We start from the raw sequence: 70,422 nt of genomic DNA on the forward strand, positions 1-70,422 counted from the left end.
TCTACCGCTGTAGTTCACAGGTACTCTGGTGCGGAGAATTTCTGGTTTGGACTCGGAAATGGCTAAACGTCACTTTTGACGTCAGACTTAACAAGCAGAAGCAGGAAGTCCCTCCACCAGGACCATTTCGTCTGAATCTGCTGAAGGTAACGAGTTCTGGGTCAAAATGTATTTATTTGAATGACTTTAGTTGTTCTTAATTTCTTCTCCCAATAGCATCATCACACTGAGTACATGCTGTTGGGAGAAAACAAATAATACAGTATTTTAACCAACATTCATGAGATCTAATTGATTCAATACAGTTTGAAAGTGCTTTTGCACAGTCACCAAGCAGTTGGTTGGTGTTAATCATCAACTAGAATAAAAAGTTCCAGAAGAAACTTTGTGGGCTTGCAAAGTCTTATTTTGGAGGTGGAAAGGGTTTAACGATGTTTCGATAGATAGATGCTGCAGTGCTGGGTAGCTCAGAATTAGAATTCGTCTCAAAGTCAATGAGAGGCAGGGTGCTTGTTTGTGAGGCCCTCTGCCATGGGGAAGAAACTGTCCACGTGGCGCAAGGTTTTGGTCTTTGGTGTTTTCGATATTTCGTGAGCTTGGAATGATAAGGTTCTATCTCCATTTTTGTCAAAATTGAGTTTTTTTACATAATCTGATCCATTAGGTGTTTATTAATGCCTGTGTGATGTTATTTTTTAAATGTTGACATTTTTGAGTTAGTAATTAATAAAATACAAAGGTTCCATCTCATAAAACATAATGGAATGTAAAAACGTTGACGCTCAATATCTCTGAACTGCCCTAGACGGAGATAGAACCTTATCATTCTAAGCTCACGACACCTAAACAACTGATGCTGCTGCACATCTTGTAAAGATAACATGTTCTTATGTTATTATACTTATTTAGCTACAGCACAATATGTCTGATTTTAGCCCACCTAAATATACAAGTCTGTTATTCTGCAGCTAGACTAAAACTATGGATTTAGGCTGAGCTATTGTGGAAATTATGTTATTTTTCCACATTGATACTTTATTTATTTTGGTGAAATATGAAATTTGCTTAAGGCAATGTGTCATGTGCAAGTTTGAACAAGATCAGATGATGATGTGTACAAAAATAAAGACTATAATGACACAAATGGATCTGTTGAGAAAACAGTTAACAGTCTACATAATGCATCAATTGCACTCAATAGGGACAAGCACATATCCCTCACAATGTCTTGTATATACAAACACTCAAGCTGAAGTCACGATTAAACAATAGCACCACATCTTTGCTCCATGTATTACTATGACTTAATGAACTATGAATAATTTAATTTATGACTTTTGAAAGAGTGTCAGTCACAGTCATGTGTGTCTTCCTTTTTGCCCTAGAGTCAGATGACATGTCTGCTTAGAGAATCTTGTGCCATGAAGCTGTAGGCGGGTGGACACACCACAGCCCCTGTCTCTGTGACTGAGTCACCATGTCCTTAATGGGTCCACCTCGTTCCCCACCTGCCTCTACCTCCATGTCTTGGAGTAGCAGCCATGGTGACACCGCTGCTGCTGTGGGGACTCTGGGGTCCCCTGAGCAGGCTCTCTATGCCTCTGACCGCTATGCTCGACTCATACTGGCCCAAATGAACAAGATGAGGCTCCGCACAGATTTCTGTGACGTGAGGCTGAGGGTGGGTGGACGGGTCTTCAGTGTGCACAGGTTGGTCCTGGCTGCCAGCAGCCCCTACTTCTCTGCCCTCTTCTCCGGGGGGATGAGTGAGGCTGACAAGGAGGAGGTCCAGATCCTGGGAGTGGAGGCCGAAGTCTTCGAGGTCCTGCTGGAGTTTGTCTACACAGGTCCTGACAGGATACATGCTCTCCATACACAGACAGTATCTACACAACGATTAGAAGTCGAAAGAGAAAGATATATTGTTTGTATCATTCATGCATAGGACATTAGTTCATTCATTACACTAGTGTGTTTATGTATTTAAGGTCCTTTCTTTAGCTATTATTCTCAGTCAACAGACAATGTTCAGAAAGCTAATACACATGAATTGCACCACCATGTTATATAGCCTAGGTGATGCTTATTTTGATTGATGGTAGGATAGCTTCTTTGTTTGTGTGCATCTCTCTGAATGAAGTCTGAGCTGCTTGCCCCCCCCACCCCCCCCCAGGTATGATCAACGTGACAGTGGAGAACATGCAGGAGCTGATGGTGGCAGCAGACATGCTGCAGCTGAGTGAGGTGGTGTCCATCTGTGGAGAGTTCCTCAAGGGCCACATGGACCCATCTAACTGCGTTGGTGTCTACCAGTTCCTGGAGCAGATCGCCTGTCTGGACATGCTGGAGTTCACTGAGAACTACATCCATGTCCACTTCCTGCAGGTGCAACATTCTCTTTCCTTCCTCATCCCTCTCTTTCCCTTTATCTTCCTTTTCTATAATTTGTATATTTAAGTTCCTAAATGACTTCTCCAAGGCAGGATCTCTCTCCTTACCACTCATTTTAATCTACTTTGTATGTAGCTATGACAGAAACGAATATCCCATCTTTAAATCAGTAAAAAAACACGTTCACGCCAACACATAAAAACTCAAAGAAGAAACTCAAAGAAACTCTGTCTGTCTAGGTGTGTGTGTCTGATGAGTTCTGGGGCCTGTCGAAGGACCAACTGGTGAAGCTGTTGCGCAGCGAGGAGCTGAGGATTGAGGACGAGTACCAGGTGTTCACGGCAGCCATGGACTGGCTGCAGCAGGACGTGGCCAAGAGGAAGAAGCATGTGGTGGAGGTGCTGGATCCTGTACGCTTCCCTCTGCTCTCCCCACAGAGACTCTTCAAGTACATCGAAGGTAGTTGAGACCCACAGTACAGTTCAGAGGCAGTACACAGAGAAGCCTGGAGCTCACCTTGACGACTCACGACTTGACAGCACTGGATGATTCCATGCATTAAACTGACTGACTAGTCATTTAATTTCTCCTTGCAGGCATTTCTGACTTCAGCCTGCGGGTGGCACTGCAGACTCTGCTGAGGGAATACACAGAGGTGACCAAGTCTCCCAAGGAGAATAAGATGTACAGTCTGTTACAGCCTGCTAGGATGAGGCCCAGAAGAAAAGCCAGGAAATATCTTTATGCCATAGGTAAGCCTCTGTGGTAAACTTTAAAAGGGGCAGTCTGGGATTGGTATATACATTTTTGGACATTTAAATTAATGATTTGTTAACATTACAAAACACCCTCAAACTCACCGCCCTCACCTCACTCACTGCTTTCAAACAAATCCTGCAGCGAACCATAGTCGATCAATGCACCTGTTGATCACCGTCTCTCACCCATCCCATAACCCATCACTGCCTCATTTTAAGTACCCCTGCTCCACTACCCCCGCTATCCCTCACCTCCGCTCTTCCTCACCCCTACCTCCTCCGTCTCTCTCTCCTCTCTCTGACTGTTAGTATTTTAATGCATCTGTATTTGCCATTGTTTTATTGTTTTATTGTTTTATTGTTTATTGTATTACTTACCCCCCCCCCCCCCCCCAAAGAGCCACTGCTTTTTGGTCAGGCTGCATTTGCAACTAAGAATTTGTTCTTACATGTTTGCCTGGTTAAATAAAGGTTAAATAAAAAAATAAAATTAACATTTGTAGCCATTAATTCTTGAGCCCAAGCATACATAGCTCAGTCTATTAATTTGAGATGTGTTACATTTCTCCAGCCCCATCCCTCAGCTGTTTACCCAAAAAGGTGGCGGGGAGACCTCTTTGTTGTTCCTGTAAAATCATTTGATTATCAAGTTTCAATACAGCCCTCATCTCCCTACGTTTGCGTAGTAAAAACACTCTCACGTCACGTCACGTCTGGTTTCGCCCTCTCAGGAGGCTACACTCGGCTGCAGGGCGTCCATTGGAGTGAGCTCAGCTGTGTGGAGCGCTTTGACTCCTTCAGTCAATACTGGACCACTGTGTCCTCCCTGCACCAGGCCCGCAGTGGGCTGGGTGTGGCCGTGCTGGAGGGCATGATCTACGTGGTTGGAGGTGAGACAGTGCACTCAGTCTGTCTGTCTGTCTGTCTGTCTGTCTGTCTGTGAGAGGTAGAAGTAGAACAACTTCGTTATACAGTGTGGAAATCAACAGATGGTGGTCCCTCAAGTTCATGAGTAAAAACAAAAACGATGTACAAGTGCCATAATGCAATCACAGTCATACTGTATGCATACATGTTTGACATGTCGATATTTCACAGTGGAATTTCCATTTGACATAATATAATTGTGCTTTCCATTTGCTATTTCCCAGGCAAGAAGGACTCCATGATATTCGACTGCACAGAGAGATATGACCCAGTGACCAAGCAGTGGGAGGCAGTAGCCTCTTTGAATTTCCCACGCTGTGGAGTTGGCGTCTGCCCCTGTCACGGGGCGCTCTACGCACTAGGTAAACACCAGCCTGTCACTTGGGACATGCAGTACATGGAAGTAGATGTGAATAGAGTATATGTGACCTCACTACTGTGCTCTTGCAGGTGGTTGGATCGGATCGGAGATTGGGGAAACGATGGAGCGCTACGACCCGGCAGAGAACAAGTGGGAGATCATCGGAAACATGGCGGTTCCACGATTCTATTTTGGCTGCTGCGAGTTACAGGGTTAGGCTCTCCCAGAGATCACTAAGGAACCTATGATTTAGAGACTAGCATGCTTATTCAGTGATAATTAAAAACAAATAAAATAAGAAGAATAAGAAGAAATGTATATATATAGTACATGTACAAGCAAAATGTAATACCATATTCACACCATATTTACCCTTTGATCTTAATGAACACTCGTAATGTTATTGTAATGTTATTGTTAGGAAGGTCCTCTGAACCAACTAGATCTGTGTGGCCTTTGATCGCTCTGCAGGGTTCATCTACGTGATCGGGGGACGAGATCACGAGAGGATGCAGCTGCGCTCGGCCGAGATGTACGACCCCATCTCCCACCGCTGGAGCGCCCTGCCTGCCATGGTTACACGACGGGCACACGTGGGCGTGGCCTGCCTCAACAACTGCATCTACGCCGTGGGAGGCTGGAACAAGGCGCTGGGCTGCCTGAAGACGGTGGAGAAGTACTGTCCTGAGGAGGTTGGAGCCTGTCTGTCTCTTGTCTGGTGTCTGTCTCTGCTGTCACACAGAAGGCTTCATAATTAGTACAATTAGTTAGTGTATTGGACATTGACCTTTGACTGAACAATAACATGAAGGGGATACTTCACAAAATACATGTTAACTGACTTGGCCCATGCTAAATGATGGTCGCCTATAGAGGGGAGGGTGGTGCCTGTATACTTAGATAAAGCCGCAGAGTCTACCCAATTGACTAAAAGATAGACTAAAAGGTTAGAGAGCTGAGATATTTATGTCAAAGATGTTTTTTTTCTATGAATCGCAATAGATGAGCATGTATTATTGACTAGTACAAAGACTGTGACTGTGTGTCTTTTAACCATAATGTGTCTTTCCTTCCACAGGAGAAGTGGGTGGAGGTGGCACCTATGGCGGTGGCGCGGGCGGGGGTGTCCGTATCAGCCGTAAATGGTCTGCTCTACGCTGTTGGGGGGGCCACCGGCGGAGACTTTTCACTACCCGTGTCTTTGGACTCAGTGGAGATCTATGACCCCCACCTGGACACCTGGACTGAGATCGGCAACATGATCACCAGCCGCTGTGATGGAGGGGTGGCCGTCCTCTGAGAGACAGGTCCACTGTTTCCATCCAGAGCCAATAATGAGACTGGTTTTGGATACAATGAAAGATCCTGGTGTTTAGGGTACTCCAATGGTGAATATTGGTTAAGACACAATGGTGTTAAGACGAAAGTCTCAGGGTCTCTGTGCTCCAGAGTTGGAGTGTACCTGGATCACAGGGCAGGTATTCTGTCATTCTACAATGTCTCTGACACAATGACCCTTCTCCACAGAGTCCAGACCACATTCACTCAGGCCCTCTATCCTGGGTTTGTGCTTTGTGGCTATGGGAATGAGGCTGAGCTGTGTTAACTTTTCTAGGGGATCCCCATGCAGTCTTGCTTTATATTGTCCTACTATTCTGTACAAATCAAATACATTCTGTCATTTTGTCCTGAGAGATTTATTTCTCTCATCTATGATTCTCACACGACTAGCTCTCAGATTGTGAACTGTGTAAATCTAGAACAAGGTTATTGTAAATCTAGAACAAGGTTATTGTAAATCTAGAACAAGGTTTTTTGTAAATCTAGAACAAGGTTATTGTAAATCTAGAACAAGGTTATTGTAAATCTAGAACAAGGTTATTTGCGCCAATTTGATGATATTCTCATCAGTCAGGGGATCTTTGGTGAAACTTTACCTCCTCGTCCTAATTATTAGAGATTTATCTTCCCCATCTTCTTTTTAGTTGTTATTTTTCTTAATACACTTAGACTTCATAGTGTGAGATTTATTACATGAATCATGAGTCAAGTAGTGAATATTATTTCTGATATTTCTTCTGCCTTTGTTCATTTGGTTAATTGCAGCTAGCAATGATAAGACACACTTGTACACACACACACACACATGTATCAACACACTAGGCAGTTAAAACTTCTCAGTTGGTTTGCTAGAAAACTTTAGAATTAGGGGCCATTATAAATGTTTGAAAGCTGTTTGAAAGTAAAGTAGCCAAAAAAGAATACTTCAAAGTATTAAATCTGTCTGTACTACTATGGAGACAGTGCTGAATTGTGTGACATTAAATAGAGGTTCCAATAAGAATGAGTTATGATTTACCTTGACTTACTCCAGTATGCTCTTGCTATGGAATTGTTCATTTCATCAATGTCAAATGTTTTCATTACAATTTTACAGTACAGTTCATTTTTCGTTGTTGGAGCTGTAACAAAAATAAAGTCATGTTTTGTGTACCTATGCTATTTTTGTCGTATTCAACATTATTTGTTGTATTAGCCTGCTAGCCACAGTAAGTAATAGTAACTAACTACACTATTTCAATCAATTATTTTGATATATACGGTATATTCAATCAACATAAAAACATGATTACTTCTCTATACACTACTTATAAACCATTACATACTTGTTAGAATTTAATGTCCTAATTTGATCATATACCAGGGTGACAGTGTTTCACAAACTAGAAAAACTACAAACTACATTCATGTTATGATTCATAGCATTGGTCCTGCTATGTCACGCCTCCACTTTCGATGTCAGCTTACTAACCAGGCAAAATAGGCACTAAGTAGGCACTTCTTTCTTTTCTTCTTCTTCTTTTTTTTGCCAGTTTATTAAGGTTCAACCACTCTGTATGACGTTTGAGTCCGTTTAGCTCACATTCTACTGAAACCTTCCCCAGGAAGTAACAGCCAAGACAAGTCATAAATCTGGGAGCAGCTCACTGAGACTTCATCTGCAACTAGAGAACCAAATCAACATGATCGCATTATGGCTTTTGACTTCTGATGGGCATTGATAGTGTTGTTTTTGAGGGTACAGGTTCCAAGTGAACACTTGTGTTCTGGCACTGAATCTATCATAACAGTCTGTGACGATGGCAGAGTCTGAATCCTGCCTGAGGGAGCTGACGGTGTACCGGGTGTCTCTAGTGGACCGGCTAGAGGGGCACATCGACTCCCTCCTGGATGTCCTGATGGCCAGGGAGGTGTTCACCAGAGATGACCAAGAGGAGGTGACATGTGAGAGGGGGCCGCGGGACAGGGTGCGGAGAGTGCTGGATATCCTGCAGTATAAAGGAGAGGAGGCAGCCAGGACCTTCCTCTCCATTAGCATCCATCAGAGGACCAGGACACAGGCCAGCAGAGACCATGGGACTGAGGGTAAGGAATATAACTCTGAGGAAGGTTTCAGAAGGTGCAGGAATTATTATTGTTGATTATTCATTATCACAACAGTCACACTTCACAACACATTAAGGTTTCCTTTTGGGGGGTTGTACGGCATATGATTAGTTAGTACAGTATGCAATTTAGTACACGCTCTTATGTTTTAGGTATATGGTCCCAGCAGGATTTGTTTATAGACAGTTAACTGGTATTGATAGTCTTTGAATCAGTTGTAAACAGTTATAGGCTAAACTAAATCCATTACTCTGTGCTCTAAATCTTTTTTTAGTGCACACTAATACCTTTTGGTATAGTGATGATCACACACTTTTAATATGTGTAGTAAGTAGTAGTAAGTAGATTAGAGTAAATTAATGTTAACAACTGATTTGAAGACTATCCATAAACTCAAATAAAATTAAACCAATCAATGAATGAGTTGATAAAAAATCAATAAACTAATTTAGTTTCAACAACAATTTACAATCCCCCCAAAAGTGTTACTCATTATTCTTTATGATGAAGTGTTAGAGACATGATTTGTCATGATTTGTGTCAAGGATGGCAAATCCATACATTTGTGTGTGATCTTTTCTTTTAAAGAGTACCATAAAGTGATGCAAAAACACAAACAGGTCCTCAGACGCAGGAGCGAGAGCATGCTCCACTACAACACTCGCCACGGAGAGAAAATCCAATTTTCCAAACATTATGTCAATCTCCTGCTTGTTAATGGACATCATGGCTTAGAAATGAAAAGGCATGAAATCCTATCATATGGACGACGGCGACTCTCTTTACAGCAAGAAGCAACAGAACACAGAAGGATCAAACCAGCCGAGCTCTTTTCAGGCATAACCAGCGCTTGTCCTGCTAAGAAGATCCTAGTAACAGGGGTGGCTGGCATTGGCAAAACCATCCTGGTGCAGAAGATCTTGTGTGATTTTGGGAACAGTGCAGAGTACCTCGGCTTCGACTTCATCATCCATCTGACCTTCAGGGACTTAAATCTGATCCACAAGCCTCTTAGTTTCCGAGAGTTAGTCTTGCGTAAAAATGGACACCTAGCCAAAGAGCTGGACAGCATCCTGGCCAATGATGACAAGCTGCTAATTGTCTTAGATGGGTTTGATGAGTTCCAGCACTACAGGAGCTGTGAAGTGGAAGTGTTTGTGACTGAACCAGACGAGGAGGGAGAGGTGGCAGAGGTCTTTGCCAGCCTCATGCAGGGCGAGCTTCTCTCAGAGGCTTCTGTCCTACTCACCAGTAGGCCAACAGCTATCAGCTACATTCCCGTGGGCTGTGTTGACCGCTATGTGCTGATTGCAGGCTTCTCCTGGACGGAAATCAGAGACTTCTTCCAACGCTACTTCCAGGACGATGATCTGGCTCAAAGGATGTTTGCAATGGTGACAGCTCAGGAGTTATTGCTGACATTGTGCTACATACCAGCATTCTGCTATATTGTGTGCTGTATCCTGAAAGAATGCAAAGGCCTCTCTGGAGAAAGCCCTAAAACCATGACAGACATTTACTCACAGTATCTGGTGGCCCTGCTTCGGTCTCACACCCAGGACAGGGTCGAAACATCCCAGTGTGACCCCAAGGGTGGGGCCGCAGGGCAGCTTACGGATATCGTGCTTAAGCTGGGTAGACTTGCCTACCTGCAGCTGATGGACCACCAGACAGTCTTTTACGGCAGTGACCCAGAGGTCGCAACACTGGCTGGCTGCAGTCTGGTCAGCACCTTTCTAGACCAGACATCCCTCCAGGAGCCAGGCTGCACAGAGGATGTCTACTCCTTCACTCACCTCACTGTACAGGAATTCTTTGCTGCTATCTACTGTGCAATGTCAGACCATCATTTGCCTAATGCTCTTGAGTTCGATGCCAGCTGTGGGCAGGAGACAAGCAAAGGGCACCTGGACCTGTTTAGCAGGTTTCTCTCTGGGATCCTCTCCCAGCGCAACCTAAAACTGCTCTCCAGGCACATCGGCTTGGGGTGTTCCGATGACAAAGCGGAACATTACCGACAGGGGCTGATAAGGGAGATCCAGGCTCTATGCGAGAGTGGGGCCCACATCCTGAACCACCTACATTGTCTGTTTGAGCAACAGGACCCCATTATGTTCCAGCGTCTCCAGCCAAAGACACTACGCGTGAACGTTAGTGATGAACCTCTCTCCCCAATGGATTATAATGTCATAAAGTACTTCCTGAATCATACAGAGGGGAAGATCACAGAGCTGGATCTGACCGGGACTGATATAAGCTCAGAGGCCTTACGGGAGCTTCAACCCAACCTGCTCAGGTGTGAGAGGTTCTGGTGAGTTCTCCCATACTGTAAACCTCAGATGAGATGTGAAAGAGTATCCACCCTTTTGTGATTTATATGAAAAAAATAGATGAGGGATTAGGTCAAGTATTTAATCTTATGGACACTTCTATTCAACATTTTAGGCTTGGGGAAAATAATCTTGACATGGATGCAGTCAAAGTCCTTGCTGACGTGTTGCAGTCATCAGACGACATGCTGTACCTTGGGTAGGTAACATCAACATGCAATATTGTTTATAACTAACTATTATCAAGGAGTATGCTTGCTTTGATTATGTGCCTTTTGTAATACATCTTAACATATCACAAAGATACACAATGTAGGATTCCAGTATTTGTTCACACTCAGAGAGTGTGCTAATTGTCATCTTACAAAACATAGTGTACAACATTATCTCATGTAAGACCTTTTCATCAGTTGTCTTTATGTTAATGTATGGGTTCCCCCTCCCTACTTTCAGTCTAGGTTGGGCAAATATTGGAGATGAAGAGTTATTTGTTCTGGCTAATGCTATCAGAATGAAACAAACACTGCTGGAAATATGGTGAGCATTTAGGTGAAGTTTCAGTGGAACTGAGAATGTTCTCCACAGTGTGTAGGCGTACAGATAATTATTCAATTGATAGAAAAAAGAAACCCTATGAAACCTGTGGTCTGTCTGGTGATTTGTCATCGTACACAAAAGATACTTCTTCCTCTTTTCACTCAGGGAGTTTCCCTTGGGGTTGGCTAATGCTTGTGTTGCTAATAATTTATTAGTAATTTCCCTTTGATTTTATGTTCTGTTTACTGCACAGGATGGAGGGAAACAAAATAAGCTACAATGGCCTTTCGTCACTGAGTGACTTGTGTCCATGTCCTTTGAAAAAAATCGTGTGAGTAGCCTAAATGATTGACATTCGTTGACAGCTGTGAAAATGATGTGAGACCACACAATTGCATTTCATTACATTTCTCCCAACTCCACATTGACCAACGCCACTTGCAATGCAGTGCCATCTGGAATGATGTGAGTGACGAAGAAGCAGAGTCTTTGAACAGAACCTCCCAAGGGGAGGGCTTCACAGTGACCTTCACAGACGACAGCATGTGGGAGGAGTGGGGACAATGGGTCTTTCACAGGTGTGAGGTCAGCAGCAATGAGAAACTGGTGACAGTTCTCTACAAAGTCTGCAAAATATCTGTCCACTGTTTGGAAATCCAGTGGGCAAGGACCTTCTACAAGAAGCTCACGCACCTCATCAAGACCAGAATTGAGCAGTGCACAGAGGATGATATTATGTGCAGGAAACTGGAGAAGTTTGAGAGGATGTTGCCCTGCTGATGGTGTCCTTACTCTCAAACCTGACTGTGCTGTCATTTGGTGTCTACGCTATTGTTTCATAAACTAAGCACTTGTGTGGCCCTATAAATCAATGTATGAAGGGATAATTGCTCCAGGGTATGACTGAACCTGTGCCTAGAGCAAAAAACACATTTTGTGCAATGACAAAAAGGTTGAATCTTTAAGCTGTACTAGACAGTACTTCATCACAGGTCATATTATAATGCTAAATGTGGTTTGCTCTAAGTTAGTATCTTGCAGTAGATTTCAGTCTGTCTGTCAACATTCAGAAATATAGTGGACAAACAAAATAAGAAGGAAATAGTCAATGTAAATGTAAATGAAATAGTGGAACGACTCCAAACCAACATCCATCCACCTCTCAGTTTGTTGACGGTAGATTTGCGCTCTCTGCTGGAAACGATATATACTGTTTCTAAATAAAGATTATTACCTCTTTATTCCAGAGAGAGGCGATCACGGGTTGTCGGAAAAACGGCTGTTATCGCTAGTAGCCTGAGTTACAGAGAAGTTACGGTTTGGCAAGATATGTGCAGACTAGAAAGCAAAATGGTCGAAAACAATATCGCTGATGGAGTACAACATTGAAATGCTATTTGGTGGAGAAAAAAAGATGAAAAGATTAGGTCCCGCTATATTGCTCAGGCTGCACTACAGCGTCTATTCACAGGCGCGATCCCACTACTGAGCGGCACGGGGGCTTTGGCCTGCTCCGTCTCCGGCCTGGGCCGGTGCACCCCTCCTTAGACGACCTGGTGGTCCCGGGCTCCCCCAGGAGCACCATATCGATACCGAACTTAGTGCGGACACCCGATCGGCATAGTGCACTGCAGCTCAGAACTCCTGAGCTCATTCGATCCGCCAACCTCAGCCTCCCAGCAGCTTGGATTACAGGCGCACGCCACTGCGCCCGGCGAGAGAAGGAGAGACTTTCAGGGCTTTTGAGTTTCAAAATCGTGACGTCACCACGTGACCACGTGCATTCCTAGTGGTCTGTGTCCTCCAGTGGACACAGGCGGAATTGCAATTGTTACATTGCTGGTTGTGCCAGTTTAAGGTGGTCAATATGTCAGTCAACAAGAGACTCTAAAGAAAATAGAACTTACTCGCCACTGCCTGCGACCCAACCATTCAGCGCAAGTATTGTGCTATAATTAGCCTACACTTGATAAACCAGTGCTGTGATATTATGTATCGTCTTAAAAACATCTTAGCAAGAGGCACTTCAACAATTATCATAACGTTTATTATGCATCATCTCTTTTTATACAACCTACATTTACATTGATCAGGAGTTGACTACCGAATGAATGAAAATTAATGAATTTCGATTATTTTACGGTACTCAATTATATTTGAACCATTTTCTGGGTCTACCAGTGTATTATGTGTTACGGTACATGTGGGAAAACTAAGGTTAGGGTTAGGTGCTAGGGTGCTACGGTTAGGGTTAGGATTAGGGTTAGGGTTAGACATGCCAGCATGTACCTATCCCTAGCCCTAACCCTAAGCCTAACACATCAACCTATTCGTCATTGATTTCCATTTGTTTTCATACACTTTGTTTTGTTTTGGTTGGATTGTGTGACGCATGAACAAGGCAATTGTATTGGAATCATGGGATGTTTGTCTTGTGACTATGTAAATGTATATGAACACTAAATGTAAATGTAAATGTTTATGTTTATTAATTTAATTTTGATTTGTTCCTCTCTCTCTCTTTTAAATGGATGTGTATGTATTTATTTTGTTGTGTCAAATGCAATTGTGTGATTTATTCTTCATTCATTCACAAAAAAAAGTTTTTTTACATTTGTTTGCACATATTGTTATTATTCAAGATGTTGCACGATGTTGTTGTGTGGTGTTGTATGTGTTATGTATTACCAGTATGTATTGTGTGTATTCACATTATTCACCCTGTCAATGATGGTACACCGATGTCCTTTCAAACTCTCCAAAGACCTGCTGGACTGTTATGTTGTCTATTAAAGGTGCACATTTATTTAATTTCTCATTTTAATTTCAAAATCATCATTATCAATCATCAGGTAATTGTGTCAAAGAGGTTTGTAAAAAGCAATTTACTGTAAATAAAATAAACACATTTAAGGGTGAAAATCCCAGTAAAGAAAAGGCATGGAACAAAAAAAAAGAAATATGTTACAAGTCGGACGAATAACTACAGCGCACCGATGCGTTCTGAGCGTGAGAGAGCAAGAGGGGCTGTAAAGGTTATTTTCGTGCAGTTTACTGGCCGGTCAGTCCGCCTTTTTCCACTATCTTCGGCAGTCATTTTGTAGTTTAGCCATATCCTCATAGTTTAATGCGCATGTATTGTGCAGTTTCAGCCATTTCTAAATGTTTTCTAACTCCTCGTCCTTGAGCGGGTGACAGCTCAGCCATTCACCTGACGGGTCATTCATCTGACGGGTCACTCACAGCTCAGCCGTTCATCTGACGGGTCATTCACAGCAGCGAGACGCACCGTCCTCAACCTCTGGTCCCGTGATGTCGGAACACCTCCTGTGTGAAGCAGACACGGTACCGAGTCCCGGTACTAAAGCCAGCGGCCTCAGAAGACCCTGGGGTCTGGTCGCCACGGGGCTGCTGGGCGGGTCCCTGGTGGCTCTCTACGCGGTGGCGGCGCCGTTCGTCCTCCCGGCCCTGCGGAGGGTGTGTCTGCCCTACGTGCCCGCCACCCCCGCCCAGGTGAATGAATGAATGAATGAATGAATGAATGAATGGTCTTTATTGTCATTGATATAGTACAGGTACCATACAACGAAATTTGGGAGGGGGGACTCCCCTGGTGCTAGGATTTTTTTTTTACTAAAAACAAGAAGGGAAAAGAGCTGGTTTACATAAATAAAGGCTATGTACACTATCCACTATACTATACAAATAAAACACTGTGCTGTACTCTATGCTATGCTATACCTATTCTAACATTTCCTATCTCTGAACCTTATGTACCCGAGGGTTGTCATATTGCACATAGTGTTATTGCACATTCATTTAAAGTGTCGCAGTTTGCAGGTTTGAAATGTTCACAGTTGTGTTTCAGTATTGCACTTGATTACAATCTAGGTGGACAACGTCCTGCAGGTGCTGCAGGCCAGGACAGGCTCCCTGGTCGACATCGGGAGTGGGGATGGAAGGATCGTAAGTGCCCCTGGGACTGGGAGGGTTCGTGGCTGTGTTGTGTGATGTGGGAAGTGGGTTTGGGGATGGTAGTGATTTGGGTAAAAGCGGAGAATCTATAGGCCTAAAGTAAATCAGTAGGCTAAATCACTGAATGCATTCGTACTGCATGGAAAGATGTCAAAGCAAGCTCTTCCCCCTCCGTACAAAATCCCTAATTGCGTGAGTCCATTCATCAACAATGTTACTAGGAGAAAACGTCTTTTTAAAAAAAAATTATGCAGATCACAAAACATCACAGAACACACGATACAAACTATTCAGTTATTCTAAAGCAGTGCAGTGGTAAAGCCTATAAGGACGACTACCAACACTACTCTAAAATGTGTTGAACAATTGCTGCAAATATTTCACTAGTATCCTGGGCATAATCTTACAATAACTCAAATCAGAATAGCTTTTATTACACCGGACCCAATGTACATGTACACAAGTGTACAATCCTTTGGCTTTGGTTCCTCAACATTGGCATTGCAGCATCAAGATACAAAATCACAATAATAGAGTAGAGTCAAATAAGTACAGCAAGTAATAATGAAGTATTAAAGTGATAGTAGTCGTACTACAGCGGAACCAGTCGTACTACAGTGGAATCAAGGGTACAATAATATAAAAAATAAATCTCTTCTTCTGTACATGTGGTACACAGAGAAAGCCAGGTAGTCAGGTAGTGTTCAGGTAGTCAGGTAGTGTTCTAGTAGTAGTCAGGTAGTGTTCAGGTAGTAGTCAGGTAGTGTTCTAGTAGTCAGGTAGTGTTCTAGTAGTCAGGTAGTGTTCTAGTAGTCAGGTAGTGTTCTAGTAGTCAGGTAGTGTTCTAGTAGTCAGGTAGTGTTCTAATAGTAGTCAGGTAGTGTTCTAGTAGTAGTCAGGTAGTGTTCTAGTAGTAGTCAGGTAGTGTTCTAGTAGTAGTCAGGTAGTGTTCTAGTAGTCAGGTTGATTGATTGAAAACCTTTATTGTCCCCAATGGGGAAATTTTGTTGTCAAACAGCTCAGTTAGGGCAGAAAACATTCAGTACAGAAAACAGAAAAACATTCAAGGTAGTGTTCTAGTAGTCAGGTAGTGTTCTAGTAGTAGTCAGGTAGTGTTCTAGTAGTAGTCAGGTAGTGTTCTAGTAGTCAGGTAGTGTTCTAGTAGTAGTCAGGTAGTGTTCAGGTAGTCAGGTAGTGTTCTAATAGTAGTCAGGTAGTGTTCTAGTAGTCAGGTAGTGTTCTAGTAGTAGTCAGGTAGTGTTCTAGTAGTAGTCAGGTAGTGTTCTAGTAGTAGTCAGGTAGTGTTCAGGTAGTCAGGTAGTGTTCTAGTAGTCAGGTAGTGTTCAGGTAGTCAGGTAGTGTTCTAGTAGTCATATGTGTTATTTGTGTAACGTGTCCAGGTGATCGCAGCAGCCCAGCGAGGGTTCCGAGCGTCGGGGTTTGAGCTGAACCCCTGGCTGGTCTGGTACTCCCGCTACCGGGCCCGGAGGGAGGGGGTTCACCGCTCCACCTCCTTCTACATATCAGACCTCTGGAAGGTGAGGTCCACCAGGGGAGGCTGGGGGAGGTAGAACACCAGGGGAGGCTGGGGGGAGGTAGAACACCAGGGGAGGCTGGGGGGAGGTAGAACACCAGGGGAGGCTGGGGGAGGTAGAACACCAGGGGAGGCTGGGGGGAGGTAGAACACCAGGGGAGGCTGGGGGAGGTAGAACACCAGGGGAGGCTGGGGGAGGTAGAACACCAGGGGAGGCTGAGGGGAGGTAGAACACCAGGGGAGGCTGAGGGGAGGTAGAACACCAGGGGAGGCTGAGGGGAGGTAGAACACCAGGGGAGGCTGGGGGGAGGTAGAACACCAGGGGAGGGTGGGGGAGGTAGAACACCAGGGGAGGCTGGGGGGAGGTAGAACACCAGGGGAGGCTGGGGGGAGGTAGAACACCAGGGGAGGTTGGGGGGAGGTAGAACACCAGGGGAGGTTGGGGGGAGGTAGAACACCAGGGGAGGTTGGGGGGAGGTAGAACACCAGGGGAGGTTGGGGGGAGGTAGAACACCAGGGGAGGTTGGGGGGAGGTAGAACACCAGGGGAGGTTGGGGGGAGGTAGAACACCAGGGGAGGCTAGGGGAGGTAGAACACCAGGGGAGGCTAGGGGAGGTAGAACACCAGGGGAGGCTGGGGGAGGTAGCACACCAGGGGAGGCTGGGGGAGGCAGAACACCAGGGGAGGCTGGGGGAGGTAGCACACCAGGGGAGGCTGGGGGAGTTAGAAGTCACAGCATTGTAGGGCAGGGCAGTTTGGTCTACCTCTCAGTCTTTATGCTGGACTGAATATCAATTGTTTGATGTGTTTATTTCTGTTGATAACATTGTAATGTGCGGTTCTCATTTCAGGTTAGTTTTGCCCAGTACTCAAATGTGGTCATATTCGGAGTCCCCCAGATGGTAAACTTCCATTGTTCCAATTGTTATTGTTATTATTATTATTATTATTGTTATTGTTATTATTATTGTTAGTGTTATTATTATTATTATTATTATTATTGTTATTATTGTTAACGTTAGTGCTACTATTATTAGAGTGATTATTGTTATTAATGTTATTATTGTTATTATTATAGTTATTATGATGATGAGGATTATTATTAGAGTTATTGTTGTTATTATTATTATTATTATAGTTATTATGATGATGATTATTATTATAGCTGAGTTGCGTGTGGTTATAATAATAACAGTTGCGTGTGGTTATAATAATAACAGTTGCGTGTGGTTATATAACAGTTGCGTGTGGTTATAATAATAACAGTTGTGTGTGGTTATAATAATCACAGTTGCGTGTGGTTATAATAATCACAGTTGCGTGTGGTTATAATAATAACAGTTGCGTGTGGTTATAATAATCACAGTTGTGTGTGGTTATAATAATCACAGTTGCGTGTGGTTATAATAATAACAGTTGCGTGTGGTTATAATAATAACAGTTGTGTGTGGTTATAATAATAACAGTTGCGTGTGGTTATAATAATAACAGTTGCGTGTGGTTATAATAATAACAGTTGCGTGTGGTTATAATAATAACAGTTGCGTGTGGTTATAATAATCACAGTTGCGTGTGGTTATAATAATAACAGTTGTGTGTGGTTATAATAATAACAGTTGCGTGTGGTTATAATAATAACAGTTGTGTGTGGTTATAATAATAACAGTTGTGTGTGGTTATAATAATAACAGTTGTGTGTGGTTATAATAATAACAGTTGCGTGTGGTTATAATAATAACAGTTGCGTGTGGTTATAATAATAACAGTTGCGTGTGGTTATAATAATAACAGTTGCGTGTGGTTATAATAATAACAGTTGTGTGTGGTTATAATAATAACAGTTGTGTGTGGTTCCAGATGGAGCAGCTGGAGGAGAAGCTGAGCAGGGAGCTGGGGGGCGGGGCCAGGGTGGTGGCCTGCCGCTTCCCCTTCCCCTCCTGGCAGCCAGACGCCACCGCTGGGGAGGGCATCGACACGGTCTGGGTCTACAACGCCTCCTCCTTCTCCTCCCTGAGCCCAGCAGAACCACAGCCCTCCTCCTCCTCCTCCTTCACCGCCCTGAGCCCAGCAGAACCACAGCCCTCCTCCTCCTCCTTCACCGCCCTGAGCCCAGCCGAACCACAGCCCTCCTCCTCCTCCTCCTCCTTCACCGCCCTGAGCCCAGCCGAACCACAGGCTGGGCCCAGTACACCACCAGCAGAACTGCCAAGCACTGCGGACAATACCACCACTTCAAAGCATCCCCAACCCTAAATCAAATCAAATCAAATCAAGTTTTATTTGTATAGCGCATTTCTCACAAGATGTGACTCAATGCGCTTCACATGATGACAGAACACGCAAGCAGGCAAAGGTAACAAACCTGAACACTGTGCATCCAGGTAAACTCCCTTGCAGCCCTCTACTCATAGAGCCACTCATAGAGCGACTACTACCAGTTTGCCTACCAGTGCACAGCAGCGGCTCCCAAATCCCCCCCCCCGGGGAGCCCCTGTCGCCCCACACACCCGACCCGCCCCACCACCAGCACACCCGGACCAGCCAACCAAGCACAGACCATAACAGCCCCGCACCAGGCTAGCCAAGCAGGTAATAGCCCCGCACCAGGCTAGCCAAGCAGGTAATAGCCCCGCACCAGGCTAGCCAAGCAGGTGCCCCAGCGGCGGAACAGACCAGGCACGCGTGGCGGCCGGGGGCCCCCGAGGAGAGGCCCGAGGACCACCGGCGCACAGCAAGCAAGCAAGGGCGGAAAACCTGTACACCTGTACACTGTGTATCCAGGAAAGATTCCCTGCGTCTTAACCCAACCCTAATACTCTCCTACTCTCATACTACGAATGAGGCGGATTTAATCTGGCTTTGTTTTTGGTGGTATTTGACATTTTATGAAGCGGTTGTCAAATGTGTGAGTTTGTCCTGCTCTGCCTGAGTCCTCTGTGCTGCTCAAAGTCGGTTTAGATTGATTGTCATTGCACATATTATACCAAAAGGCCTAGAGTTTCCGTGTTCTGGCCATACAGTCGTATGCACTGGTGATGACGCTAGTGGAAGTAGGCTGGATTGGAGGGCGCGCATAGACGTAACGGAGACACAGCAGACGCAAGCGGGGAGAGGGAGGAGAATGGACAAGGATATACGTAACCAAAACCTCAGTTGTAGCAGCGAAAAGCGAGAATCTACACCCCTCGGTACAGTAGGTTAACACCAACAACCGGGACCACCACTAGGCTGGATATTAGACGGGTAGTCTACTACCCTAGTACCCTAGCTTGAAAATAACACATTTGGTTGACCATTTTTCAAAACATGAAATCCGTCTATTGACGCCGTGCGCCTACAGCCATCGGAACATCGTTTTTGCATTTCCAAGCAATCATTTTGGAAATATTTTGCGCCACCGGGAGGTTGCTCGTGGTCGAATACGGCTATTAGGGATTCTAGAGTCAAAAGGGGTAAATTGTTACTAGGGGCTAACAATGAATCCCGTTATTAGACAGAGAGAGAGAGGTGAAGACAGACAGACAGACAGCTGAAGCACCCAGGCACGGTGGAGGTTCCTCCTCCAGAAAAAAGGGATCAGATCTCCTGCCCCGGGTGGGTAAAAACACTGGAAGATTATGGATTCTCAATCATCCGAACATCTCTATTCCACACGTTTTAAGGGAGCTTTTATGTGCACACCGCAAAGCAGATGTGATAAGGTTGATTTCCCAGGCGAACGCCCCTCCAGAGAGGGCTGAGATGGTACGCACCGCTTTTCTATTGTTGGAATAGATCCTCCACGCACACGCAACTTACTGACCAGCTCCTGAGGTTTCAGGTAGAGAGACCAGCTCCTGAAGGTTCACATAGAGAAACCAGCTCGTATGAGGGTGGCGTATGAGGAGGGTGGCGTATGAGGAGGGTGGCGTATGAGGAGGGTGGCGTATGCAGGAGGGTGGCGTATGAGGAGGGTGGCGTATGCAGGAGGGTGGCGTATGAGGAGGGTGGCGTATGCAGGAGGGTGGCGTATGAGGAGGGTGGTGTATGCAGGAGGGTGGTGTATGAGGAGGGTGGCGTATGCAGGAGGGTGGCGTATGCAGGAGGGTGGTGTATGAGGAGGGTGGCGTATGCAGGAGGGTGGCGTATGCAGGAGGGTGGCGTATGAGGAGGGTGGCGTATGAGGAGAGTGGCGTATGCAGGAGGGTGGCGTATGAGGAGGGTGGTGTATGCAGGAGGGTGGCGTATGAGGAGGGTGGTGTATGCAGGAGGGTGGCGTATGAGGAGGGTGGTGTATGCAGGAGGGTGGCGTATGAGGAGGGTGGTGTATGAGGAGGAGGGTGGTGTATGAGGAGGGTGGCGTATGAGGAGGGTGGTGTATGCAGGAGGGTGGTGTATGCAGGAGGGTGGCTTATGAGGAGGGTGGTGTATGAGCAGGGTGGTGTATGCAGGAGGGTGGTGTATGGAGGAGGGTGTATGCAGGAGGGTGGTGTATGAGGAGGGTGTATGCAGGAGGGTGGTGTATGAGGAGGGTGGCGTATGAGGAGGGTGTATGCAGGAGGGTGGTGTATGAGGAGGGTGGCGTATGCAGGGGGGTGGCGTATGAGGAGGGTGGTGTATGAGGAGGGTGGCGTATGAGGAGTGCGTATGAGGAGGGTGGTGTACGAGGAGGGGGGTTATAATGTCCAATCCCTGAGTGATTCTAGAGTTTCCCAGCTCAGCAGAGCTATAAGTACATGGATTGTATGTTTATTGCTCTCTCATCATCAAGACTCTTTCCCCTGTCTACTGTCGGTCATGTTTATAACCTGTACAAATAAGACAAGCCAATCAAAATAGTGAAAATACCACCGCTCATCCGTGATCAGACTTTAGCTGAGGTGCTGGCACTGAAGAGTATCAATAGAGTGCAAAATAACAGCATCCGCCATGCCTGAAGAAGGTGAGGAGGGTTGAGGGATGAAAAGCTCAGCAAGCTCGCAATAAACAAACAAAAATTGCACAGTGTTTGTGTGTGCGGATGCTGTTATTTTGCACACAAATAAGACAAGTAAAACGTTTATTCCCACAAAGCCTTTTAACTTATATGACTGAAAGTGACTCAATCATTTGTCATAAACATGTGAAATGTATTTTTGCAATAAATGTGTATGTCAAATTTATTTGACGGCCTACAGTATACAAAATAATGTCTTGCAATGTAATCTGGAGGGGTGTCACTCAGCAGAGCTAAATGTTGGTGCACCACATTCTATGACTATAATTGTGTTTTATGACTAGAAATGTCTGTATGAATAAAATTGCAATTTGTAATATCTTGCTGAAATTAATATTATTTATCATTTCCAATCTACCCATAGGCCTATACCCCTATTTACCTAGGAATAATTATGAATTTAGATATTTTTAGATTAAGGTTTCAATAATCTGATCACAGTCGAATGTTTGCGATTGACCAATAAATACTATAGTTTTAGGCATGTTATAGTAAAAAAAAAATATTTACCAGTGTGTTACCAGCGTTTCTCTAAATTGTGTTTGAATATCGCTCCATCGTTCTATGTCGAAAGCGATTTGAACACTTCTAAAAATTCACCCTTCCTTTCCTCCATCCTTACTTCCTTCACTCCTTCCTTAAGGTAAACAACAACAACGACGACGACAACAATAACACATTCTACTAGAGACCGTCTGTAGGTAGAGACATGATTTGATTCCACTATTAGAGTTTGGAAAGAACCCAGTGTTACTCCAGGGAACGGAGGAAGGAGTCATGCAGGGGTATTCGAACAAGGACCTGGGCTGTGTTCGGAATGGCATACTAGCATACTACTCATACTAGATATGACGTAGATTTTGAGTATGCAGTGCGTTCACACTGTATATTATGTGAAATTTGAGTATGCAAGAAATGTATAATAGATTTTCGGTCGGCTGGTATTGGCATACGTATTATGAATTTAGTAAGCAGTATGCAGTATATACTAATTGAGTATGCTAGTATGCCATTTCGAACACAGCCCATAAAAGGGAGCGATGTACGTCATCAGTAAGAGACCCAATGTGGAGTGAAAACGAACCAATGCCGTTGAGCGTCCATCCTGACTGAACTCCATACCTGAAGTGTTCCTCAGTGTCCGCTACTCTCTAGCTTTCTAGATAAATCATTTCTTCTTACCGTATACAATAAGGTAAACGACCTCCTCTTTGATTGCTAACCTGTTACTTCCAATGTGGATGAGGTACTAAACAGTTCGCTAGCTAAGTGCTGCCTGCTCCTTCTAGCTAGAGGCGATATTATCTGTCTTGGCTGAATGTTGGAAAGCAGATTGTATAGAAAAGCCTGTAGCCTTCTATGCACCCTGTGTTTTTGGTCGCCATTCGTTTGTAACATTATTGGTCGTGGCTTGTTATATATATGCATGAATGGGTGTTTGTTTGACATTGCAGTTAATAAAAACCAAGCAACACAGTCATGCCCTGAGTTATTCAGTGTTGGAGAGTTAGTAGTTCCGTTTAACTGCATTTCGCAGTAGCTTGCTGGTAGTTCAACACCATTCAAATCCTAGTAGTGTTTCCGGTGGTTAACTACTTTTTGGTGTAGTAAGCTACTGTCACTACTACTTTCCCAAAAGAAAACAAAAATATTGGAATTAAACTATTATTAGTCCAGCCCTTGAACTGTTTGCTTTGTAATTGCTAGACTAGTTAAATACATTTCCAGTGTAGCTTTTGCAACTCTGTTCAAGCTTACAGTAGATGGATCTGATCAGAATGTTTTGTACTCCCCAGGTGAAGGCTGTACACATGATTGACACTGACAAGAGACCTGTGGGAGGGGACCCTTCTTCCACTGACCCCAGTGGAAAGAACACAGAGAATGAGAAGAAAAAGAGGTCCCGTGTGAAACAGCTGCTGGCAGATGTGAAGAAGCAGGTGGAGTTCTGGTTCGGGGACGTCAACCTTCATAAGGACAGATTTCTGAGGCAGCTGGTCGAGGAGTCAAGAGATGGATGTAAGAACTGTCGACGGGCTGCTGTGGTGTAGCAAAATAGGTTCAGAAACCATACCAATTATGACTTCTTGTGGTTATGTGAAGATGTTTGACATGCTCGGTGAATGCATGCACCCTCCCTTGGCCTGAATGTTTCCCTGTTCCTCTGGAATTAATTGTCAAATTGACTGTAAACTAACGTTGGTTTAATTTTCTCCAGATGTTGATATATCAGTGTTAACAACCTTCAATCGAATGAAAAAGATGACATCTGATGTCAAGCTAATTGCAAGGGCGCTGAAGAATTCATTGGTGGTCGAGGTAAAGTGGATTATCGTGTGTTCCATTTAGGTTTCTATGTTAGTCATTTAGGATTATTGGGTATGTATCTAGGCACAGGTCGATAATTGCCTTGTCATTTCCATGTTTTCAGGTAAACTTAGATGGAACTAAACTGCGACGTCAGCATCCAATCGGAGAGGATCCAAAAGATGTCGATATGCGCACAGTCTATGTGGTAAATACCAGTTATATGTGGTCCTGGCTGTTTTTTAAGGAAGCAAAGTCAAGATTGTCCTTAGTACTTGATATGAAATTAAACTAACAAATATTTTTCAGGAACTTCTGCCCAAGGGTGTCAGTCACGGATGGTTAGAGCGGGTGTTCACCACATGTGGCAATGTGGTTTACATCAGTATCCCAAGATACAAGACTACCGGTCACACCAAGGGGTTCGCCTTTGTGGAGTTTGAGACAGAAGGCCAAGCTCAGAAAGCCATAGAGGTGATGCCATTAATATTCCTCCATATAATCACCACCACCACTGCTCCCCTTGAACCAGTATGAGTTTCTTTTCTGTTAGTTGAATTAACTAGATAGAAAAAAATGTCATCCTTTAAACAGATGCTGAATAACCCCCCAGAAGATGCCTACCCAAAGCCAGGGATCTTTCCCAAGACCAAGAACAGGAAGCCTATCCCCCCTCTAGCCAATGAGAGTGCCACACAAGGTGGGTGTAGTGAACGAGGAAGCACAGCTCCATGGAAACATCACACAATAAAACAGGACAGAAACCATGATATGGCACCCAGGCTCCTAATTTAACTCATCTTATCTCTCATGAAAGGGAGGTGTAAATGTGCCTGTTGACTTTTTATTATTATTATATTACACCTTTCCATTCATCTATCCAACGTGTATCTTTGCAGACAAGGAAGAGAAGACGAAGAAGAAGAAGAAGAAATCCAGGGGGAGTATAAAAGAGGAGGACGGCCCGTTACAGACATCCTCGGGAAAGGCCATAGAACAGGAAATGGCGCCTGAGCCCTCGGTGAGAAAGAGGAAGCGCTCAGCTGAGGCTGCAGAGGCAGAGACTGCGTGTGCCCAGAAGATGCCATCCAAGGTGGAGAAAAAGAGACACCGGTCATCAGCAGGGGAGGGGTCAGAGAGTGCTGACCAGGGGGAGATGCCGTCCAAGATGAGGAGGACCAGCGAGGGGGAGGAGGCTCCCAGGGAGAGGGAGGAGATGGAGAGTTATGGGAAAGGTAATGGCTCAGCTCATTGAATCAGAAAGGTAATGGCTCAGTTCATTGAATCCGTTTGGCTCAGTTCATTGAATCAGTTTGGCAGTGTTATTTGCGCACTGACATGCAAACCTACCCTTTTCCCAGTGATCAAATACTCAATATCAGTAGGTAGCACAGCACTTCCAAATAGACACCCCTCATATATGCTTCCAGATGTCAGATTAAGATGTGTATGTGGGTAGTAGTTGCTTCGTAAACATAACCCTTCGTAAACGGGAGGTATTATTGAATCCAGCCCTAATGATCATCTCCTGTGGAAAAACCTCATAATCTGCTCAGTTGTAAGAACTGAACTCACAGGGTTATCTTTGTTTCAGCTTCTCAGATATGTTTTTTTTTCTTCAGATCTACCAGTCAAGAGTGAGAAGGAGCAAGAGTTGGAGGAGGAAAAGGTGGAGGTGGAGGTGGAGGGAGAAGGAGAGGACTCTCTGTTAAAAGCAAAGAGGAAGAGGAAGAAGAAGCACAAGGAGAGAGTGAAGATTGGGGAAGAGGTCATTCCTCTCAGAGTTCTGTCCAAGTAAGTTATATGTAATTTTAATTAGACCAATAGCATTGATCCTCTAAATAACCAGATTGATGCCAATAGCATTGATCTTATTTGACCATTTTAAAATGCATATAAAGTTGCTCCACAGGGTGGACAATAAAAAAAATAAAAAAAATCTGCATCTCGTCCGAGATAAAATAAATAAAAATAAATTATTATTAATAATAATAATAATAATAATAATACAGTCAAAGGAAAGCATTGTTATTGAATGTACAGGAATTTACTTTGACTGTTGGCTACTCAACCACCCCCCCCTCCCACCTCTCTCTCTCTCTCTCTCTCTCTCTCTCTCTCTCTCTTTCTTTCTCTCGTCTCGTCTCCTTCCCTTTCCTCCACTCACTTGTCTGGATGGAAGGAAAGACTGGCTGGTCCTGAAACAGGAATATCTGACCCTGCAGAAGCGGAGTATGTCAAATCTGAAGAAGTGCTTGGTTAAAGTCGACCACAAGGGGGATAAAAGGCAGATTGAGTCAGAGATGGACACCAGTCTCCAGCATAAACAGACATGTAAGCTTCTAATACTTCCAGAACCTAGTCCATCAACTGTAGAAAGCAGGTGTCAGGATAACACACAAAAAAGAAAGAATCTCACTCTCAATATTATCTTTATTATCCAAAAATGTATTGTGATCTGTGTTTTTTTTGTTTGAAGCTGATAATAGTGTAAAGCCAGATGAAAAGGAGACTCCTCTTGGTCCTCAGTTTGTGAGTGGAGTCATCGTGAAGATCACACACACCAAGCCACTACCTGGCAGAAAGTGTATAAAGGTATGATGTGGAACAATCTAAACATGTCTGTTTTTTTTAGATTTAGTTTTACTTGTGTATGGTTGGAAAATAGTATACCCAAAAAAAAAAATTGTGTGTGTGTAGGACGCACTCTCTGAGGTGTCACCAGTAGTGTACGTTGACACCATCGATGGGGACGCTGAAGGTCACGTCCGCTTTAACACCCCAGAGGACGCCGCGGCCATAATCACTGCCAGCTCTGAGCTCCAGAAAAAACACAGCTGGCAACTGGAAATGCTCTCGGGTAAGCAGATTATCCCAGTTCATTCCCTCAGGTCACTTATATAGACTCTCTGACAAACATACTTTGGAGTGAACTGTCCTTTTTTTATAATTTGGTTGAATCATGTCTCCTAAATGGGCAATCACTCATTTGATACACTCATTGTAGGAGACCATGAACAAAGGTACTGGCAGAAGATCTTGGTGGACCGCCAGGCCAAGCTGAATCGGCCAAGGGACAAGAAACGGGGCACAGAGAAGGTCGGCATTATTTTTCCAAAATTTCCTGGCAGACCGTGATGTTGTTTTTATCTGAACAATGTTTCTCTTGTCTCTCTCGGCTCTTGCGTCTAATTTCTCTCTCCTCTTTTGTTTTTTTGCCCCAGCTGATTTCCAAAGCAGAGAAAATCATCAATGCCAGGGCCAAGGAGGCTACTAAGCACATCCGCTTCTTTGAAGACTGATCAGATGAAAGATGTTATTTCTTACTGTATAAGGCAAGCCATCAAGATGTGTGTCCTCTATCCTAACCACAGGAATTTTTCAGGATTGATTTTATTCCCTGAAAGCTAAATGCATTTTTTTTTTTTTCTTCATAGGTTTTTTAAAGTATTTTTCCTCTGTTCATGGGAATGCTATAAGCAGGAATGACGCCATGTTTTTTGTTGTAGGCTATAAATAAGTCATGGCTATTTGATGTTTATTTTTAATGCTCTCAAATCTAGTTCCCCTGGAAGGTTGTGTCCCCCATTTCCACTATATATATGAATTGTGTATATACTGTAAATATCTTGAGTCCAGATATTTGTTGAAGATGTCATGGCAGTAATGTTGCTTTCTTTTGGATGAAATGTTCTTTTTTAATTAAAAAACATCAACCTTTGGTGAACATTGTTTAGTAAATGTAAATCAATATGATATTGAGATATTATTGTTTGGATTGCTATACCAGTATCTAATTTTTCATCAACATAACTAATGTCTATGTCCATCTTAATAATGTGTTAGTTGTGTAAATCCTGGGTTCAATGCATCACATTTCATTACCAGATGGGAGGAGTCTTAAAACATCAGGCAGATGTTTCCCTTGCTCTCTCACACAATGTTAACCTCAGATTATAAGCACATATCCATTAAATGTGGTGTGCTTCTTTCATATTCATAGCACTTATGCAACATTAAATACCCCTCAACTCGAGTTATGTAACATTCCACACAATACTGTTGAATCCCAGTTAGAATATAAAAAAAAGGCACAAATGCACAATCAGGTTTCTGCAGTGGTTTTAATGGGACCATATATAACAATACCTGAGGTGCAGTGTGTGTGATAAATCCATCTAGTTAAAATGTGAGTTCATATTGGAATACAAAAATAACAATCCCCTGTGGATGCTGTGCTGGTTGATGGTCCAGATTCTACGGTGCCCTCTTGGCTCTGCTGGGGACCCTGCAGGTTGTCTTGCTGTGGGAGTATGAGGGCTTTCCTCTGGTGGCTGAGGCTTGCTGAGTCAGCCCTGTGGCCTCCACCGAGATGGTCCGGTAAAGCCTGTGCCCACTAGCCGATGTGGAGGTGTACTCAAAGCCCGGGGGCGAACTATTCTGGGCAAGGCAGGGGGGGATCTCCTTGGGAGTGTGAGCGGAACGGTACACAGTAGCCTCTTCCTCCGTGGGCTTCTGGCTGGGTTTGAAGCTGGCGGTGCGTGGGGCCGTTTTGGGCGTGTACGCAGAGCGGAAGGTGGTGGTGTTCTCGAACTCTCCCGTGGGTTTCTGCAGCTCGTCAGTGCGCACCATAGGAGGGCGCCGCACCGTCTCCCAAGCCCTGTAGTCCTCCTTCATGGTGGACCTAGCCTGGAAGGGCTCCTCCCTGTCCGTTACCCAGGCTTGAATAGGGGGTCGGGCTGACGGGGGTCGCTGCTGGCACTCGTTGTTCCATAGGTAGTCGGCATGTGCTGTCGTCAGGAAATCCATGTCCCCCTCGGGAGGGCAGTACTCCTTAGCCTTGTGCCGGTGCCTGGGCGCCATGGGCCAGGCTTTGTACTTGTCTCGGAACTCGCTGATCCCCTCGAAGGCGGCCGTGCTGCTCTCCCAGGCCACCTTGGCTCTGATGGGCTTGACGGCTTCAGCCGGCAGGCCCTTGTAGTCCTGGCGGTGGGTGGAGACCCCATCGAGGGGGGCACTGGTGGGCCGGTAGGTCGGCTTCTCCCTGGGCCGCCTGTTTTGCACTGGGTGGCGCACGTACTGCGTCTTGTAGTTGGTGGCACCGTCGAAGGGTAGTGTTTCCCGTACCTCGGGGGTAGGTTTGAAGCTCTCCCTGGCCTCCGCAGGGCCCTTAGGGCAGAAGTCGGCTCTGAACGTGGTGGTAACCTCAAACTTGCCCTCGTTCATCTTCAGGTTGTCACTCATCCTGCAAGGTTGTCGTTTCTCGGCATTCCATGCTCGATAGTCCTCTTCAAATGATAGAAGAGATAGAGGACTAGGTTTAATATGATATGCCCAGTTTTATTACTTCTCTACTCATTAAAACATAAACAAGAGATACTGGTTTGGATGTTAATTGCCATTACTGATTTAATCTCATGATATTCTCTTTAGTTACGATGCACATACCTTTTTGTAAGGACTGGGCGACCATCTTGACTGTGGGTGGATGGTACTCCTCTCTCTTGGTCACTATGTTCTTCTGAACAGAGTGTGTTGGGTAGTCATGATCATAGGTGCTAGTGTGTCTCATGTGCCCGTCAGGTGGCACATACGTCCTGGGGACCTTTGGTGGCCTCTGTGTCACTTCATGGGCCACATAGTCTGAGCTGAAATGCACGAGTCTCATTTGTTAGACAGATGAAAACAAAAACTTCAGCAAGATGCAGATCCAGATTTCGTTTTCTCCCTTGTTTTTTTCAAAATGATGCAATAGAGCAAGAGTGATTAAGTTATGTATTGAATATTATTAAAGTACAAGGATTACTTATACAAAAAGATAGATTTTAAAATGTTTATTATTATAGCTTTTATTATGAGACCACATAGACACCTGCTCCTCCCTTACCTGAAAGTGGTCAAATTGGCTATCTTTCCCTCCGGTGGCTTGTACTCATTAATGAGCTTCTTGGATGATCTGACTGCTACAGCCCAGTGACCAGGGAACCTGTCCTGATATTCCGTGATGTAGTCTGGGAGCAGGACACGCGGCTCCTCTGGTTGAGACCCCTGTGAGCAGTGGTGCTTCCTGCAGGATAAAGGGTTTAGGCTTGGTGAGATTGTTCAGAATGGTGCTGGAAAATATGTGGAGAAATATTCTGTAGTCAGTATTTTCTATTATGTAGTCAGTATTGTCGTATTAAATATGCTGTAGTCAGTGGTGCATGCTTCAAATAGAATTGGAATTAATCTGTTCATATTAGAAACTTGTGGTGAAATGAATGCGTTCTCCCTGTCAGTCAGATTTTTTTTAAATCGAGTTTGAACCTGTCCATTGACAACAGGATTCATTCTAATCACTGTACTGCTGCCACTGATAACGGTTCCGAGTTCAATCAGATCTAAAACATTTGCGTCTGTGATTGAATATCAATTAAAAAAACTACCCCGTAATTAATAATGCCCCACCCCAAACTATGTGCTTCCCTGTCCTCCTCTCCACCATACAGTGTCAGTCACACAACTCTATACTTTCAACTCTCAGATTACAGAAAATGTATTTGATGAGAAACGCATGAACTTACCTCATTAGTAAAGATGGAATCTACAAGATCTGCATATAGCCTACCGTAAAAAACATCGCGCCCGTGCGTTTTTACCCTGTGCGCTCGGACGCAGTGTTTCATCGTTCCAACAGCGTTTAAATTATTGACCAAAGAACATGGATTGTGTTGTACCAATGGAGTGCGTAGCGACGGAGAGAGAGCGTCTAAAAATACCCCAGAGTGGATTACTCACTCTCACTCTGACGGTAGAAGCAGTGAGCCAAGGCAGACGCGACTCTCTGATGAAATGCTTTTTATCATCTACGCAGAATATTTTTCAGGCCCATATTTGTATCAATTGATTTATTATTGCATAACGGGTCGTTACTTTTGGTCAACAAAAATAAAGAATGTAAAGAGAGTCAACTTGAATGCGAGACAGACCTGTCAGTTACAGGAACTATGTGATCAACACAAACGTATAAAAATGCGCATTATTTTAGAGTACGTGAGCCTTGAGCCAACGAATTTGTTGCGCTCAGCCAAATCAGCGCTGTGTGCGCACCGCGGTCACCTGAGAAAAGAGTACCTACCCGCAGGTGCATATCTGGCATAAACATTGGATTGTCATGGTGTCCTTTTCTTTTGTAGACTAAAGCAGCAGCTTTCAAATTAAACTTTCAATCATTCCACCGATGAGTGAATATTTGGATAAATAACATTCAGAAAGGAAATACACTTCGAACACCTCTAAACTTCACCTATTGGTATTGCCTCTGCAGTTAACCCAACATCAGAGAATAATGACAAAAGAAAAGTAATGACTCCATTCTGAAGTTGCGTCATAATGGATTTCAATCGGCCCCCAGTCATTGGAATACATGTCTAATTCTAATTCGGATTGAAACACATCCTTTGTGATCATATCAATTTGTCATACATTTATCTGAGTATTATTAACATATTCTGCACCGCTGAGCAGTATGATGGCTGATAGCCTAATTTGATAAATGTGTTTAGCGCCTGGAAGATTAGATTAGATTATCATTGCGTCTGAAAGCAGGCCTACAATCCAAAATAATGATCATATCATTACCAGCAATCCCTAATAGATCCACAAAGGGGCAGCAATGTTACACTCAACCCATGTTTACACACAATTTGACTATTATGTTTTTATTGAGAATGTAACACTTTTTGATAGTTCAAACCAGATATTCGCCAAGTAAATTGCCCTCTTTGCCCGGTGAGGTCTGATTTTCGGGCCACATTTTTTATTCACAAGTGCCAGTCGTTGGAGGCATGATCACACAGAGAGAAAGAGTTATAAAACTGCATGTCATGATAAGGTCAAATAAGGACATTGAACTATGATCAGACTGAACAGGCCATTGTTGGCCTATCAAGCCAGTTTGGCTTCAGTAAACATTTATACAAAATTTGATAACAAAACCATACCACATCCTGTGCACATGCACACTATTCTGCCTGTTTCCCACATTGCATGATAACTGGAAAAACCCATTAACACACAAAAAACAAATGTGATAAAATACAGGTATATATATTATATTTTAGGAGATTAGTTCAGCCCTCAGATCAATAAGGTAAATATAGCAGAGCAGAAATGATGACATTAATGTAAAACTGGAACAATCAGTTGACTTGAGATAACAATCTAGTTTCAGTTTATGGGCAATCAAATTAAAAGTTATTTTCCCCATGTTTTAATTTGTTCCAGGGAACAGTCTTTCAGCTGTTGTGGGTGAATACATTGTGCACTGATACATCCAGTTACAGTTTTTTCCGATTGCTAAGTCGCAGTGTCAAAACTCTTCACTCTACACAAAATGCATTCAATTACCATGTTCTCCAAAATCCATGAACTCTTCTCTCATTCAAACTCCACCACATGCAAAATGCATTGCCAGGGAAGACATTAGATGCGACCAGATGCAGACCAGAGGGTAGACCAGAACCCTCAGGAGTGAGACTGTGTGTGTGTGTGTGTGTGTGTGTGTGTGTGTGTGTGTGTGTGTGTGTGTGTGTGTGTGTGTGTGTGTGTGTGTGTGTGTGTGTGTGTGTGTGTGTGTGTGTGTGTGTGTGTGTGTGTGTGTGTGTGTGTGTGTGTGTGTGTGTGTGTGTGTGTGTGTGTGTGTGTGTGTGTGTGTGTGTGTGTGTGTGTGTGTGTGTGTGTGTGTGTGTGTGTGTGTGTGTGTGTGTGTGTGTGTGTGTGTGTGTGTGTGTGTGTGTGTGTGTGTGTGTGTGTGTGTGTGTGTGTGTGTGTGTGTGTGTGTGTGTGTGTGTGTGTGTGTGTGTGTGTGTGTGTGTGTGTGTGTGTGTGTGTGTGTTTGCTATTGTATTGTAGCCCTGGAATTTCTGTTTGTTTTGTCTGTTTGTTTATTTTCCACTTTTCATTTTACACAAATAAATGTAAAATAATAATAATACACTAAAGGATAGAAGCAAATTGCTACGTTTCTGATTCATTCTTGTAGCCTAATACTTTACAGTTGTCCAGTTAAGTATTCTGTCTATGATTACTATAAATCAAACCATTCTTATAATGAAATATGAATTCTTGTGAAAATCATTCAAACTATGTAATGCTCCCTGTTGTTAGTGTTTTGTAGGTCAGAGTGTTATGAATGACTGTGTATGCTTTCTGAGTGAACATTGTTGCCAGTGTATGGTTGAACAAGCTTCTTTTGAAATATGTATGAAGCGTTTGGCCAAGATTCATGTTAGTAATGCAGACTGTATGAAGAGTTTTCACAATGTGACTTCAGTTTTGAACACTGCGACTTAGCAATCGGAAAAAAACTGTAATAGATATATTTCTGCTTTCTGATGCACAGTAGAATACAGTATGCACCTTAATGTGAGATGGCAGGTATACTACTGATTACACTGTAAGATCCTGTATATCTGATGACAATTATGAAGTCACTATTTTGCATGTTAGTTATGATTCAAGCCAACTATGTAATTTTTTCTTGGTCCACTTTTTGTACTTTGTTTGCCAGGCAATTGAAAAGATATGACGTGTTCCACTGAATTAATGTGATCAGATCATAGTCCATGACAGCGTGGTAATCTCTAACGTCAATCAATCTGTGAAAAGGTCAATTTTATCCTGCAATGCAATACTATAATAAAAAGACAATATAAAAAGGGTTTGGTTAAGGTGAACGTTTAGCGTCATAGTTGTCACATGGCTCACACGTGGCTCTCCTAGATTTTTTTTAGGAAAGGTCAAAGGTAATGACAAACTGGAGAATGATTCGTTGTGCAATACTTTATTCAGAAATCACATGACATGATGACTCATTATCAAAGCACGAAATACACTCATCATGCAGCCACTGTATGGGCTGGAACCAGAAAAATAGTTCTAGTCTGATCTTGATGAAAGAAGCGATCTATATTTTAAGTAAAAACAGTAGTAGAGTATGGATCACTGTTACAGACTTGTATGTTTTGTATTGTGTCCTGTGTCTGTTTTTGTTTTGCTGTCTGTCTCCCCCTAGGTGAAGTGGTGTGCATGTGGTTTCTCCCCTGTTGGTTATTAGTTCCTGTCCATCATCGTTAGGCCCTCACCTGTGTCACCTCGTCAGCCCTCACCTGTGTTCAATCAGCAATCATCCCCGGTCATCCAATCACAGAAGATTATATCTCCTACTTAATGTGTGTTTTGTCATGTGTAGCGAGAAAGAGAGAAGTAGTGGTGTTGTTTGACTAGTTTGATATAATCTGTTACTAGAAATCATTGATTTTGTTCGTAGCTGTTGGTTTAGTGTGTTGATGACCCCCGTTTGTGGTATTTCATTTCCCCCCTGTTCATTGATGATGTATATCAATGTTGTAAATATTTGTGCACTTGTAAATATACTTTTCACTAAGGCAATAAATCATTTCATTTAAAAGGTACCCATTTTGGTCTGGTCTGACCTGACTGTAGGTCACCTCATGGTGCAATATCGTGTCCGTCGTATCACAACTCACAGCTGGACGTGACTGGCCACACTACTCTCATGTCTCCATTATTATAATGCCCACTGCACCCTTCTGTACAGGTGATTGGGTGTCAGGTGTGACAACCCCTTATTTAGGCCACTTTTAGAACCTGAAAATGATACATACTGTACTAGGCCTATGTGCAGTGGCGGACTCAGGCTGTTTGAAGGGCAGGGGCGAAAAGAAAAAGAGGGCACCTACTGCACAACATGGGACCCCATCAGTGCACATGGTCAAGTTTAGACCATTGGAAGGGCAGCCAATAGGGCACATCCTCTAATTTTGCCACTCAAAAGGGCACTTTAGTGCGAAGTTTTTCAACGGTGGGGGCACATGGTCAAGTTTAGACCATTGGAGGGGCACCAATAGGGCATGTCCTCTCATTTTCGCCACTCAAAAGGGCATGTTTTTCAACCGTGGGGGCACCAGGAGGGGCGGTCGCCCCCCCTGCCCCCCCCCCCCTGAGTTTGCCAGTGCCTATGTGTGATTATACAATGTGTTAAATTATTTAGCAGATGTTTTATTGAAATAACCTAACATAACTGTATCTGATGGTGGGGTGTTAGAGCCAGGGTTCATGTAACGGGGTCGTCGTGACATCATCCATCCTTTTATTGACTGAACTCTGGTTTTAGGGGGTCATCTCGCCCTGTCATAGGAAGTCCCCTGCTGTCGTCACTGCTTTCCCTCCGGTGGCCTTTGCCCTAGTAGAGATTACAGCAAGTTATGAGTAATTGCACATCTCGCGAGAAGTAGAGAATATAAATATGGACCGGCTGATTGTACAGTCACAACACGAGAAGGGGAATCATCCGATACTCAGTAAACCTCAGTGAGCTTTAGACACAACAGAAACGGTAAGTAATAATTATTAATAATAATAATAATAACAATAATAATTAAAGTAAGTTGGAGCAAAACGTGGTGATTATTTGGCTGGATCTGTAGGAATACGGCACGTGTTTTGTGGAAATATATCGGAAAGCAAAAGTTGGAAACTTCGTTTAAATGAGTATACTCGTTATTAGCCTATCGTGAGCTTAGAATGATAAGGTTCTATCTCCATTTAGGGCAGTTCAGAGATATTGAGCGTCAAAGTTTTGACATTCCATTTATGTTTTGTGAGATGGAACCTTTGTATTTTATGAATTACTAACTGAAAAATGTCAACATTTAAAAACTAACACCACACAGGCATTAATAAACACCTAATGGATCAGATTATGTAAAAAACTCGATTTTGACAAAAACGGAGATAGAACCTTATAATTCTACCGTCACGCTATGTCAGTGGTATACTGTATATCAGTCATATTCTCTTGTATGTTAATATCCAGGTTATTACTGTAGCCTACTCGACTACTCGTTTTGCTTTCAGAAATAATTCCGTGACAGTTTACTTTCGTTTATTTTAAAGAAAGACCTGTTGAATAACATTACCATTCGGGTTTTCCCTGCTCTTTTAAGGTTTTCCAGACATGGCTTCAGTTGAACTCGTCTCAAATCAGGTTTGTGACTCTTGTCAAATTGAAAATTGGATGTAAATATTTAAGTTGTTCAGTTGTTCCCCGATCATTTGTGTCACAGACAGTAGCATATTATGTTATTCAGTTAATGTACTGTTAACCTAATATTTAGTTATTGTTTATAATAACTTGTATGGTACCTGTTCTATATTAATGACAATAAATGACAATATGACAATAAAGACCATTCATTCATTCATTCATTCATTCATTTATCTCCAGAATGTGGTTGAAAGGGTGGCCAGCCTTCCTTTGGTGAGCTCCACCTATGACATGGTGTCCAGTGCCTACTGCCACACCAAGGACAACCACCCCTACCTGAAGTCTGTGTGTGAGGCGGCAGAGCAGGGGGTGAGAACCATCACCTCTGTGGCACTCACCAGCGCCATGCCCATCATTGGCAAGTTGGAGCCACAAAGTAAGAATTTAGTCCCGTACTTGTCCTTATTCCATCCTGGCACATTATCTCTCCTAAATATTGCATAACACACATTTGAACATATTACGTGCTATATTAACTATGTCCTATCTGAATGTCTGGTAGTTTTTTGTCACCATAAATTCATACCTTGAACTAATTTGAACACTGAAACCCTGAGGATTTCACAACAGGAATTTCAAACCAGCTAACCCTTGTGTAATGTGACCTTTCACCCAGTAATCGTGTCAATGGTCTTGCAGTCATCCTGTGATTAGTTGGCTGGCAAGACAGCCACGATTTGTGATCCTCTCCCAAATTCATTTTTTTCTACCTACAATGTGATAGTTACTTATGTTCTGCACTCTTTTTTTGCCACAGTTGCCATTGCCAATGATCTCGCCTGTAAAGGTCTGGATAAAATTGAGAAGACGCTGCCTATCCTACACCAGCCTTCAGAGCAGGTATGTGATGACTCGCTGCCCAATTGTTGGCACAGGTGGCACACTTCGCAATACCACATTTCACAATGATCCAACTTCCAGTCAGGTTAGCCAACCATGAAAAGGTCTGATTGATCTGAACCTAACCCTCCTTCTTCTGTTGTAACTAAGTGTACAGTCACCTCAGTCATTCAAATAAGCCCCTCCCCTTCTCTCTGCCCAGATTGTTGCTAACGCCATAGATGCGGTGACCGGCGCCAAATCTGTAGTGTCTGGCACTGTTACCGGTGCCAAGGGCTCTTTGACAGGAGTAGTGGACCGGACCAGGGGAGCCGTGCAGGATGGTGTGGAGAGGACCAGGGCCGTGGTCAGTGGCAGTGTGAACACGGTGATGGAGAGCCGCATGGCCCAGCTAGTCAGCAGCGGAATGTACACAGCCCTCAGCACCTCGGAGAGCCTGGTTGATCAGTACCTGCCTTGCACTGAGGATGAGCTGGGTGAGTGAGAACCAGAGCTGATCAACAAAGGTGTATATGAAGTGAATCTATCGGCACACATGTATCTTGTAGGGAGAGGCTTCTGGGGGCTATGAAAAGTTCATTGGGAATTCATCCATTTTCAGAGAAAGGGCAGTTAATCTGCTTGAGTTGAGATTCTCAGAAACTAAGCTGGTTTCAGGAGCCCTGTTTTGTAATGGTAATGGCCTAAGAGTTGAACATTGGCGGTTGTTTTGGGATGAAGTATCTGGGGATAGGCCACAAGTCTTATGAAAAGGAATAATCCTGTAGTACACCATGTTTCCTACTAACCAGAAACAACTTAAATGTTTCCGTCAATAGAATCAGTGTGAGGGAGTGAAGGGTTGTGAATCAGTGTGAGGGAGTGAATCTTTAATGTTCCTCCTCCTTTCATCATGACAGAAATGGAGGCTAAAATGGTCAACGGATTCGACGCGACCAAGAATGCGCCCAGCTATTATGTCCGCCTTGGTTCCTTGTCCACCAAGCTACGCAAGCGGGCGTACCACAAGGCCCTGGCCAAGGTGGGCGACGCCAAGCAGCGCAGTCAGGAGTCCATCTCTCAGCTCAACCACACGGTTGATCTGGTGAGTCTCACTTTGAAATGACGGAAGACGGGATGTTTTTCCTCTTCTAGCCTTGGTTATAACTATGGAATGAGAGATCGTCCTTTTATTAAACAGGATACAGATAACATACATTGAATGTGTTTGGCATTTGTTTCAAATCCCTTGACATATTTCGGTTGTTATCCTTAGATTGAATATGCCAAGAAGAACATAGATGGAGCCAACAAGAAGGTCTATGACAAGCTGAGCTCCCTGGTGGAATGGAAGTCTAATGAGCCCAGCAAGGGAGCAGAGGATCATGAGACAGAGGTCATTACTTTATCTCTTGATAAATGTAATATTGTAAAATTGTTAATCTCAGTCAGATTGGCCAATCCTTGATTCGACTAGGGGAAAAATCTAATATTTTCCTTCCTTTCCCTCAGGTCATTGAGTCTCGCACACTGGCCATGGCACGCTCTCTCACCAATCAGCTGCAGACGACCTGCCTAGTGCTGCTATCAGGTGTGCAGGGCCTTCCCCAGCACATCCAGGAGGAGGCGCTGTCCCTCAGCCACTCTGCCTCTGAGGTCTACGCCAGCTTCAGCAAGGCCTATGCCTTCGGGGACCTACCAGACAGCGTACTGGCCAGCAGCAAGACTCAGCTAGGAAAGATGAAGAAGTCCCTGGATGATGTCATGGACTATCTGATCAACAACACACCCCTCAACTGGCTGGTAGGTCCCTTCCACCCCCGGCTGCCTCCAAATCTGACCCCTAGCTCTGCCTGCTCCCAGTTCCAACCAGAAAAGGCCACCCTCCCAGAGTTGGAAATGCAGTCCATGGACTCTAACCATCTACCCAAGGCTACTCCAGAAACATCCTCCATTGCTCAGGAGGGTTACTAGGTCATCAAGCATCCCTGACGACTATACTTCCTGCCTCCTGATCACGTGTGTTGTTGCTATGTACTCAGTAAACTAGACACCTGCGTGTGCTTTTTCATATACAGTGTCTTAGCTGATTGATTGACATCAAATGTTTGTTATAATCATGCATTCTGCATCCTTATGTTAATCATTTACTGCATACTTTGTACAACATTTCTAATAAATGTTAACTTTCACCATAATGTTTGTGTTGTCTTGCTTGGAAAAATGGATTTGGATCTTTTATATACTGTTCTATCTATATGGTTTTGATAAATGACTATGTTGTAGTCTGCAATTCAGTGATATTTTTTAAATAATCTTTTTTTTTAATTTTTTTACTGAAAATAACTTTAACAGTTAAGCACTTGCCCATGTCCCAATGGGTTACATTGTCAGCTACATTTTAAGATCCCTTCATACTTGATCAAACTCACCAGTTAATGGCAATGGTCTGTTGCATTGTTTTGTATTGTGTAAGCATCATTAACTAAACTTTACAGCAGCTATGCAGTAAACATGGTTTCCTTTATTTCTAATAGAATTTTAGAGCTGGGATAAGAGACTAACATACTGTTATACCAGTTTGAACACCTGCATGTAATATAGACTTTGGCATCAGAAAGGCATACTGGTGTAATGGGGGTAGGATTGGCACGTTTGTAAGGTTTTAAGACATATTTCCAGAATGAATGAGTCCCTAAAGTCATACATCTACATATTAGATAATAATAGAGCAGGATAAAGCATACATTTTAGGAGGACAGCTATTTCAGCTCACACAATTCAGCACTCTCTCTATAAGTTGATAGCCAAAACCCAGGATAGAGGGGCTGAGTGAATGTGGTCTGAAATGTGTGGAGGAGGGTCATTGTGTCAGAGATAACACTGTAGAAGGACAGAACACCTGCCTTGTGGTCAAGGTACACCCCTATTCTGAAGGAATGAGGGCCAGATACCTTTGTCTTCACATCGTTGTGTCTGACATAATAACCACTAGGACAGCACTGTAAACACCAGGACTTGTCGTTGTGTCCAAATTGAGAGATACCTGACCCTGTTCTACTGATGTCTTTATATGAGACTGCAATATAAACCCCATACATCCTCCACTCAACCTCCCAGTAACAGCATCCAGACAAACTGTCTCTGCACAGCACCTGACACCTGTCAGTGAATCTCTCTGGATGATACGGATATGGCTGGACTTCCCTTGTAAAAGTGACTTTCCTGTTCCCCTCAGACAGAGAGAGTTGTGTCTTTGCTGTGTTTGGGTCGAGGGTAAGCTGGCAGGAATCTGGGGGGAAGAAGGGCAGAGCAGAGACCAAATTAGATTAAATGAGGGAAGCTCTCCTTTTGTTTTCAGTTTCCAAGGTTTTGTGGAGACTGCAGGTGAAGCAACACTGTTCTTCAGGAATATTAGACTCACATTTCAAGAACGTTGTTCTGGTCTTGGGCTCTGGTGGAGACACTGAAGAGACAAACAGGGAGAACATGGTGATTATATCATATCATATTACATAATATTCTATCATGGGCTTATAAAGTGAAGACGTGGACCTTTTTAGTTGCAGTTTAACCAACCTGAATTGGAAATCTTGGGCAGTTCCTCCTTTAAGAAGTCCTCCAGCTTATCTTTCAAGTTAGACACAGCCTCACACATATCCGTGCACAGAAGAGCCCGGTCAGCGATGCTGGGTAAGTCCAAAGATACAACGGGACTAGAGAGAGCATGATAATTCTGGTAGGGGAAGAGAGAAGGGAGAATGAAAATAAAGAGAAATAGCAGAGCAAAGGAATCAATTAAACGTAAATTCCCTCTTTGTATTTGAAACACGGGGTCAGTATAGTTACCTGGAGGAAATGGATGTGATCCTCTGTGTGTGAAAGCTGCTCCAGCTCAACATCTCTCCTCCTCAGCTCAGCGATCTCCTGCTTCAGTTGCTCTAAGAGTCCTTCAGCCTGACTCACTGCTGCTCTCTGCTGGGCTCGGAGAAGCTGCTTCGCTTCGGAGCGCCTTTTTTCAATGGAGCGGATCAGCTCAGTAAAGATCCTGTCACTGTTCTCCACTGCTGTCTGTGCAGAGCGATGGTAAGTGAAAAAAGAATCAAGTCTATTCATTTTCTTATCAGGTGCCTAGTTGGGTTAGAATCAAAGTTCATCATTTGAATTTCAATTCACATCTTGGGTTGAGTGAATTACAATTTGAACACAACCCAACCCTGAAGCTCTAAAAGTTCCCTTAGAGAAGGACTTTGAAAAGGTGCATCTCATCTGATTTAATACTCACTGCGAGAGACTCCACAATCTGTTGAAGCTCATTCAGGTTCTTTTCTCTCTCTTGGATTCTCTGCCAGACTCTCTTCTGACTCATCCCCAACCGCCTCTGTGGACAAACACACTTTATTTGCTACAGCACAGACAAATACATTTTATATTCATATATCCGTGTTAAAAATGTGTAAATGTCAAATTTGGTTTGACAATGATTATGGGATTCTACAGAGGAATACATGTATGTCTGTGTACACTTTCCTATCAATAGAATACTGCTGGTATCTATGAAGTAATTCATGTATCATATCAAATCTATCAAATGTTCTATTTGAAGAGGAACAATGTGGACCATGATGAAAATATAAACAAATATAATTGACAGTATGTCTAAATGTTCTTACTTGTATCTCTGTCCTTCCTGCTGCAACTGAGACCGTATTATGGCCTTTATGCTTATCCATCACACACATCAAACAGATACACTGCTGATCTGTGTGGCAGAACACCTTCAACACTTCACCGTGATGTGAGCAGATCTTCTCCTGCAGTGGTGTGGAGGCTTCCACCAAGGTGTGCTTCTTCAATGGAGCGACATCGTAGTGAGGCTGTAGGTGAGTCTCACAGAAAGAGGCCAGGCACGTCAAACAGGACTTGAGGGCTTTCTGATGTCGCCCATCAGTGCCAGTGCAGAAATCACAGGCCACATCTTCAGGTCCAGCATAGCACTGATCAAGGGGAGTAGGCTGGAGCCCTGTCTCCTTCAGTTTCTTTACCACTTCAGCCAGCATGTTATTTTTTCCTAAGAGCAGGCCTTGCTGCTCGCACTGGGGGCAGCTGTAGACCCCCTTCAGATCATCCAGATCCCAGCAGCCCTCAATACAGCTGGCACAGTACCTGTGTCCACAGGGGATAGTGACTGGCTCCTTCAGCAGATCCAGACAGATAGGACAACAGAACTGGTCCTGGTCCAGAGGAACTCCCTGACAAGCCATTGTTTTCTTTATTTTACTTACACACAGACAAACCGTTTTGTTTCGTTTTCGCTCAAGAGTTTGCAGAAGGAGGAGGGACTTGTGAAAGGGAGGGGTAGTATGAAGTTGGAGTTTGTTCAAGTGGGTGTCTACCAGAGACGTACTGCCATCTCTCTGACTTCACTTTTACACCAGCAGAGGGACAGAGGAATCATTTGTATAACACACATACACACACACGCGCACGCACGCACACACGCACACGCACGCACGCACGCACGCACACACACACACACACACACACACACACACACACACACACACACACACACACACACACACACACACACACACACACACACACACACACACACACACACACACACACACACACACACACACACACACACACACACACACACACACACACACACACACACAGTGGGGGTAAATACGTTTTCAAGACATCAACAATTAAATTCAACATAATCATTAAATTTCTGTGTTGAACAATGGGCCAAACTCCTGATCACTGAGAGATTCGTTTTTTCGTACAGGAAACGTGTCGGCTACTATTTGGGAGAAAACAATAATAAATTATTGTTCATTATAATGTGTATACCATTAAAACTAAATAAATTCTTAATTCCAAGATATGCACAGTTCAACCCTGTGATCTAAAAGCATGGAGGATGAATCGTGCCACAATGAAATACAATACACACATCGAAATGCAATACATGTCGTGTAACACTGAATACAATGCAAAAATACGGAATATTTGTGCCCAAATGAAATCAATACAGCCGTACTGTATTTCGAGATGTGTACATTGTATTTCGAGATGTTTAAAAAAAAAAAAAAATCGCCACAAAACCAACCGGAATTATTACAAAACAACTTCCGGGTCATTTCTATTCTTGTTGAAATTATTTGGCGGTTTCAGGAAGAAACGCTAAATAGTCTACAGTAACATCACGGTGTTCGCTCCGATGGACAATATTAATGTACGATATATGATTTTCATCATAGGTTCATTATCTAGCTAGTTTATCTACGGATGTTGACATCCAATCACGGCTATGTCCACTTGTTGTCCCGCCTGGCCTGACTACTGTAGCCAGGTTAGACACCGTAAACAGTTTGGTTAACGTTCATCTGTAGTCAACCTGATCATCTCTGATCAATAACAGTCATCTTCTGAGAAGAGAAGATGTCCAGCCTCCAGAAGACGAACGGGAGACATCTGTGGTGGTCTCTGACGGCTCTGGGACTCCAACCAGACGTCGCATACAGCAAGCACATCAACCTGGGACCGTAAGTCTAAAGTGTAGGAATCTAATCTAGCAGTGGGCTACAGAATGAATCTAATCTAAGCAGTGTGCTCCAGAATGAATCTAATCTAGCAGTGTGCTACAGAATGAATCTAATCTAGCAGAGTGTGCTACAGAATGAATCTAATCTAGCAGTGTGCTACAGAATGAATCTAATCTAGCAGTGTGCTACAGAATGAGTCTAATCTAAGCAGTGGGCTACAGAACGAATCTAATCTAGCAGTGTGCTACAGAATGAATCTAATCTAAGCAGTGGGCTACAGAATGAATCTAATCTAGCAGTGGGCTACAGAATGAATCTAATCTAAGCAGTGGGCTACAGAATGAATATAATCTAGCAGTGGGCTACAGAATGAATCTAATCTAAGCAGTGGGCTACAGAATGAATCTAATCTAGCAGTGGGCTACAGAATGAATCTAATCTAAGCAGTGGGCTACAGAATGAATCTAATCTAAGCAGTGTGCTACAGAATGAATCTAATCTAAGCAGTGGGCTACAGAATGAATCTAATCTAAGCAGTGGGCTACAGAATGAATCTAATCTAAGCAGTGGGCTACAGAATGAATCTAATCTAAGCAGTGGGATACAGAATGAATCTAATCTAAGCAGTGGGCTACAGAATGAATCTAATCTAAGCAGTGGGATACAGAATGAATCTAATCTAAGCAGTGGGCTACAGAATGAATCTAATCTAGCAGTGGGCTACAGAATGAACACTGCAAACATGACAGTGTTAACATAAACCGACCTGAGCCTTTTTTTTAGCCTTTTAATTGAAAATGTTTATGTTTTATAATCTTCCTGTTTTTAATTGTAGCACTCTGAGATTTCCTATGTAAACAGGGTATCCGCGGTGTCTTGAAAAGTATTAAAAGTTGATAAATCAATTTTGGGAAAATCAAGACCCTTAATAAGTATTAAAAAGTCTTATCACGATTTTATGAGGTCTTGAATTTTGCAGGTATGTTTCTGAATTAGACTCTGTCCAAAGAGTTTGAGTCCTAAAAACTTTTAGTAAAAGTTCGTGAATTTATTAGTTTTATTAAAAAACAAAGATGAACCGGACATTGTGTTGTATGATAGTGGTCTAGTCTGTTGCAAACTAAAACTGTTAAGTTAAAGGTCTCACTGATGTAAACGGTTACAGCTCCAAGTGGCGGTGAGGTCTGGAAAAATATTGACAAGGTCTTTAAAAAGTCTTAGAAAGGTATTGAAATTAACCTCAAGATTCCTGTATATACCCTGGTAAGTCAAAAGTGTAGGAATCTAATCTAGCAGTGTGCTACAGAATGAACACTGCAAACTGCTATACTGAGTCGTGCCACTATAACACTATTTTCGTAAATCCATTATATTAGTATACAACATGACATGGGGCGGGGGGGCATGACAGTGTTAACATAAACCGACCTGAGCCTTTTTTTTTAGCCTTTTAATTGAAAATGTTTCTGTTTTAACTTCCTGTTTTTAATTGTAGCACTCTGAGATTTCCTATGTAAAGTGCTTTTATAAATAAAATGTATTATTATTATTATTATTATTATTATTATTATTATTATTACCTGTTGTGTCCAGCCAAAAGCCTGTTTGACATCAGTGTCATTCTCTTACCCAACAGCAATATGTTCGACCGACCGAACAAGGATGCTTTCTACATAGTCACCCATTTTCTGTTGGAGAAACTGAACCCCACTCGTTTCCAAGAGTTGTACAGGTGGGTCCAATGTTGTTGTTTTCAGTAGCCTTTAATTTCTAGATCAACATGGACTATGAATGATGGTGGCTGTTTTATGCCATGTTACTTAGGAACATGTTACATTGCTGGCCAGTTCTGGACCACAAGAAAGATGCTGAATTCCGTAAAGTAACCTGCACTTGGCTGCGAGAAATTATGGTGAGTTTGTGAATTATGATTATGAGTTTGACATGTCTACAGCCATCAAAGCTCTTTGCTGTTTGCAGTTAGGTAAGTATGCTAATGGGGTTTTGTGTCTGTGCCTTCAGGATGTAAATGACAAGATAACAGCGTCTAAAGTGGTGGCCTCGTTGTTCCTCTCACCTGGCGGACCCAAGTTCCTCAACGTGATGCTTCGTCTAGCTAATCATGTCATGCTGAAGAATATGAAGACATTTTCCACAGGTAAATCATGTAGGCCTATGTCAAACCAAAAGCTTTTGAGCCAGGCCTACATCTCTGTTTCTCTAACAAGTGTCACTGGAGTCCACACTGTTGATGCTTATAATTCCTAAAGCACTGTCCTTCAACTTCTAAAGTTGTGTTACATTGATCTTATCAGATGGCACATGGGTACCAGAAGCAGCAGCGGCTCCTGCTTTGTCCATAGAGATGGAGGTGAAGCGGTTACAACTGGTGGGGACCAGATTCCTGAAGCGTTCTGTGGAGCAGGACCGTCTGCTCCAGGAGTACCAGACACAAGCCCAGTAAGTCACCTGGCTCTGCACAAACCACAGACAGGGGCCTAGACGGATTATCCGTCTCCATGGCAGTTGCCACGATCTGGTCTGTCTGACTGCCCCAAGAAGTTAGGGTAACGCAGGACAAACTAATCAAGTGTGTGTTAAAAGTTCAAGTCCTGTGGCCTGGGGTGGTCCAGTGGTCTAGCCCCGCGGTCTACAGTGCACACATATGCCCATGTCGGCATGGGTTCGAATCCGGCCCATGCCCTGCTGACATGCCCTCTCCTCCTTACTTTCCTGTCTACCTTCACTATCTCTATCCAATAAAATGAAAAATATGAGTGGGACTGCCCCACTCTGAAAAAAAAAGAGAAAAAAAAGTCCTCCAAACTGTTCTGCCTGCAAAAAGGGCACGTAAAGAACCGTAACATCTCTGTCCATCAACAGATGACTGCCATAGAGAATCTATTGGTTCAATCCGTGATGAACAGACTAGGCTTAATGCCATGACAACCCTTTGATCATCCAAACACTCAATTAAAATTCCCTTAATTCCATATGTGCTAATGTGACTAATTGGCTCAGGTGCAAATGATTGTCATGTAATCAGGGCTCATTATAAAACCAGGTGTGTTGGTTCTATTTTCACTGAGGTGACGAACTGCTTTGTGTGTCCTGTCAATTCTATGGACCTGCTCTATCGTGCAAGTAATTGAATTGTTCAAATAGTTTATTTATCAGATTTTGTAGCCCTTCAGCATGTGCATAGTTTGGTCAACATTTGTTTATATTATGGATCTGTATCCCTCTCTTGTAGGTCTCAGGTGAAGTCTTTCAGAGATTCGTGTGGTGAAGATGCCAAGTATGATGACTTGCTCAAGTATGTATACTAGCCTGTTCTATCTACCCTTCAAAATGTTCTTTGTCTAAACCTTTTGTAAACTATCTATTTTCAGTTGTGTCTTACCAGATTAACAATGCCAACTCTAACCATTTCTTTCCTTCTCCCTCAGGCATTACAAGAAGGATGCTGACCAAGAAGGAACTGTTCTAGAACAGAAAATTCAAAAGGTTTCACTTTATTTCAATTCCAATGACACCTCAGCCATGTGTATATCTGAAAGGATTTAAATGGTATAAGCAACACGCCTAAAATTCCACCTTGCCCGTCAATGGCACTTGTACCATCATACCTATTCAATCCTCTCTGATTTGCCTAGGGTGTAATGGCTAGGGTTTGTTTCTGAACAGGATTCTACTTTTCCAAGTCAGACTTACTTGTGTGCCACGCCACTGTTGGTATCTCACTAGGTGCGCTCCCTGTGGTCGACCATCGATGGAGTGCTGTCTACTGTGGAGGAGGAGCGAAGGGTGGTGGAGTGTGTGATCAGAGGGGATGTAGATCTGTACACCGTGGATGGGAGTGAACTCCCCCTCAAAATCCCCAGGATTCTACTGGAGCGGATAGAGCGCCTCTCCAACCATGTGAGAGGGGAGGGGTGGTGTTGGCCTTGGTGTTCTAAAACATAGGGTTGTACTGTTGGGTTATTTAAAGTTGCCCGTTTTGGCCTTCATTGTGTAGTTGCTGGGAGGCAGATACCTGGGCAGTCCTGAGCAGTGCTCTGTCCGTCACTAGTCCTCCCTAGAGTATCCTTGCTCTCTGATGACCGGGGCGAATTAAGAGAAATCGCAACGGACAGATACGGAGCAGACAACCCTTAATCCTCATAGGAAGTGACTGATGTTCGCCACAGAGGAGGAGGGGAGGGGTGGTGCAACTAGGATGCTTGAAAGTCACTGTGGGCTTAGCTTAGAGAAGTTGGGATATATTGTATATTATAGTCGTACTTTTGGAACCCAGTCTATTCCAATGCGTATTTGTAACTGCAAGCTTTGTGTGTCAGTCGAGCGTTGGCAGTGTGTACGAGGCAGGCCAGCTGAACCTCCTACGCTTGTTGGAGTTGCTGAACCATGCCCTGCAGTACCTAGCGGAGGAGCGGTCGCGTGCTGCGGGACACGCCCCGATCCCCCGGCTCGACCCCCTGCTCCTACAGGAGAGGAGCCTGCAAATGGGCCGTGCCCTGGAGGACGTCCGCCTCATAAGGTAGTTTACACAGCCGTATCAGAGGAGCTAGTCTGTTTCATTGTGGCCTCCCCTACCACCAGGATTGTATGTATAAAGACATGGACCTAGCCCACAAGCTAACACAGTTGTACTGTTATTGATGTCAATTTTGTCTCTAGCATCCTGACATCTCGCTCTGTTCTCCAGGGATAAGATTACCAACAAGGAGATTCCCAGTGTGAAGAATGTCATCAGGAGGTTGGAGGCGGATTGGGACAAGAAGTGGGCGGACATTCTGAGTGTCACGCCCCTGACTTCGTTTTTGGACAAGGATCCTGTGAGTGGCCTTTGGTTTGAGACCCTGATGTGCACCTAGTATAACATTATCTGGTGTGGCTCTATGCTATTGGATGGGTTTCCACCGTAATATAATGTTACTTACGTAAGTTGGTGGTCATGGAGGACATGTCTATATAAGACCAGAGTGCAATTTTGTCTCACCTTTTGAAATGGGTGGGTAATGTTCAGTGAACAGACTGGGATTAAGGAAGGGCTGTTTAAACCGTTTCACTTTCTTTCCTCAGACCCTTGACTTCCTGTCCCCCATGGCCCCTCTGTCCTTTGAGCCTGTCACTGAGGACAGCTTCACGTCCAGACTGTTCGACCAGTATCCTGCTAAGCTGCTCGGTGAGGGGCGGGACACATTTACCTCATATTTCCTTTGAAAGTAGGCCATGGAAAGATGCTTTAATATTAAGGCCATGTGGCTGACAGTTAATTTTATTTTTTTCTCAATTCAGAGTTTCCTGAGGAACTGCCTACAGAGAAGGCTTCTGATCCACTAGGGACAGTGACTACTGTGGACTTTGAAAGGTATGAATGAAAAACGGCATGCTGGACGGTAGAGATGATATACTCTGAATAGCTGAGCTGTTGTCCACATGCTGTAACTGGTCTTTCCCTATATCTAGATTTTAGGATTAATGTGCTGGTGCACCGCAACAAGCCACTAACTAGAGTATGTAATCTTTTCTAGAGGATATGAGTATAATCTATTTTAGCGTTGTCCGGGTGACCTTTCTGATCAATCTGCGATCTTGGCCTTGGTGTTCATTACTGTTGGGTTATTTCAAGTTGCCCGTTTTGGCCTTCATTGTGTAGTTGCTGGGAGGCAGATACCTGGGCAGTCCTGAGCAGTGCTCTGTCCGTCACTAGTCCTCCCTAGAGTATCCCTGCTCTCTGATGACCGGGGCGAATTAAGAGAAATCGCAACGGACAGATACGGAGCAGACAACCCCTAATCCTCATAGGAAGTGACTGATGTTCGCCACAGAGGAAAACAGTCTTGGAAACGGGCCTCTTTTTTTTTAACAGTGATTGGCCTCCAGCAGTGGAGAAGATTGAAACTCCTCTCCCTACCAGTGTGGACTCTTCCCAACCAACGACGCTTGCACTCGCTGCACTCTGTGAAACCCCTCTGCCTGTTGTCCCTGTCAAGGCTCCCTCACCTACTCCCCAGCAGGTAAGTGAAGTGGACAACGGATCTTATATCTTTTCAAAAATGATCTTGCTTTAACAGTGATACTACGCATATTTCAGTGACTAGTATTCTAGTACTACCTATATTTGTGTGTCCTTTGCCTATTTCCACATGCAGGTACCTCATAAGTCTCTTATTCTCTGTAGGCCAGTGTAAAGACCACTCCTGCTTGTCCAAAGATACCTGCAGTGAAGAAGGCGGCTCAGATCCTGGACTGGGAATGTGACAACCTGGCCAACCAGGTACAGCATCAGTGTCCATCAATCAGACACTACGGGGCAGGGGTGGGCAAACTACGGCCCGCGGGTTAGGGCCCATGGCAGCCTGTTGGTTGTTTTCATGTGGCCCAGCATGAAAAAAAAAAAAAAATGGTGGTCTGTTAGAAAATAGTATAATAATAGTCTAAAAATAAATTGCACTCTGTGCTTTGGACTTCTTAGTTTCAACACTAACCATTTTGCAGAACGACTAGACTGACCATGGCAATACTTTTTCTGTCATTGAAAACTTTTACCGTAACTTTTACCACATATACGATTGCTCAGTTGTGGCTCAATACTGCAGTGGGTTTATTCCCTGAGATGAATATCAATAAACTACTATAATGACAGTTAATAAACTACTATAAATTCAGTTGTATAGTTGTTTTGATTAAAAAAATATTTTCCAATGGCACAGGGGTTTTGGGTCTGGTCTTTGCCCATCCTTGCTATGGGGCATCAGTGTTCATAAGTCAGACTATATGGGGCAGGATCTTGTGTAGTAGTTGCTGGGAGGCAGATACCTGGGCAGTCCTGAGCAGTGCTCTGTCCGTCACTAGTCCTCCCTAGAGTATCCCTGCTCTCTGATGACCGGGGCGAATTAAGAGAAATCGCAACGGACAGATACGGAGCAGACAACTCTCACCCATAAAACACACCCCAAGCGTCAACCTCAGCAGTGTGTGTGCGTAGCGGAACAATGACAGTTAGCTTTTGCACGTACTTTATTATTACAGTGGGGTGCAAAAGTTACTATTAATCTCCAAGTGATTGAAAGCAAACCTGAACACTAAATGCTACAAAGTTAAACATGACACCTTTCTGCACATTTTAAAGCAAGGTTTCTTTTTATTTTCATTTCTTTTAGTTTTTAAATGATAAAAAAGGAAAAGGGCCCTGTGGCAAAGTTTGGGAACCCTTTTGGATTATTCTTTGTTACCTTTTGAGAAGATGATTACTAAGGCCCAGACCAAGGTGGGCCCATTTACTCATTAGGGCTTCAATGAGTCAGGTGAACATAATTCCAGGGTTGAACTATACATTCTGTAAGTAACTCCATACCTTCTAAAGTATCCGACTGCTGCTGTGTCTGGTGTTAAAAACCATGGGGTCCTCTACCATCTAATCTGGTTGGATGCTGAACAGCATTAGGTTGTCTTGCATGCATATGTTTAATTTGTTCATGCATGTAAAGAGCCTGTCTGCAATTGCTTAGCCAAGTTTGTGTTTGTTAGTTCGCAGAGACTGTGACTGCAAGCTCTGTGGACCACAGTACTGCGGCCCTGGAGCTAGGAGACCTGCTCAGCATAATGGGCATGAACCCTTTCTCCACAACGAGGCAGCTGCAACACACCCCTGAGAGCTTGAGTAAGTATTGACCCCTGACCCTTCTAACCCCTTATCCAACCGAATTCTTAGTCTAATGAAATTGCATTCAGTGGATGTTTTAAGTGGTGGCATAACATGGGTATGAGAGTCAAAGAACATTAAAAGTGTCAGGCGAGTGTTGCAATGATTGTGAATGATTAAGGTTAAAGAAGGCTTCATTTGAGTGGGGGATGTCACGGTTGTCTTCCTTTTGGCTTCTCACATTGAAGATGAACAGGGAGATGTAATATACCACACGTACAATGCAGGGTTTCCGTTAGAAAAAATTGGCGCCGGTCAACGTGTCCGGGAAGATTTCAATTTACCGGACAAACGTGAGATATTCCGGTCATCATATTAAAATATAATATAGCTGTTTGTCGCGTGATTACTGTTGTGTAGCCTATATATGCCGTTTAATGTCTATTTCTCATCCGATACGATTAGATGCGAGCTATATAATAATCGGCTTTCATGATTCGCATGCGCGCTATGCCATATGTCCAGCGCTGAACGCGCGCCACACTGGGAACTGAACAGACTGCATCGATCAATGAACGGACTCCACATTACGTTAACTGAAGTCTGTTAAATTGTTTGGGATTAATGTGAGTTTTCTATTTTCTCTTTCCAGTTTTACCCTTTTTATCAATAAAACAACGTCCTTTCTATAACCAGGTCTCGCTGGTTGGGAAGGCATTTAGTTTAGCTGCCTGTCAAATCATACTTAATCGGACTCGGGAGTATGACAATGAGGAGAACATAACTGTTTATTGAGAAACAATTGATAGGCAGGCTGGGATACGTATATAAAGAAATACCACAATGTCTAGATTTATAACATTTTATTGAAAAGTGCAACATTCTCATATTTGTTGCTCCTCTCGTGAATCCGTTATTCCTCCCCGATTTTTTGCACGGTGAGCAGAAGATTTTTCCTTCCCCATCTAACGCTGTTTCGCGGAGTCATCATCATGCCGGCGTCAAATCATATAATAATAAAAGAAATATATAGCCTGTAGTATATTGCTATGTTTAGCATAGATCTGGGATTGATTGCTATTGCCTCCGTAGCATTACATCTTGACAATGTTATCATCGATCGACTAGTGTGGTCTAGTTGTCGTTGGGATGCTGAATAAACATGCTCGTTGAACGTTGCTCCAGAGACCCGAGTATTATTAATATAAAGTGTATCTTGTAAGTCAGAGAGAACAACAAGACACAACATAGCCTATATATTCGTCTTTTTTAGTGTAGAAGGAATCAGAATGTGACAATTAAACTTTAGCGAATTGTATTCAAATTGTGCTTGGAGGGAATTATTTTCACCGGACATTATGACCGAAGAGGTTTAAATATGTCGGACTTCAACATATTTTACCGGACAAAGACCGGTAATTACCCAGGTACAATGGCTCAGTTGTGGCTCAATACTGCAGTGGGTTTATTCCCTGAGATGTGAATATCAATAAACTACTATAATGACAACAGCGAAACTGTTCAGTTTTATAGTTATTTTGATTAAAAAAAGATTTTCCAATGGCACAGGGGTTTTGGGTCTGGTCTTTGCCCATCCTTGCTATGGGGCATCAGTGTTCATGAGTCAGACTATATGGGGCAGGATCTTGTGTAGTAGTTGCTGGGAGGCAGATACCTGGGCAGTCCTGAGCAGTGCTCTGTCCGTCACTAGTCCTCCCTAGAGTATCCCTGCTCTCTGATGACCGGGGCGAACTGAGAGAAATTGCAACGGACAGATACGGAGCAGACAACTCTCACCCATAAAACACACCCCAAGCGTCAACCTCAGCAGTGTGTGTGCGTAGCGGAACAATGACAGTTAGCTTTTGCACATACTTTATTATTACAGTGGGGTGCAAAAGTTACTATTAATCTCCAAGTGATTGACAGCAAACCTGAACACTAAACGCTACAAAGTTAAACATGACACCTTTCTGCACATTTTAAAGCAAGGTTTCTTTTTATTTTCATTTCCTTTTAGTTTTTAAATGATAAAAAAGGAAAAGGGCCCGATATTCAGTTTTTTTATCTTTTCATAATTTGTCATCTTTTCTCTCTCAGTTATGGATGTGAAAAATTCCTGGAGAAGGGCAGTGGAGGAAGATGAAGCTCAGAAAGCCCGTCTGTCGGGTACATTTGATGATGGTGACAGCATCATACGCCACCTCACCACCGTCAGCGAAGGGCAGGACGCCTCCTTCAGCCAGGACGTGCTGAGCGTATCCCAGGACGGGGGGTCCACCACCAGTCCCCAGCAGAGGGCCTCGCTCATGTCCACCCTGTCCTGGGACTCCTCCAACATGGAGACAATCCACAGCATGAGTGGCAGTGATGAAGTCCATTTCGGCATCGCCTGTGAGACCCTCCCAGACCTGCCGGGCAGCGACAGTCTCCTGAGCTCCAGTGACGGAACCCCGCACACGTTCGAGGAGGAGGAGGAGGACGAGCTGCTCCTTCCTCACATCCCTTCTCTCACAACGGAGCCAGAGCCAATGTTGTTGGCTGCACGCAGGCGTCTGGACAGGATCCAGCAGGCCTGCAGCGACGCCTCCTTCATGGACAACAGGAAGATGGAGCCAGAGGCCACTCTCACACAGTACGACAGGAGACACCACAGTGTGACGGACACCAGAGACAAAGTCTTCTCCCTGGATCTGGGCACACTGGAGTGCCCCTCCCCACCAAGCAACGAGCAATATGACTTACCTAAACTTATCACATTTTCACCTGTAGATGACATCTTTTCACCTGTAGGACCTTCTGACTAGCTGCTTTCCTTTTCAAAAGAACAGTATTTTCTGAACGATATTCCGTTTTTTATCTTTTCATAATTTCCGCCTCACTAATGCCAGTAGTCTTGCTATGGAAAAATATGTTTGTACGTGTCATATGATAGGTAGTAACTTTAGTTTCAATAATTTAATAGTTCAAACTATGAAGCTGTCTGACGTACTTGGACCAGGGGAGGCTGTTGGAGGTAGAACTCTGAGTTGCATGAAATGGTATCAAACATGTGTGTTGCCGCCACTGACCTTGGACTGATTTTCAGAGTTAAATGTGTTAATCTGTATAATAATATTAAATAATTGTTAATAAAGATCTTGTTTTTTCCTCGCATTGTTCTGCTGTCTCAATTAGTTGCACAAGAAATGCCGAATGCTCTGAAGAACCTCACTTTGGTCAGTATGCATGTATAATTTAGATCCATTTAACTGACACTGAGCCAGCCCAGCTAGATGATTATTGTCCCACATGATGAAATCGGGGAGGGGACCGTGGACCGGTCTCCGTCCGTTCTTTCGTGTGTCACGCGATATCTCAGTCACCACTGGGACAATTTTGACGAAACTTGGGTGAATGATGCGTCTTGCCATGGAGATCCGGCATTTACAAAAATCACACTGATTGACCTAAGGCGGGGGGCTATAGTAAAAACTGGAAATGACGCTGTTAATCTACCCTCTCTCTCCCTCTCCCTCTCTCTCTCTCTCCCTCTTATCTCTACCCTCTCTCTCACTCCCTCTCTCTGTCTCTCTCTCCCTCTCCCCCTCCCTCTCTCTCTCTCCCTCTCATCTCTACTCTCTCTCCCTCATCTCTACCTTCTCCCTCTCTCTCCCTCCCCCTCTCCCTCATCTCTACCCTCTCTCAACCATCATGTCATGTGCGCAGTGTACAGATAGGGGGCATAGCTGGGCTTTCTGGAAGAATAGACGGAAAAGCGATGGGTTTGTCATCTCAGGAGCAGACACTCTGGGCGGTTCCATTCCGCCTCAAGCAGAAGCGAAGTCGAAAAAACCCCAAGAAGAGCTCACCAAAGTCGCTGGCAAAACACAAACATGGCGCCTGCTCGCAGCACCGACAGCTAACAGTCAGATAAAAGAGTGTCGCGAACAAGTGTGAAACTAAAGTTTCCAGGGATTAATCGAAGTGCGTTTGACTCTGAGGGCTTGGACTGGGTGATTTGGTATTCTTAGAAGAAAGAGCGGAAACATTTCGAGCGGGTTGCAAAGCTTGCAAGTTGCCTACATGTCAACGTTGTTCCTTCTAGTTGTGTAAACAGCTGGTAAGTGGTGCTTTGCAGCTTTGCAGTATTGTAGCTTTGTTGATGTGTGGAAAGTTTGTTTTCTGTCGGGAATGTTGACGTGTTTTAAGTGTTTGTTTTTCAACAACCAAGCGCGGATAAAACGATGCGTTTACATTGTATCAAGGGAAACTTGATACAATGTATGGGGAAATGGAGCACTTCATATACATTTAGAACACTGTATATACATTGTATCTTGTGTGCTTGGAGAGCCGGTGTCTGCATGAGTTATATGCATATGCGCAATATGCTGAGAGACAGTACCATGACGTTAGAATGATAAGGTTCTATCTCCATTTTTGTCAAAATTGAGTTTTTTTTACATAATCTAATCCATTAGGTGTTTATTAATGCCTGTGTGGTGTTATTTTTTAAAATGTTGACATTTTTGAGTTAGTAATTCATAAAATACAAAGGTTCCATCTCACAAAACATAATGGAATGTAAAAACTTTGACGCTCAATATCTCTGAACGACCCTAAACGGAGATAGAACCTTATCATTCTAACCTCACGATCTGTTATAGAGGCTAACGCAAACGATCTGTTTGGAGAGTGTATTGTTTTGGATCGGCGCCTTGAGTGATCCAAAGTTGACCTAGTCATTTGCCCGCAGGCAGGGTGCAACAGTTGGGTAAATAATCCTTCCCCCGCCCCCTCATAATATAGGCCCTGGATAATGGACGGGGGTGTCAGATCCTGAATGAATGAATGAATGAATGAATGGTCTTTATTGTCATTAATATAGTACAGGTACCATACAACGAAATTTAGGAGGGGGGGCTCCCCTGGTGCTAGGAAAAAAATACTAAAAAACAAGAAGGGAAAAGAGCTGGTTTACATAAATAAAGGCTATATACACTATCCACTATACTATACTATACAAATAAAACACTGTGCTGTACTCTATGCTATGCTATACCTATTCTAACATTTCCTATCTCTGAACCTTATGTACCCGAGGGTTGTCATATTGCACATGGTATTATTGCACATTCATTTAAACTGTCGCAGTTTGCAGGTTTGAAATGTTCACAGTTGTGTTTCAGTGTTGCACTTGATTACAATCTAGTAGCTGCCATCAAATTGTCTAGATTGTCCAGGGCCCAGAACCTAGGTCTTTGCTGTGTTCAGGGCCTGAATGGCCCTGGGGTAGAAGCTGAGCTTCAGTCTATTTGTCCTGGGCTCGTATCAAACGTCGCAGGTGTCTTGGGGTGTGTCTTTATTATCAGACAAATCCAACCATGTTCTTTTGAAATATTCCAATGTTATCATCACAAGACATAATTCATTGTAATTGTATTTATTTTCTATGGAAACAAAAAGGTAAACATTGCAGGGCATATTGAGATGGAAGTTAATGGGGTCTTCTGTTTAGGCTGGCACTACCCCTTAGTGCACTAGGGGCCGGTTTCGCAGACTAAAAAGTATCTTCAGAGATAGAGATTTGACATTGAAATGTGATTTAGTGCAGGGCTAGGCTTAAGCCTTCTCTGTGAAACCGGCCCTTAGTGCACTACCTTTAGTATACCTATCATTTGCAGCCTCAGTGACCTTTGTGAGTGAATTTGCAAGTTGCAACGTCTGCTTTTGTCTGACCCTGTCTTTACCGAGGACATGGGTTGAGTAAGAATTGAACGTGTCTCTGTTGGTGACACTGTATAAGTTAGTGTCTACAGTCACTGCCACTGAGTGCAAGCCAAGGTGCTCACATATCTGTGGCTCAGCACTTGACTGTTTGCCAACAAGCATCGGAGGCAGTGTACAGACAAACTAAATGAGTTGTATCCGCCCTTCCTCCATTGGAATCCCTGTGCTGGACGGCATTTCCTTGCACTGTGGCCACATTCTACATTCAGTTAACATTAGGATAGCAATGTGGGCTGGGCAACATAGTGTGCCTAATGATAAAGATAATATGATTGGTGTGTCCTTCTTTGTCCACACAATTTACCATAGGTTCTTTAGGTGCATTATAGATTTGGAATGCGCTGAGAAACTCAATCTTGGCCCCACGGAACGGCACACCACTCAGACTCTTGTGATTCTCTAGTTTACAGCGTGTCTGGTGTTTGCGTGTGTTTCTGGAGCCGCTCTCTGCAGGAAATGACACCCTCCTTACTTCTCTCACTGGTTGATAAGCCTCTTAGTTGATAGTGGATGTGATGGCTTTTGTCGGTGAGTCTCTTTTGATTGGGGAGTGGAGTGGATTTTGTCCCCTACTCAGTGTTACACCATGACTAAAGTGGGCCATGTCTGTGTGTGTGTGTGTGTGTGTGTGTGTGTGTGTGTGTGTGTGTGTGTGTGTGTGTGTGTGTAGGCACACATGCGCACTTGAGTACATTGAACTTGTACTTTGTCACACAACTAGTCGTCAGGAGGTTCTTGTCAGGTGACGGGGGAAATACGGAAGTAGACTAACTGGTGAACAGCTACGGGCAGGGCTCAACTGTACCAGGGAGCGAGTCAGAGGGCATTGTTGTTATGGCAAAGAGCAACAATTAATTCTGTAGGTTCTATTTATATGCATCACTTTTACACATAGGGGTTAGGTAGGTCTGTAGTGTGAGCATGGACAGAGTATATTTAGATAAAAGGTGTCTGTGGTCTCAGATATTAAAGAAATAGAGATTGTGGCTCTTCAATGTGTGAAGCAGATTGCAACTGATCTATGAATATAGGCCTACCTGCAATTGCAGCTGTATAGGAAACAACACATTTTACTGCTGCGAAATGAAGTGGCACAGTTTACTGTGCAATGACATGGTTGACTCCGGTGAGCTCTGGTTCAAATGCTTCCAGTCTTCGTAAAGACTGATCGGTGTGTGCACAGTAGTTGATAAACAAAGATGCTGTATGAACATTGGAGATACGTTTCATTAATTCCTGCCTTTGATGTCCTCTCAGGTGGCTGACTCATTTCCCCTCTGACCGCTCCAGCAGGATAGTCTATTCTGTGCTCTTTTTTTTTTCCTGGAGTTTCAATGGAAATTGGGGACCTTTTTGTGTATCAGTGAAGGTTGTTAAGAGAGGGCAGTGAGTTTCCCTCTCCCACAGTTCACAGTGGAAAGAATGCTTTTTGTCTGGCAGCCCGTCATGCTTCAGGAGGGGGGAAAGTCTTGTGACGTTTCTGCTGAGCTTTCTTACCCCTTTAGCTACCTTTCCCTGATTCCGACTCACTTACCTGTCAGTACCAGCTCAACGCTTATGCTATCCTCTGCATACAAATGTCGGGAAGGGTTTCAGTGGACTTACTCTCTCTCCTTTCTCTCTTTTTTTCCTTTTCTTTCTCAGTCAGTAGATTTATCAGCTAACACGTCATCATAAACCAGACAGCTGCTTAATAGGACTAGGAATAGTATTTATTCTGTTGCCGTTGTTACAGTCAACAGCCCATGTGGGCAGCTGAAGTGACACGTTGCAGTGCAAATCTTTTTATCAGGCTTTTATGTAAAGCATGTCTGCTACTGGACATACAAAGCTAATTAAACACCAACGCAGCGTTCTATTTCAAAGTACTTTACTTTTACAAACAAATGTGTCAAGTGTATTGGTCATATGCGTAGGATACAGGTATTAAATTGATGTGGTTGATGTAAATGCTCTAAATGCATTGTGTTGTACTCTGTGCAATGACAAACTTTGAATCCCTTTCCCCTTTCCTTTCCCTAAAGAGAGTTAATGGAATTTTTTAGGCAAGTAGTGCAGATTGGCAGCTAGGGTTAGCTGTTCATAAGTTAGGGTTAGGGGTTATGGCATGGAGGTAGAAACTGTCTCTGTACCTGTCTGTCTTAGACCAGATGCACGGCACCATCTACCAGATTGCAGCAGAGAGAATAGACCGTGGCTGGGGTGGCTGAGGTCCTTGGTGATGTTCCCGGACCTTCCTCAGACATAGCTTGGTGTAGATGTCCTGAATGGCTGGGAGCTTGACGAGCCAGTCGTCTTCAACAGCCTTGCTGTTGAGGGCTGTACAGCTGCCATACCAGGCGATGACGCCACCGGCAGGATGCTCTCAGTGGTGCATCTGTAGAAGTTGGTGAGAATGGCAAGGGGCCGTGCGTGGCGCCACCGTGATCACTGTACCAGTGTGATGGGTCCATTTTAAGTCCTCTGATGTGGTGAACTGATGAACTTGAAGCTGCTGACTTCCACTTCAACCCCATCTTCTTCTTCCTGTGTAGTCCACGATCAGCTCATTGATTTTTCTAATGTTGAGGGAGAGATTGTTGTCCTGGCACCATTCATACCTCCTCCCTGTAGGCTCACTGTCTCCTCACTGTTGGGGCTCAGGCCCTTTTCAAACAAATTTGATGATGGTATTGATGGTATTGGAGTCGTGCGTGAACATGGAGGTGAGATAAGATCGGCATTGCTCTGCACATTGCCTTATCCCACCCGGACGACCTTGCCATTGCCACTTCTGATGCCTTGGTAAAAGGAGCGAGGTATACCGGTGATATTCGGTGGTGTTGTATTTTCTTATTTCAGCAACTAGATGGTGTATAATCATCAGTGTTTGTGCCGATGGGTCACACAGCACTTTTACAGAGGGAAAGTCCCGTTTCGCTGGTCTCTGCTTTGCTTTATCTCACACACCTTAAACATATTGACTATTGACCCAGTTGGTTGATTAGAACAGGTTTGTCAATCATTTTAGGAAATAGGGCTGGGCAAACGATCAACATTTCTTTTTCGATAATCGCAAGAATTAACGATCAATTATCGATTAATTGATAAGCTCTTTTTTCATAAAAAAATAAAATAAATCCTTGGGCAAAAAACTTTATTTGTGTTGCTATTGCACACATTCATTCATTCACATTCAAACTAGACACGACAGTCAGATAACAATCCTCTTAAACAAGGCAGTGAGTAGCCTAAATTGTTTAACTTAAAAACACATTTTACGTTATAAATAAAAATATAGAAAATAAGTAACTCACCATAGGAGCAGTAAAAAAACAGTTACTCACAAATAGGAGGATGACTGAAAACGTTAGTGTCCTTAAGAGCGTCCAGCTTAACTTAAATTTAAACTCCAGCGAGAGACTGTAGGCGGCAGGCCTACTGGTTCTTGTTCAGAAAGATGATCATGTTAACATGTTCAGGGGTGAGAGACGAACGCAATCTGGTGACACGTGGACAAACTAATTTCCATTATTATTATTATTATTATTATAATTTATTTTTAAATGTTATTAATGATTATCGAGCAAAATATTTTGTGATCGACCAAGATCCTTATCGATCAATTATCGATCGTCGATCATTGATGCCCACCCCTATTAGGAAACATCTAAAACAAAAACGAAACCCCCCAGAAAGATGCAAAATGACTCAATGGAATTTAGTGATGACAAAGCTTAGTTATTTCCTTATGTGCAACCATTGCCAACTGTGCATGAGACCTCAGGGTGTTTTAGACGAGTATGCAGATTGGGCTCTGTAGTCAGAAACATCCAGAGCAGTCAACTGGTTTCTTGCACTAGAGAACAGGTTGTGCTTTAATGGTTCTCTTAGTCACATGGTTTTGCAGTATTCTTGTTGGGTCCAACATTATTTCCTCAGCATTCAGTGTTGGGTTTGTTTGCCATTTTGAAACAATTGCAGATGCAGTCTGACATGCAGGGTAAAACATGTGTAAGTTTTACAGACATCATTTGGAAGTGCCAATGATCGAAGCCTAGGCAGATTTTAAGATAGTTAATGTTGATGTCTGTAAGTTACATGAACTTGCCATGTTGTGTATAATTATTCCATACAACTTAATTCCAGCATCCGGCTGCCCCCCCCCCTGCTCCCCACTATAGAATTTGGTTCGATTTGTAACTCATGTAGGTCTATGTAGTGGCAGAAAATCAGGTTTTATGCAGGCCTAATACTTACTTCCTAATTACTACCTAATACTAATACTAGTATTAATACCTAATACTTCACTGTCAGTTCATCTCAATTATGAAATACAAGCAATGACTTAAACAGGTAAATCGTGAGCTTAGAATGATAAGGTTCTATCTCTGTTTAGAATTATAAGGTTCTATCTCCGTTTAGGGCAGTTCAGAGATATTGAGCGTCAACGTTTTTACATTCCATTATGTTTTGTGAGATGGAACCTTTGTATTTTATGAATTACTAACTCAAAAATGGAAACATTTTAAAAATAACACCACACAGGCATTGATAAACACCTAATGGATCAGATTATGTAAAAAACTCAATTTTGACAAAAATGGAGATAGAACCTTATAATTCTAACGTCACGCTATGTCAAAACATTGCTGATTGACTCATTAAGTTGTTCATTGGCCTGCTAGTGGTCTCTCTTTATCAGCATTGCTCTGGAATAACCCTAAGTGTTGGTAAAGTGCTGAGTGGAGAGGAACAACTTCTGCATACTGATACAGCAGAATCTCTCAGAATGTCTCGCTGATCTCTCTTTCTTTGTCTGTTTCTTTTTCTCTCCCTCTTCTTCTATTTTCTCTTCTTTCTCTACTCTTAACTGTTGTATTGAGATGCTAACAACTCTTCTCTTGCCAGATGGGGTGGTTTTATTCTCCTCAGAACACATTGTTATGATTAATTAACCCGGTGAGGTAATGACAAACCTCAGTTGGAAAACAACCACGCACACACATGGCCTACTACACCATATATCCAATCAGACTGGAAAGGTTTTAACCTTATTTTACCCCCATTAAAAGCCTGATCCCTCCCCCGTCTCGGAATTTCTGTTCTTGTTGCTTTTAAAATGAGGGTTTTGTCGCCATGTTGTCACCTCTCACCACAGACACCACACGGCGGTGACAGGTGGCAGGGGCACTTTTCCACTAGTTTTACTGTATGGTTGTCGAGTGGCACTTGAGATAGACTTAGAGGTCCTGAGTGTGAGCTGTCACCCGATTGCTGAAAGGGAGACTCCTACTGTAAATTCATGCTTGGAGATCACATCATCTGTATGAAGCTTTCATAATGAGACACTTTTTTATTTTCGGTCTAGCGTGCACATTTGTTTGCAGAGCAATGTTTACCTCTTGAAATAGAAAGACGATTCAACTACATATTACTGTACAAGGGGAATGTTGTTTTGCCAAACTCGGGGAAACCCTCTGGATATTGCTCAATCTTGTGCGTATTTGCTCAAAGTATTGTAAATAGTGAGTCCTTTGTGATGTTAAGTGTTTCAACTGATCTATAAAACAGATGTGTTTTTGTTTCTTTGAATTATCTGTAGCCTAATTGAATTGGCCAAGTTACGACTATTGTAATGTGCATAGGTTTTATAATGAAAAGGACTTGCATTTCTGTAAACATACATCTGTGCTTTGGTTGAGGCTCATGTCTCTGTCTGTCATTGGTTTATAACGTGCTCCTCTATACAGTAACACATTTCTCTTGTCACGTGTATACAGTACCACAAAGAGAACTTACTGTATGTGATTCTTCTTTAGTAGTGTTAGTGATTCATATTCTGCGTGTTTGTCAGTCACTGTCATTGGATTGGTAGTTCTTGTCTCCATATAACAATGTTTCCCGTGTCACCACAACGTGTTTCCTATTTGTGTGTTTTGTTTGGTGGGTCTGTGTCATATTCAGCTGATGTTATTGCCATTCCCTTCAGGCGAGTTAGGCCCTGCTGAATGGAGCGGCATGACAGGGCCTCTAGTGGAATAATTGAGACAGGCCTGGTGAACAGATACGAGGCTGTCTGCTGTCCAGAGGCCCCCCCCCCCCAGAGTCTTTTGTATCCAGAGGATCCAGAGTCTTTTGTATGATGGGGATGAGATCACTGTGGGGGAGACCATTGGGGATGGAGTTATGGGGGTTCCACTGTGTATACATAATAGTCCAACCCGTTTCAAAAAAAGAAGAAGACGACGCACAAAACAACAAACAAACAAATCCAGTTCAATCCAATCCAATCCAAGCCAGAATGGCGAAACTAAAAGAGGCGTGAGAAGAACAACGTGATCTGGAGGTACGGCTACATGAGACTAACTCTGGTGTAGTAATAGAGGGGGAGCCTCTGGCCCGAGGGCCTGTTCGACCGTCGTTGCAAGCTTTTGTCAGGTTTTCAAGTTGAGACCAGTGCCACAGCCAAGAAACGTGACCTCAAGCATTGCACTGGCAAGCAATGGGCCTGGCCTCTCTTTCTCCCTGTGAATAAAGAGACTCAATAGAAAAAGAAAACAATCATTTGATTACTGAGTGAGGTACTGGTCAGCACAACCCCTATAGTTGACCAAAATAACGGTCCAACTGGACACTCCATACTGAGGTATGTGGTCTTTCGTAAATGACTGCAGGTTGTTTCAGAGACATGGGCTTCACACACAGTAGGACCAGAGATGGGGATGGTCACATGTGCTTGGTGAGTGAGGGTGGAGCGTGCTTTTTCTCAAACACGACTTCTAGAAGTCAGTGAGCAACTCTGTAGTAAGGATAAGAAACGTGGCAGCTGTCATGTGTTTGGTTTGCCAACTCAGAAGTTCACCTGCTGTTGTTTTTGGCTCTTGGTTGAATAGGCAGTAGGGATTGGCAACTACTGTCCCCGGGGGATGTGGGTCTGTTAGTTTTCTCTCGCCTGGCATTTACTAGAATTGATCAAGTCATTTCAGTGAGTATACACCCGTGTCAAATTGGTACCGTAGTTACTTCTAGGAAGGAAGGAAGGAAAGAGGGAGGGAGGGAGGGAAGGAAGGACACGTTTGTTACGTTTTTGACCAGGGTCCAGCGTTGGCATTTACCAAGTCTCACAGCATGTCGCTCACACGGTCAGCAGGAGATAGTGCACCCACAGTGCAGTCCAAACAAAGACAGTGTGACACCCGATCGCCTGCCTCCGCCTCAGAGTTACAGAGGAACAGGTTCTGAAAGGGAAGGGAGGGGCTCGCTGTTGTACAACCTGGGTGACTGGAGCTCAAGTTACCGCATCAAGAAAGACTTTAGTACAATGGGGATTTCACAAACCAGTTCTGTTCATCTTTAATGTAGTGTTCATCTCGGTACTTGATAATGCTGCGTTGGAATTTGACCGTTTCTTTGAATGTCTCTAATATGCCCATCCCTGAGGCTTGAGTTGACTCTTTGTCTGGACACATTAATTGCTGATTCATTTATTTCCATATCAGATGAGCATATTTTTTCTTTTCAGAGCATATTTTCCATGTAACAGGTCACTACAAGTCTGGGGCAAGACGATTGAATATAAAGCGCCATGCTCACTTTTGTTTACAATGTCCGCGAAGGCTTTTAGTTTAATCCCTTCCCCTTTTTCCAAGTACAGGCGTTCACAATTTATGGCCACTATCTTTTTCTTTTTATTATTCGCCTGCCAAACCTAAAGTGGACTTTAAAACGGCCCTTCCCCGCTTCTGTTTACTATATTATGTCGACATGGAACTCAGACCTAGGTGGATGTTTGTGTGGCAGAGGGGCGGGGGGGGCAGATAGTGGCCCACAGTGCACGTAGGGATACAGTAGGCCTACTCAACACGACGCCCTTAGAAGACCCAGGGTAGATTGATTTCCTCTGACGGCTCACCCCTGCTCAGATAGAATAACAACACCAGCAGCAGCATGGGGGCTTGCCTGGGCATTGTTGGGGCTCGGTTTCCATGGCAGCACCAATGTTTGTCTACCCTGCACTGTCCACAAAGAAAGGTTTGCCTGTCATTCTCTTCTATTGTGGTGCTAAATATGGTCAGGGTTAGGTTTAGGTTTAGCCCCCCCCCCCCCATCCCCATTACATAGCACTACAATATTATACACATACATATATCTCTACTCACCCTCAGTTTCCTGTCATTGTTGATGATGAGGGAGACAGGTTTCAAGTCTGGAGAGCTAACTGTGGCATAGGTATTTGGCACATTTACTGGATTCTCTCTCTCTCCCTCTCTCTCTCTCTCTCTCTCTCTCTCTCTCTCTCTCTCTCTCTCTCTCTCTCTCTCTCTCTCTCTCTCTTTCTCTGTTGAAGGAATGTGAACTGGTTCATGTTGCCAGTAGGACAGTCATTAGTGAGGCTCTCAGCGTGGTGGATTAGGTGTTTGGCAGCCGCCTCCTCCTTCTCATCCAGTTGTTGCTTTCCTCATAACGCAGGCTTGATATGTGATATTGCATAAGGGGTCTTTCTCATGGCTCCATTCAACAAACTAACAGATTGTTTGCGTACATATATATGTCAGTTCTGAATTTAGGGTTGATTGGCGTTGTCAGGGCAAAAGAGAGATTTCATGTGACAGGCTTGGCAGAATTGTGGATTGGCAGGGATCGTGTTTGTTTGCCGATTTATTTTTTTCTTGTTTACGTTTGTCGCGTTTGTGTGTGTGTGTGTGTGTGTGTGTGTGTGTGTGTGTGTGCGCGTGAACTACATGAGCTTAGCACTGCAGCCTAGCCTAGAAGAGACACAGGGTGTTAAGACTAGCATTGATCCCATGTCAGCTTAATTCTGAGTAGTAGTCTGGTTCCCTTCCCTCTGTTCACGTAATAGGCTGGAATGTACTCCGCACAAATAGGCCTACATCTAGAGACATATAAAAGTGGACCGTTTTTGAGACGTTTTTTAAATAAATGCAACCAAGCAGGGCACAATGCAAGATGCATTAAAAGCCTGTGTAGTCTTTGGTTTAATGAGATGCAAGCTGTGTAAATGACTCCACTCCCAGTTGTGTAACGAGTGGAAAATATGTTATTGATTGATGCAGCAAGTTGATTCAGTAACTGATTTCTTCTTAGTTCGCGGGGAGGATGTAAAAGGCCATCAACTCTGCTGAGCGTAGCCGTCTAATCTTGCCTGTGTGCGTGCACGAATATGCATGCTTGTTGAGAAGAGAGGATGGCATTGTCATGTCTGGGTGTGTGGACACAGTTCCTAAGTCACTACCTTTGTTTGTTTAGTGGCTACGCAAGCATGTTGGCACATAATTATTATTATTATATTACAGAAACATGTGCTTTGACACTGGGGGAAACAGTTGGAACATCAAACCGTGGTTCTGAAGCTCTTAAGGCCCCAAAGTAGCAGCAGTACAGTTGTTTCTGTAAAAGGTTCTGTTCTGGAGTTTTGGATGTGGAATGTCTGACACTATTGAGTGTGAGCCAGACACTTCTCTGCCCACGCAGAAGACTTAAGAGATGTTTTCATCCAGAGACAAGTCAAACCACCACAGACAAACAGTTTGTCTGTTTTTTTAATATAACGTTCAACAGGAACATATTTAACGATGTGGTTTATTAGAAAGCTAACAATGTCTCAAATCAACGCTGAGCGCCTGACTCCCGGCTCTGACCAGTGTGATGTAACCATGGATACACTGCTGTAAATCTCGCCAGAGTAAAAGGAGGACCCGCTCAGTTTTGTCTCTGCAGTCTGCCACAATGCACTGCATACTAAAGGCCCTATCCCATCGGAAATAGGGATGTGCATGAGCGATGCACACATTTTGTACTATAGCTGTCCAGCATCAGACTCTCCGAAGACAGGGACCAAATGAAAAGTTTCAAAAAATCTAAACCTGAGGAACACTGCCCGCCAGCGTTAGATCCCATCGCTATTTCACCTTTCTGCAACTTTACGTTTTGACGCCTCTTAATAGCCATGTCTGCTTCCAATCTCTTCAGCTTCAACTGATATTTGGGTCAATGACGTGACGCCTACTTTTTCTGTCCAACTGAATTTTTTACCTTAAAAAAAACATAAAAAAACATAAAAAGATAACATGTATGTCTAATACCTTCCCCATATAGATAACCACTCTAACTTCTCCAAACATTTTAGTTATTGGTCATTTTTCTGCTATCTGAAGTGTCAAAACATCATGTGGGGCGACCGTCCAGCCTTGACTTCTATTTAGACAACCGGTTTAAAATCACTTTAAATCGATTTAAATATATCCCTTGCTCTATTTGGCATAATTTCAAACATGTTTTACATTAATTGACAAAATTATTAAGCATTTGCACTTATATTTCCATCATAAAATACAAACGAATGTTGTCCGAATATGTTAATTCAATGAAATATCATCTCGGGCGACCATCAAGAAAACACAATTGTGGGACTTTTATTTTGAAACCACCTCAAGGACAGATGTTGCATCCGCCAGTCACATGTGAGGGACCCAGAGAAACAACTGGCAGGTTAGTAAGTCTCTCTCATATTTGCAAATAAATCTCTTTTTTAACTGCTGTCATGTACTTGCCACTTTTGGATATCATGTGGGACGACCCCCACAAAACTGTGAATAATAAGTTTTATCTGCAAATCTATATTTTGATGATAAATTTGATAGTGACATGTGGTAAGAAGTAGCTAGTTTGGTTTCTGTAGCTAACTGTTAGCCTGTAATATTTGACTGAACTTGAAAACATCATCTGGGGTGACCTAGTTACATGTGGGGCGACCACTGCTGAGTGTCTTACATGATAGATATACGTCCTGTATTTGTAGTTTCTGTATATTTATATTTTATTAATGATTTATATACATACAGTTCTTTGTTTTAGCATAACTCTTTGTATACTTTAACACATATTTGTCTAAATTTCAGTCATTTTCCATTCCTATTTAGGAATTAACGTTTCTTTTTGATTATTGTGCAATCTTATGAAAGAAATGTAAAAATGGTATAGCATGACATTCCATTTAGGTAATTGTAGATGTATTAGTTATGTTTAACTAGTTAACCTATTTTCTAGATGGCACCACAAAAAAGCAAACAGAAGACTGCTCGATACAGGCAGCGGGTCAACGCAGACCCTGCAGAAGAGCCCACTATCTTGCCAGGAAAAAAGAAAGGTAAAAAACTATAGGTAACATGCAGTAGGCTATATCTTTCTCTGGTGTATTTGAAACTGTCATGTTAGTAGGATTAGGAATGACCTTTTCTGTAATATCTTGAACTTAAGTTTGTATGTAATTTTGGCCACCAGAATGCTTCTCGCGTCTCGAAGCTGACTTGCCAAGACTGGGTAAAGTTCAGAAATGCCTGGGGGCTCATTTATAAAAATGTACTTGAACGTCATCTTTAACTTGCACGTAAGCAAATTTTTCTAAATGGACGTAAGCATTATTTATAAAACGGGCTGTGCTTGTTTAAAATTGCGTACGTCTGTCGTACGTACTTCCGTCTATAAATAACAAATATACTTGAAATTGAACGCAGGTGAATGAGCTTTGTATTTACGCCCTGTGATAGCGGCTCAATTATAGAGGCTGAATTAAGCCAAGTGCTATAAATAGGCTTGATTGAGGTGTTGAGCAGCACCTTTGACGAGTTCACACGATGGTAGACAAACAAAAGAAGATAAACTTTACTGAGGAGGAGATCGACTGTCTTATCAGAAATAGACGCGCGGTCGCAAACGCACGCCCCCGAATTCCCCCGATCACATCAGGCAGGATGCGGCTGAAGGAGGGCTGGGATATACCCGACTGCCTTTATCACGCCTCAATTTAGAATGATTACACCATACAATAGCCTAATGGCATATAAAGGAAGACTGAAATACAATCATAAACATCAGTTCCCTTTAAATCTTGAATTAAACTAATTTTCTCGGCTGATAACAACATTGTTAATTTTATTACGAGCCACTTTCACTTCGCATGAATTACAGTTAAGTAGGCATTAACGTGTTCGAGTGCGGCTCACATGCCTGTAATAACTTTGCATAACTAGTAGGTAATGTGCGTACGTCAAGTCAAGACCTGACGTAGAGCTACGATCGTTTCCACTGTCAAATTGACTCACGTTGAAATGTTATGATTCACTATTTTGACATGGTTTTCTACGTACGCCAAGGGTAAGATCACATTTTATCCATATTCTATAAATGAGGCCCCTGGTGTTAAAGAAATGCCTGCAGTTTGCCATGAGTCTGGTCACACTGATTAGATGGTCATTGGTCACAATGCAATGAGTAAGGAAAATGAAATGGCAATAAAATGGGGAAATAAAGGAACGAAAAGAAAATGGAAGTGACAAATGAGAATGAAATGACAATAGCAAAGACAATGAAATTACAGTAACAATGAAATGGAAATAGCCTAGTTTGTTACATGCTGATGTTCCTAAACATCGTTTTAATGTAACAAATGATCCACTGCTCCAACCAGCCTGTGTTGTAAGTCATATACAGGGAACTGATACAACTGTGTTGTAGGTGTTTAGTGTTGATTTCATCCATGCAACTAGGTTGGTGTTTATTGTTTATTGACTCTATAGAACTGTGTTGGTGTTTAGTTTTTATTCCATATATACAACTGTTTACTTTTTATTGACTGAAATTGTTGATCCCTGTGCAATGTGACTACCAGGGTCCACAAAAGTGATGCTACTTAACCCTCCTTCTCTCACTCATAGATTGACAAAACCAAAGATGAGATGACAAGGACGTGAACATTTACATTTGTGAAATATTTGTTCTTGAAGAAGTTCCTGAAGCATATAATGTGCATTGCACTTTAACATTTTAAATGTTTAATGTTTTTAACATTTGTGATATTTGAATGTTCCTGACGAAACTTGTTTTACGTTTTACATTTTTTTAGTTCTGTGATATTTGAATGAATTTAAGAATATTTTTGACTTGACCACTTGAAAAGATTGTAATAAAAACTTTGTTCCATTTTCTTTAGTCTGAACTGTATTGTGTACATTTTAAATAGACTTTTAACTACCTGCGGTTTTCTCATCATTTGGGGCGACCATCTGTCATGTGGGGTAACCAACTATTGGCAATTACTGTACTAAATTCAAAATAGAATATCCATCAGTTTTGGCTCAAATATTAATCAATTGTATACTATGCTTAAGTGGATATTATCTGTACACATTTTAAATCAGTTTTATGGGTTTTAGAACAAAAATGGGTATTGTAACTGCATTATGAGGGAGACACTGCCATTATAGAATAAACTTATGAAGTCATGGTTTACAAAAAATTAAAGGGCACACAAGCCTGTCTTTCTTAAACAGTTTATTTAATTACTGATACTTGTTAAAATATTAGTAATGTTAAGGAAATATATGAATTTTTAGATAAATTACGGTCGCCCCAAATGACTTTTTTTAAGGGCGTGTCCTATTAATTCAACTTTAAAAACACTAAAATCTTTTAATTTGGGGTTTTTGCATAAATACATGTGTACACTACATTCCAAATGTTTGAATAATGGACAAATATATTGTTATTGTTAGTATTTTAAAATTGGCCCATTCAAAAGTCTTATCCGTCAATGACCCATTTTCACTCTCTTTCTCCTTTCGCACTTTCAGCATGCGATCTACCATAGAGCCAGGAGATGTAAATACTGCCATTTTTACAAAGAGACCAACAAAACACACGTATTCCTACACTGGCAACGTAGCCCTCACAAGGCTAGACTAGGCTAAAAACAAGTAGCCCAACTGTAAACACAAGTTGAATGACGTCAGACTCTCGTCCCGTTCTACACTAAAATAGTAATAATAATTACTGAACTATAGGTGCACAATATATGTGTGCAGTAGGACTACGACAAATAATATTCCATTCTCTATGTGTTGCGAAAATGCAGAATCTGGTTTCATCTAGTTATTAGAATTTTGTTGACTAGGCTACATGAAGCATAAAC

The 70,422-nt window shown here is 43.1% G+C and overlaps 8 protein-coding genes across 9 annotated transcripts; 6 read left to right on the plus strand and 2 right to left on the minus strand.

Moving 5' to 3' along the window:
* Positions 1–1,477: 1,477 nt before the first annotated feature.
* Positions 1,478–5,737, plus strand: LOC308168922 (actin-binding protein IPP-like; the record flags this gene model as incomplete). The annotated part of the gene is made up of 9 exons (XM_080543562.1): positions 1,478–1,847; positions 2,174–2,385; positions 2,631–2,850; positions 2,988–3,143; positions 3,881–4,039; positions 4,301–4,438; positions 4,527–4,649; positions 4,909–5,129; positions 5,516–5,737. The coding sequence occupies 9 exons, from the start codon at positions 1,478–1,480 to the stop codon at positions 5,735–5,737; spliced, it is 1,821 nt and encodes a 606-aa protein (XP_080399688.1).
* Positions 5,738–7,577: 1,840 nt separating this feature from the next.
* Positions 7,578–11,531, plus strand: LOC308168923 (NLR family CARD domain-containing protein 3-like; the record flags this gene model as incomplete). The annotated part of the gene is made up of 6 exons (XM_080543563.1): positions 7,578–7,863; positions 8,473–10,195; positions 10,330–10,413; positions 10,668–10,751; positions 11,005–11,082; positions 11,201–11,531. 6 exons carry the CDS (start codon positions 7,578–7,580, stop codon positions 11,529–11,531), a joined length of 2,586 nt encoding a protein of 861 aa, XP_080399689.1.
* Positions 11,532–14,063: 2,532 nt separating this feature from the next.
* On the plus strand, positions 14,064–18,513 carry LOC308168924 (ATP synthase subunit C lysine N-methyltransferase-like; the record flags this gene model as incomplete). The annotated part of the gene is made up of 5 exons (XM_080543564.1): positions 14,064–14,264; positions 14,643–14,717; positions 16,127–16,264; positions 17,112–17,162; positions 18,118–18,513. 5 exons carry the CDS (start codon positions 14,064–14,066, stop codon positions 18,511–18,513), a joined length of 861 nt encoding a protein of 286 aa, XP_080399690.1.
* Positions 18,514–22,363: 3,850 nt separating this feature from the next.
* larp7 (La ribonucleoprotein 7, transcriptional regulator) lies at positions 22,364–27,263 on the plus strand. Its single transcript, XM_080542667.1, has 13 exons — positions 22,364–22,430; positions 23,032–23,254; positions 23,454–23,554; positions 23,667–23,750; positions 23,852–24,016; positions 24,137–24,242; positions 24,442–24,777; positions 25,165–25,336; positions 25,725–25,876; positions 26,022–26,137; positions 26,243–26,402; positions 26,550–26,641; positions 26,767–27,263. Exons 2-13 carry the CDS (start codon positions 23,047–23,049, stop codon positions 26,842–26,844), a joined length of 1,770 nt encoding a protein of 589 aa, XP_080398793.1. The 5' UTR covers positions 22,364–22,430; positions 23,032–23,046; the 3' UTR covers positions 26,845–27,263.
* Positions 27,264–27,781: 518 nt separating this feature from the next.
* LOC308168925 (stabilizer of axonemal microtubules 1-like) lies at positions 27,782–30,110 on the minus strand (the record flags this gene model as incomplete). The annotated part of the gene is made up of 4 exons (XM_080543565.1): positions 27,782–28,830; positions 28,991–29,190; positions 29,430–29,609; positions 30,106–30,110. The coding sequence occupies 4 exons, from the start codon at positions 30,108–30,110 to the stop codon at positions 27,800–27,802; spliced, it is 1,416 nt and encodes a 471-aa protein (XP_080399691.1). The 3' UTR covers positions 27,782–27,799.
* A 4,771-nt stretch (positions 30,111–34,881) lies between these two features.
* Positions 34,882–38,684, plus strand: plin2 (perilipin 2). Of its 2 annotated transcripts, none has more exons than XM_080542812.1 (8): positions 34,882–34,940; positions 35,551–35,591; positions 35,832–36,027; positions 36,409–36,491; positions 36,694–36,967; positions 37,391–37,575; positions 37,747–37,866; positions 37,983–38,684. In XM_080542812.1, the coding sequence occupies exons 2-8, from the start codon at positions 35,562–35,564 to the stop codon at positions 38,442–38,444; spliced, it is 1,350 nt and encodes a 449-aa protein (XP_080398938.1). In that variant the 5' UTR covers positions 34,882–34,940; positions 35,551–35,561; the 3' UTR covers positions 38,445–38,684. The 2 variants fall into 2 exon arrangements, with proteins under 2 accessions (XP_080398938.1, XP_080398939.1); XM_080542813.1 differs by having other exon boundaries at positions 34,886–34,940; positions 35,560–35,591.
* A 548-nt stretch (positions 38,685–39,232) lies between these two features.
* LOC308168926 (tripartite motif-containing protein 16-like) lies at positions 39,233–41,734 on the minus strand (the record flags this gene model as incomplete). The annotated part of the gene is made up of 6 exons (XM_080543566.1): positions 39,233–39,762; positions 39,895–39,936; positions 40,050–40,206; positions 40,320–40,541; positions 40,756–40,851; positions 41,144–41,734. 6 exons carry the CDS (start codon positions 41,732–41,734, stop codon positions 39,233–39,235), a joined length of 1,638 nt encoding a protein of 545 aa, XP_080399692.1.
* A 1,192-nt stretch (positions 41,735–42,926) lies between these two features.
* On the plus strand, positions 42,927–53,488 carry haus6 (HAUS augmin-like complex, subunit 6; the record flags this gene model as incomplete). Its single annotated transcript, XM_080543567.1, has 16 exons — positions 42,927–43,030; positions 44,667–44,762; positions 44,855–44,942; positions 45,053–45,188; positions 45,346–45,490; positions 46,284–46,346; positions 46,480–46,537; positions 46,778–46,951; positions 47,371–47,570; positions 47,739–47,868; positions 48,116–48,218; positions 48,332–48,404; positions 48,906–49,053; positions 49,218–49,313; positions 50,567–50,699; positions 52,782–53,488. The coding sequence occupies 16 exons, from the start codon at positions 42,927–42,929 to the stop codon at positions 53,486–53,488; spliced, it is 2,454 nt and encodes an 817-aa protein (XP_080399693.1).
* Positions 53,489–70,422: the final 16,934 nt, after the last annotated feature.

This window comes from Nansenia antarctica, assembly GCF_963989245.1.
Source record: "Nansenia antarctica genome assembly, chromosome: 12".
NCBI classification, from domain to species: domain Eukaryota; kingdom Metazoa; phylum Chordata; class Actinopteri; order Argentiniformes; family Microstomatidae; genus Nansenia; species Nansenia antarctica.

What these genes read in the sequence shown, in the direction of transcription:
- larp7 (XM_080542667.1), top strand. Translation starts at nt 23,047, where the DNA reads ATGATTGACACTGACAAGAGACCTGTGGGAGGGGACCCTTCTTCCACT. An exon ending in GATGGAGAGTTATGGGAAAG is followed by an intron (nt 24,778 to 25,164) that starts GTAATGGCTCAG and finishes TTTTTTCTTCAG; the next exon opens with ATCTACCAGTCAAGAGTGAG. An exon ending in TCTCCAGCATAAACAGACAT is followed by an intron (nt 25,877 to 26,021) that starts GTAAGCTTCTAA and finishes TTTTGTTTGAAG; the next exon opens with CTGATAATAGTGTAAAGCCA.
- plin2 (XM_080542812.1), top strand. Translation starts at nt 35,562, where the DNA reads ATGGCTTCAGTTGAACTCGTCTCAAATCAG. An exon ending in TTGAACTCGTCTCAAATCAG is followed by an intron (nt 35,592 to 35,831) that starts GTTTGTGACTCT and finishes ATTTATCTCCAG; the next exon opens with AATGTGGTTGAAAGGGTGGC. An exon ending in CAGAGGATCATGAGACAGAG is followed by an intron (nt 37,867 to 37,982) that starts GTCATTACTTTA and finishes CCTTTCCCTCAG; the next exon opens with GTCATTGAGTCTCGCACACT.